General features: G+C 43.2%; 1 protein-coding gene across 1 annotated transcript; it reads right to left on the bottom strand.

The window, feature by feature from the left end:
• Positions 1-28,486: 28,486 nt before the first annotated feature.
• On the bottom strand, positions 28,487-47,669 carry POLR1D (RNA polymerase I and III subunit D). Its single transcript, XM_086481846.1, has 3 exons — positions 47,594-47,669; positions 37,783-37,857; positions 28,487-29,848 (listed from the first exon to the last, which is right to left on the bottom strand). Exons 1-3 carry the CDS (start codon positions 47,617-47,619, stop codon positions 29,563-29,565), a joined length of 387 nt encoding a protein of 128 aa, XP_086337972.1. The 5' UTR covers positions 47,620-47,669; the 3' UTR covers positions 28,487-29,562.
• Positions 47,670-72,089: the final 24,420 nt, after the last annotated feature.

Genomic DNA, 72,089 nt, shown 5'->3' with positions numbered 1-72,089 from the left:
ATAGTTATCGAACATGTGCAAACAAGTCTTCCCAGTGCAAGTCTTGGGGAATCAAACCCAGAAACTTCAATGGAATTGCTTCTGATTTCCACTTCTATAAAAATGCATGTAAATCTGGACTAACCCCCCTTGGATTACTGGTCTCACATAGGCTTTTGTTTTCATGACAGGAATTCTGTCTTTGGGGAAATGTGATTAAAAGAGCTTGAGGTAGCCACACAACCACACAACGGTGTGGGCACTCTGACAGCTCATGCAGGAACAGAAAGATCTGGGATTTTTCAGGTACTCTGAGGAGCTGCTGTTGGTTCAACTTGTGGCAGCCCAGCTGCTAAGCAGCTGTGTGAGTACACCACCAAGGTGACACAAACATACCACCTGGTCCCTGCTACAGGCCAGACAGAGACCTGGGCTTTGTCTTCCAAGGCACCAGTGACTCAGCCATGAGTTATGTCAAGGATTGTTCCTTCCAATGATTATGACAGTGAGACTTGAGCTTCAATTTTATAAAGCTTACATAAAGCACTTGTCCACATTCCTCTATGCAAAGCAGATTGGGATAATTTACGTTTCCAGCACAGTCAGATGTCCCTGTTAGTAGTTCAGTAGCTAAGAAAGAATGGAAGAAAGATAGGTCATTAACTTCATTTCTTGATCTAGCAGTGGCCTCTTTAGTAACCTAGGGCAATTTATAGGACAAATAATTATAAGGGAGCCAAGATTTATGTGGTTCTGAAGACTAAATACTCAAGATACAACACCTTAAAATCGTACCTGAGAACAATAAGGCAGCATGCATAGCCACTGTCCACACTGGAGGTGGCTGAAAGAGCTTCTGGTGCTGCAAGTCCTTGAATTACTGTCTCTGAAAGACAGGAGGATATCAGCACTTTCGATGTGGCTTCCAATACTGCTGCTTGCCCTCTGCTGCAGAAGGGAAGGATGCTGACTGCGAGCAATGTCTGTCTCTGGTTGAGCACACTGTGTAGGAATGGTCTTGACTTGCTTGAAGGACAAGCTGGTTAAGAAACAGTTTTATTTGCATGCATCCTCCTATCCACTTTGGATCCTGGAGGTGAGAGGACTTGATATAAAATATGGAGGGCTGAAGCATTCAGACAATGCACTAATTACATTAAACTCTAAAGCACACGAGAAGCCCTTGAGGAAGTTTAGAACAGCTCTTCCCCATGGGGGCATTAATGGCTTCACTGCAGAATGCTCCCCTGGAAATAGCAGTGGGCTCAGCAATGAAGCTGAGTGAAGGACTTAGAAAGATCTGGATGGACATTCAGCATTCCTTGGACAAGCTTACTCTGAGTGTTTCTGTCTCCTCTGGAGTCTTCTCAGTGCAGGTTCAACCCAGCTTTGCAACTGAATAGGGGCTCAGTGCTAGAATTGAAAGTGGCAGGCCCTGGTGCCAAGGCAGCATTTAAGCTACATTTTGACTGGTGCCTGCAATCCAGGTGTAAACCCAAAATTGCCTCCTCTTCACACTGACAAGGTAGAAGAAAAAAGTTCTATGTAAACTTGGAGCTTTTTAATTGTAGCTGTACCACTGCTGACCCAGTGCTGTCCCATCTGCAGTGTGGGTGAGACAATCACCACCAAGTTGCCCATTTCATGATTCAAAGTTGCATGATATCACCTTGTTGTCACTCTGTGTCTGGGGTAGCTGTGCGGTGTAGATGGACTGAATTCAACATACCATACACGAGGGCAGCAGCAGGTTGGGCCTCATGAGTCCCACTTGTAAGCCCTGCAGGATGCCCACAGCTACATCAGGTCAGATGACAGATAGAGCTTGTTCTCTGGCCCATCATACTCATGAAGCTCATGCTGGAGGAGTTTGGATGAGCAGAGCAGAAATGGCAATTAAAATCTGAAAAAAAAATGAAAATACCTGTGAAAACCAGCAATTTCTTTAGAAATCATTCAGTATTGTTAAAGAGGCTTGCTATCTTGGCATGCGTTCCAGCAGCAACACTTAACAACAGGCTGTGGATGCTGGAGAAAATGGAATGACTGAGTTCAAAGTACTAAGTGTATCCCTCAGAAGAACAGTTAGGAATAAAATTAAACGCTGTCAGATAGACTAAATGCAGTTCTGGGACTGGTAAGTCTAGTAGCTCTCACTGCAGGACCCTGAACACTGCTGGTTTCTCAGATAGTTTGTTTCAAAGCATTTTAGTGTCCTTACCACATTTTCCTTGAAGATGGCAAAAGCCAAAATTTGTTGTTTTTGCTGAAATCCCAAGAAGGTCTTGGGTGAAACAGGAAATGTTTATTCAAACATTTGGTAAGGAGAGCTACCAGCTGAACTGGACCCTGTCTAACTACCCCTCCCTGCTCAGTGCCGGTCCATGCTGTGCTGGGTCTCAGCCTGGGACCTGCACATCTACAAAGATGCAGGCAAAACAGAGAGCCCAGAGGAGGACAAGGAGAATGACAGTAAGTCCAGAAAGTGTGGTACAGAAAGTGTGATATGCAACGAAAGAATTGGGGTTGCTCTAGTGTATGCCAGGGATTTCTTGATAATATTTTTCAAATACATCAAGAGCTGCTCCAAAGAAGGAGCAAAATGCTGCTCATGCCTGTACAGGACAAGAACAGACATACTTAGATGCAGTGTGGAGGTTCCAGTAAGACACTAGTAACACTTACTAATGGTATGGACAGTGAGGGAGTGGAGCTGTGTTAGAAAGATGTGTGCTGTCCATCATGGGAAAACTTTAAGAAAAGCTTGGAGAAACCTCCGTCTGACAGGTAAGTGTGATCATGTCTTGTGGCAATGGTCTGGACTAAAAGATGGCTTGAAAACCTCTCCAGCCCTATTCTGAAACTTTGCTTTTTTGTAACTTTTCAGAGTGAATCTACTTTGACGACTTCAGTTCTGTGGATACATTTGGTTTGATTATGTAGAGTCACCTTACACCATGTGTAAGGATGTCTTCACTGGTTCATCGTTCTAAAAAAAAAAAAAAAAGTATCAAATTTAGGGCTACAGCATGTGGATAAAACTCAGCTAAATATAAGGTGTTCCCAAATTCTTGTCCCAAGTCTGAACCTGATAGAAAAAGTGTCATAGGGTCAGTAAATTAAAGGGAAATAATTCTGAAAAGTTAAATGATTTTAACAGAAGAAAATTAATGCTACAGAACTCTGTAGTTTAGCTTAAAATTCAACAGAAAGTTAATTCATTAGTAAAGTCACTCAAGCTTGACTAATAACAGCCTGAGCCAAAAAATCTGGCAATTTAAAGTTAACCCATAGTTGTGAGCATAACTTGATGCATATGATGCCAGCTGCAGAAGTTGCCATTTCAAACCTCACTCTAGTTGGCACAATGGGAACAAATAGCTCTCAGATGCAGGTGAAGCCTACCAGACCTTTCTCCTCAATCCCTGTATAGCGCCAGTTCTTCTTAAAAAACAGCCATTAAATTATCGCCATTGTCTTGGGGGAATGGTGATTGATGCCTCTTCTTTTATGCTAACTCAGCTTGTCTTTCTGCTCTAAATGGCCTTGTCTCTGGTGTGGATGTTGGTAGTACATCATTAGGTTTTGGTACGCTTCGTGCCGCTCGATCGCTTGCAGCTTGGCAAACAAGGCTGTCAGATGATGTGGCCATTTAGCAGATTAACGCAACTCTCCTGGACTCAATATGAAAAGCCATGGGCTCCCACCTGTTGGGGCTCGAGCAGGGCACTCTGCAGGGACTGCCTTCCCATTATGAATGCTAAGGTGACAAGGTGAAATAACGGCTTTGCGCTTGTGCAGTGTATGTCGGGCTTCATCCCAGCTGCCACAGGTGGCCTGGGAGGATGCGCAAGGGGGAGTAGGAGCTATAAGAACTCCTATAATGGCTGCAGAGCCCGAAACAACCATTTCAGGTGCTTATGCTGGGGTTCAAGCACTGCTGCTTTGCTGTTGCACTGAAAATGTGAGCTGCTCCCTCATGTGTCAGACTGCAGAGGATGGCCCTTTTTTGTACTCAGCTGATTGCTGTTTGTAAAAGTACAACCATATACCTTTGGAGAGGGACAAAACAGAGAAGTGAAACCAAGCAGAAAGAGAAAGCTCTAAGGGTCTGTAGAGAGCTAAAAGCCTGTTCTGCTAACAAGCTCACAGCAAACTCAGAGACACTGGTGCTGCAGTTACCCCTGTGACTGCAGCCACTATGGTCCCATGAGCTGTTTGCCATGCTGGGTCCCCTGGGAAACGCTGGGTGGTTTCAAAGGTGACTCGCCTTCACGCCAGCAGAGCAGAGGGGCAACTGCTGCAGCCAAGAGCCACTTCCCTGCTGCACCACCATGCTGGTCTGTGCTGGGACAGTGACAGAGCCCAGGGAGCTGGGAACTGGACCTGACAGTGCTGAGTTTTCGGATGAAGGCATTTAGCGGTTTGAGCTACTGTTCCACCTCAAGTGAGTCATTTCGCTGCATGTTTCTGCAGAGGAATAACTGTGGGATACTCACCAGGTGACTTCTAGGAGCAAAGGAGCATTTCTAAAGGGCTGTGAGGTGTTTTGACAAGGAGATTGGTGGGAAGGGAGGAAAAAGGTAGGAGTGTTTGAAGTTACATTTCTTGGATGAAAAATCTTTCTTCTCAAGTCTATAAACCTGGAAAGAAAGGTCTTTGACACTGTTTCCCACAACAAGCTTCTCTCTAAATTGGAGAAATACGGATTTGATGAGTGGACTGTTTGGTGGATGAGGAATTGGTTGGATGGTGGCATCCAGAGTGCAGTGGTCAACGGATAGAAGTCTGGGTGGAGATTGGTGATGAGTGGTGTCCCTTAGGTGTCCATACTGGGACAAGTGTTGTTTAATATCTTCGTCAATGACATAGACAGTGGGATCGAGTGCACCCTCATCAAGTTTGCAGATGACACCAAGCTGAGTGGTGCAGCTGATACTCCTGAGGGATGGGATAACATCAAGAGGGACATGAATAAGCTTGAGGAGTGGGCCCATGTGAACCTCTTGAGGTTCAACAAGACCAAGTGCAAGGTCCTGCACCTGAGTCGGGGCAACTTACAGTATCAGTACAGGCTGGGAGATGAAGGGATTGAGAGCAGCCCTGCCAAGAAGGACTTGGGGGTGTGGGTGGACGAAAAGCTGGACATGAGCTGGCAATGTGTGCTCATAGCCCAGAAAGCCAACCGTGTCCTGGGCTGCATCAAAAGCAGCGTGGCCAGTAGGTCAATGGAGGGGATTCTACCCCTCTACTCTGCTCTGGTGAGACCCCATCTGCAGCACCATGTCCACACCCGGGGTCCTCAACACAAGAAAGACATAGACCTGTTGGATTGAGTCCAGAGGAGGGCCACAAAAATGATCAGAGGCATGGAACACCTCTCCTGTGAGGAAAGACTGCAAGTATTGGGGTTGTTCATCCTGGAGAAGGGAAGGCTCTGGGGAGACCTTGTTGTGGTCTTTCAGTACTTAAAGTGGGCCTATAAGAAAGATGGGGGCAATCTTTTTAGCACGGCCTGCTGTGATAGGGCAAGGGGTCATGGTTTTAAACTAAAAAAGATCAGATTTATACTAGATATAAGGAAGAAATTTTTTACAATGAGGGTCGTGAGACAGTGGGATAGGTTGCCTAGAGAATTAGTGGATGTCCCATCCCTGGAAGTGTTCAAGGTCAGGTTGGATGGGGCTCTGAGCAACCTGATCTGGCTAGAGATGTCCTGCTCACTGCGTGGGGGATTTGGACTAGATGACCTTTAAAGGTCCCTTCCACCCAAGCTATTCTATGATTCTATGATTCGAATCTGTGGTCCCCCACGTAACATCACCCTTCACCTTTCTAGTCCTGTTCCCCCTCTTCCTCCCTTGCCCATTTTGGTTACAAGTTCTTTGAGAAAGGAAAGTTTCCTGCCACATGTTTGAATTGGCATATTCATGCCTCTAGTGCTGACAGTGGTTTGTGAGAGTAAAATGAGCCTTAAATGATTTTTTTTTCCTTTTTGCCCCTCAAACAGCCGTAGTTTGAATTAGCTGTAATCTTCACAGCTTGTAGTCTTCAAACTTCCAAGTAAAGACAGCAAGCACCAAAATAAATAGACACATCAAAATTGTTATCTTAAATGGATAAAAAAGCTTAGCCTATCAGCTATACATCCTGCCTGGGGAGTATGTGAGTCTTACCCATGCATCTGTCCTTTGGAGATGGGTGACCTGAGCTCAGGGGTTGTTAGTCAGGCCTATATTTTTGAGTAGGCTCTGCCTCAGGAGGCAGCCTATTTATGCTGCAGCCACCAGCGCAGATGGCAGACTTCACATGGACAAAATCTCTCCCACTGGGAGCCTTGCTTGAACCAAGACTACTCACAGGACACTACTAGTGAGATTAATGTGATGTTCATGGTATAACATAACCCTCTTTATTTAGTGCATAATGTGGTTTACATTTAACTCATTTTGTATTCTTTTTCGTATTCTTTTTAGAATGAAGAGAGGCTGAAAACCTTATTTCTCTGAGTACTCTCTGAGTACTTGGTGCATTTGAGGTCTCCGCATCTCAAGAAGGCGGCAGAGAAGTCAGAAGATATATGAAAAGACAACAGAGGTGACTGTGGGGTGAAGCGGACACCTTACTTGGAGAGACTAAAAAGACTTCTCAGTTTAGAGGAGAGAAGGCTGAGGGAATACGTACAAAGTTCACAAAACCATGAGGGTGATGGGTAAGGTGAACATGGAACTGCTGTTTAAATCCCTTAACATCAGCATCGGAGAGCGCTCAGGGAAGCTCAGGGAGATCAGTTTAAAACAGACATAGGCCAGTATGGTAGCAGACATCTGGAAATTATGTCCACTGGAGGCTGCAAAGGTGAATGGTATCAGCAGGTTCACAAGGGGATTAGACACAACTGTGGACAGCAGGCTCATGCGGTGGTACTCAGGAGCCTATGCAGGAACCTCCCACTAACTTTCCATCACCTCTGAGGCTGGGGGCTCCCAGCAGCGCGAATGGACCACAGCAAGTGGTACAACTCCTGTTCTCCCCCTCATAGCAGCTCCTACTGCCACTGATGGAGACAAAGTAGGGGGGTAGGGAACCACTGATGTGACCCAGCAGGGTATTTCTCAAGCTCACTTTCTGCAGTTTCTCCCCCAACAGCTTCTTGCTCTCCCCAGAGCCCAAAGAAAGCTCTCACTGCAAAGAGACCACCATGGGCTGGCAGGAAGGGGGAGCGCACCATGGGCTGGATGGTTCCCACATCTCTGAATGTGGTCCTGGAGTTACTTTTATTCTGCTTTGGTGGCCGGGAACAATACCCCTTTAATAGACACACTATTTTAGAGTGACTCTGTTTACAGCCGACTCCAAACAGATTTTTGCAAATGTTTTCCCAAATACAAAATAATCAGTCTGCCTTGGTGGCATTCAACTCCTTCTTCATCTCATTCCTTTCCAGAGATGTGAGTGGAATATGTTTTGCTAGGATGTTCATGGACATAGAGCCTCTGGCAAACATGCTCTTCCATGAAGAGTCACAGTAGGAAAGGATCATCTGGTAAATCTTCAAAGCTCCAGGAATTGCCCAATTAGACATCAGAAAAAAAGTGGCTCTAAATTGCCAATTATAACCGAGTCACAAAACATAAAAATCCCCCCCATCTTAGGAATGCACAAAGCAATACACAAGGAGTCTGCAGACAATCCAGAAACTGCCCAACTGCTGAGCAAATTACTACAGGTGAGTAATAAGACAAACAAAATCTTTTTACAGACGATTTTGCAAACTTAGTTAGGAGTTCTAACTTTCAGAATCTTGGTTTTGTACAAAATTGGAATCATAGAAAATAATGGCTTCAAAGGGCTGTTTTAGATCTGGGTTGGGTTTTTTCTTAAGTTTGCAGTTGATTCTTTTGCATGAACACTACACCCTTGGAACATGTCAGACTGACCTTTCTGGGAACTACAGAATTAATCCAAAAGCTGAAGAAACCTTTATTCCTCCATTTTCCCAGTCAGCTTTTCTGTAAGGTGACATCCTGCCACTACCAAACACCAAGGCTGTGTTGTTTCTGCTGCTTCCTTTCCTCTACATCTGTTAGGTGGTGAGATCTGTAAAGTCATAATTATGTGAACCTAGAAATAGCAGTAGAACCTACTCTTTTAGAGACCTACTTCTAGATGAAGAGGATTTTACCTGTTCCTGGACATTTCTTTTGAACAATTAAAATCATCAGTGGTCCTCATGTGAGCTTCTGTGTTTACTGAGTTCATTGGTTTTATGGATTAAAGCACTTGATTTGCCCTTGTTCTGCACCAGCTCAGAGTGGGATGCTGTCTGCTGGAAGCACCTGAGAAAGCATTTTAACTACTTCAAAGCTCCTGAGAGCATTGCTGCTCCAAGAGGACCAAGAGCATATGGCTGTGTTTTGGGAGGAAGAGGAGAAAGAGTGGGATGGCCAAGGGAGCAGGAATCCAAACACAGTACTGCCCCACAGCTCTCCCCTCTGCTCATTCCTTCTGCTGTCTTCCCACCACGTCTCAGGACTCCACATTGCCTTAACATCTCTTAACTTCGTAGTTGCTCACGCCTGTAAACAGCTCTCAAGATTCAAGTGGGTGAGATGTGAAAAATGAATGGCCAGGTCTCTGGAAAAGAAAATCAGATCCCATGGAGATGTACTCTGAGAGCCACCCTCTTCAGGCTCCAGCTGATTTCTTCAGCAGTAAGGATCACCCACATTTCTGAAATACATTCATCCCCTGCCCATCCTGCCTGTAAGTCAATCTGTGTGCAGGCTAATGGGCAAGCTGGATGTGTGAGCCACCTCAGCTCCTGGGAGTAGAAATGTCAGTGAGCTGCTCAACTGGCTGCAAGGAGGAGATTTACATCCAACATTCAGTACAACACTCGGGTAGCTAAAAGGCTTTATCCAGGTGCCTGACTCAGGTGTCTAGGGCTATCTGAGAGGCCACCACAGTTGCTAGCACATGGGCATGAGAGGCTCACAGCTCTGCTCCAGTTGCTGGTGCTCAGACCTTCATGCACATGCAGGCACACAGAGGCCTCATGCACAGGAAAGTAACTAGGAACCGATTTTAATGAGAAGATGGGACAGACTGCAGTGATCAGGCACATAGACAGATCAGTATTTTCATTACACATGACCAGCCCTTTTTAGTCTCTTCCCCTCTGTTTTCCCATACTTGTTTCCCCAAAGCACCTCCATCCCTCTCTGTCCCCATCTTTAGTCCTTCCCTTACAGGTCCTGCAGCAAGTTTTGTACAATACCAAAATGTTCTTCCCCCTCTTCCCATACTGAGTCCCATACCCTGTAGGCACTAACTGCCTTAGTCTGTAAGGTGAGCAGGGAACCTCTCGGCCAGGGGCTGTTATCCCCAGACCATGAGGGTGATCTCTTGTCTGTGACAGCCAAGGGCATGTTTTCTCAGGTTATCTTGTTTTCCTCCAATTAGGTTATGGGGGTTCCTGCCTGTCATCACTGTTCCTCTGTGCTTCTTTGTGTTTACAGAGATGAGCCTTTAGTCACATAACTTAATACCTCTAGGCAGCTGAATCCCACTCCTAATGCCAGTCATGAAAATAACAGTTTCTGGAAAGCTGTGCCAAATACTTGGATCATGCATGATCATTTTTATTGAAGTTATAAACTTGCAGATCTTCTCAAGGCAAATTGTTGTTTTTGAAGATCTGTGTGGCCTGACATTTGGCTGAAGTTTACTTTCGTATTTGTAATTTATTTTTCTTTCACTCCCCTCTTCCTGTTGTAAATAAGCTGTGAACCTCAGCCAGGCAAGACAAGGTGACCAGCCTGCTCCAGCCTTGCACAAAGACAACCCAGAGGCAAGCCAGGGCCCTTGGCGTCTGCTCTTGTCCACATCCCCGCAGGGCAGGACCTGCCTCCCTGGTCAACCTGGACTACTCTTGACAGTTTACAAGCAGTCTCATCCTTCTCAGACCCACAACATGAGCTGGGTCAGCCACATGAAGAAATATCTCCTGATCCAAGACTGTACTCTTTACTAGGGATGAATGAAACCCCCAGGTTTCAAGCTTTTTGATATCTGAGTCCTAGTTGAAAACTAAGTTAAGACTTAAACCTATGTTTTTTCTTTGAAGGCCTTGGGTTTTACGCCGTATTCTGAGGAAGAGAAAACTTTAGTCCTGAATTTTGGTCTCCAAATGCAGAAGAGGGTTTATTTCTTGACACTTAAAAGCTGATCACTTCTTTCTCCCCTATAGTGCAGCTGACTATGAGCACATCAAGAGTCTAATGTAAAGCAACAAGCCTCATCCCTGCCTGTGTGCTAAAGAGATTTAAATAATATTTATCTAGCCCTGAACTTTGCTATGCTCTGTTGAACAGATGACTTGGAGCAAGAAAAAACGGTCAGTGGGACTGTCTGCAAGCTTCAACTTTTTTGTCCTCATTTAAGAGAGGGAAAGCTCTGATGAATCCCTTCAATGCTCTTGAAAAACTGGACAAAACTGCCACTCCAGTTATAGCCCACACTTCAAATGGCCGTGAGATGGCCTTTTCTGAATGTTACATAGTTCAAGGAGGCAGTGAAGTGCTCGGTGGAAGATTTTGTATGGGAACTTTAACTTCCCATTCCATTTGACTTTTGGTCTTTAAAATACAGGTCAAATCAATGAATTTAATGAAGGCCGTGAAACACAAAGGCTTTGCCTTGCATTTTGACCTAGATAAAGGAGAGTCAGTCCAGGTCAAAAGGCTTTAGCAGCACTTTAAGTGGTTAGTACACAAATGTGACAGAGTGTTTAGAATCTCGGAGACTTGCAAGACCCAGTGACAAGCCGTTAAAAGTATTTGAAATAGCTGCTTGAATGCACTTTGATAAGGTACTGCTATTGTCTTCTATTGTCTCTTTCTTTTCATACCAAAACACCCCCAAAAGAACAAGAGTCAATGAATGTATAATGCAGTCCCACTTTTACTGGATTTGGGGCTTCTTTTGGCCCTTTGGACTTTTTTTTGTGAACTGTTTATGCCATTTTAATTCATTTCCCCGTATTAAGCCTTTCTCAGATGCTAGTGATTAATGTGACTTGTCAGTAAGAGCTTTTAAAGTGCAATGATACTTTCAGAAGCTACAATGTGACAATCGAACCTAATATTAAGAACAAATTAAGAGTAAATTTACTCTTACTGAACCTTCTTGCAAGATGGAGCTACCGTACATGGAAGTGGTGGTGGCACCTTCCAGCTCCCATACCACAGATCCAGATATTTGAGGCAAAACCAGCTCAGAGCAGCAGACATGTATATTAAGTTCTGGATCGATACTTCTCCTCTCACTGGGATTAAATAGCCTGGTGAGATCATCAGGCACTTAACACACATTCACATACTCTATGCAGGCATCTAAATTAGGTGGTCAAAATCAGCTTGTTGGTAAAGGTAAGTTTCTATTATCAACAACAAATATATTTTAATGGTGGAAAGCACACTGTCAGAAAGTGTGTGATCATAAGATCTGCCAGAAAGCATTTGTCCATTTAAATACATAATTATTCTCCATTACCAGAAAGCATTTGTCCAAGGAAAACTGGTAAAATGTGTAACAGTTCATTATGCAGGACCAAATTTGTCTAGAAAGACAAAATCCTAGTTAATTTGTGCAAGGCAGAAAGGTTCAGTTTTGTTTTGCTTTTCAATTTTGTTGTAAAAACTCTGCTTCTTGAAAGCTTTCCAGGCCAGAGATCAGGTTCCCCCTTTATAATGGGAGCTATTAATGCCTGAAATGGGCCGCTGTAAAGAACCACATGTCTGTTTCACATGGTTTGATAGCTCCAAGATTTTGCTCACTGTGCTTTTGGGACTTTTCTCAGTATTCTCTATAGTGAGATTTTTATTGTATTTTACTCTTTTGTCTGGTTTTTGTGTTCCAAATTTTTCCCTTATTCATTGACCAGCAACTTTCTGTCACCGATCTTTGACTTTGCTTCTTACATCTGCATTAAAGCTGTCATTTACTTCTGCTTTTTCCCCTCTCTCCATATTTGACAGCAAAAGCCTTCATCAGCTTTTATCCCTTTTTGTTCACATTATGACATAACCTGCGCAAAGTGGCACAGCTCCTCAATTCTTGTATATAAAATTTGCAGCATTTTTTGAGACGGGTCAATGCCCATTTTTGGGATCCTTTTCTTTATCTGAGTACCGTGTTAAAACTTTTTGCAGATGTGAGCTATTCAGGAGCAGCCTGCGGCTGCATGCAGAGATGGGGAAAAGAAGAAAAGGCCTTCCTATTTTGTGATTGCCATAGTAACTCAAACATTGCCAGGGTGTTTGTCGGTTTGGTAGGGCACAGCCAGGGAATTTTATTTCCTGTGCAATCAAGCCCTCTACTGGAGATCATGGCTTGTCTGACACAGGGTTACAGAGAGGACAGTGGGCTTGTTAGGCCTGGGATTAAGCATTTTGCTTTAAAATAATACCCATTTGTATCCATTTTATTCAACATAACAACAGCTGCTGGCCTTGGGATGACAGGCTTGCCTTTTTAACCAAAGTCTCATATGACATTTATGAATGAGGCAGACTCCATTCATTTTCGCTTTGAACTCACACTGGTTATTTTTGGTTGTTTGACTCTTTTTTTTTAAAGCGTGTGGTGATAGTCAACATTGTTCCTGCAATTATATTCATGGCTTATGACAGGGGAAAATCCAGCTTTATTTGTGGTGTCAAATTATCACTTTCATTTGGGGGCAAATCTGTTAAAAAAGAAAGGAAAAAGAAGTGAAGAAAGCATCTTACATCAGTACAGTGGAAGATTCTTATTAGACCAATAGATAGAGATGGAGAAAGAAACGTACAGACGTAGCAGATTTTCTTCAAACCTGAAACAGGAGGTGCAGACTAAAGGTTGAGAAGGTTTCTGTCTTCTTTCTGGGTCAGAAGAAGGACTTGCTTCTCCAAGAGCTTCCCATATTTCCAGGCTGTGGCAGACCCCACCACTCCTTGCAAACTGTGCTCTGCGTGCACCTGCCCCAGGCCTTCCTTTAGCCATGGCTGCTGCTACTCCAAAGCACCCCTGCTCTCACCTGACTGTGGCTTAGCTGAGTGTCAACAGCTCTGCCAACCTCAGCTCCCGGCCACCATCTGCCGTGGGTCCCAGCAGAGGACTGGAGACAGATGCACCAACACAGGAATGACAAGGAAAATAACAGCTTATGGGGAGGCTCCTTCAGTTTACTGATTTCAAAGGGAGTTCAATTTTCTGCTACTTCATGGTCATGTGTTCTGCTAACCTCAAGGCTGTAGTGAAAGGGCAGACTCACCCTGGCAATAGTGATGAGGCTGGGAGACACCCTTCAACCTGCATTCCTTTACCCCCCCAAAAGAGCTTGTTGTATTGGTTTGCATTTTTAACCTGGAGCAAGTGAAAAAATGAGGACCATGTTGACTCTGGCAGCAAGTTTTCCACATGGAGGATGCAGGGCAGCTCTGCAGCTACAAGTCTCATGGTCTTTGGCCCCGGTGAGCCTTCACGCTGGTGTCAGCTAAGCACAGGACATTCCCATTTCAGTCAGGCAGCAATTGCACTCCTGCCTGAGATAATGCTGAGAAGCAAGGCCAGTGTGATTCATGCTCTGAGCAGAGGAGAGTGTTAGCCCTCCTTCCCCATCCTCACCCTCACACAGCCAGTCCTGAGGCCAGGGCTGCCCTGAAGTCTCCGAGGAACTTGGGACATGGGCACCAGTCTCACATTCCCACCAACTCCTCTCCCAACTTTCCTGCTCCTGCAGCAGGGCTCTGAGAGACTCCCATACCTATCTTGATGCATCTCTCCAACCTAGGACTCCGCATTCACTGAAGACTTCCAGCTCCATTTAAATACCAGCCAAAGTACTTAAAATCTAGCACACTGGGAAGGCTGTAAGGGAATCCTCCCTTTCATAAAGCCAGATGTGAAATTTGGCTTTTCTTTCCCCCAAAATATTTCCTAGAGAAGTCAGTCACCCTGACCCTTCTCCTCCACTGAAGCTTATATTTATGAGCTTCCACGACCCAGGACAGCAGCATGAAGCAGTTTGGTGCAGGTGATCTTCTGTAGTGCCTCGCAGCTGCCTGGAGAAGCAGCAAGATGGGTGGGGAGGAAGGACAGTGCTCCTGGCAACACTGGCACAGCAAAGACCTGGAGCTGGGTACCAGATCCTCCCTGAAGGAGAGAAGCTGCCTCATGCAATATCAGATCATTAACAAAGCTCCCTCCCTGTGAGATCCAAACATTTCATTCCTAAATCATAAGAGAGGTTTCGAGTTAGATAGGAACTGAACGCTTTCTTCAGTGCTGGTGATGGAGTGAATAAAGAGAAGAACCACTTTGATGATACCAGAGCAACTACAGTCTGACTTAGATGCATGAACTACTGGGAAATTTTTAACTCATTTTGCACTCCAACTTGTAAACCTGCCATTTGTGTAAACCAGACCTTCCTCAACTCTGTGTCCTGATATCTTCAGGGGCCAGCTCCTGGCTTGCCAGTGAGATGTAGGAAAAGCTGATGAAGACTGCGGTTACCTTTCTACCAACTTTGGAAAGGAAGTAAAATTATTGCTTTCATGTAGAGACTGACGGATGATATAATACTCAAAACCATCATTAACCAAATCTGGTGATTCAAAGAGGGATTTTTCCTGCAAGTCTTATGTTGTTAATTGATTTGGAATCTGATTTGTTTTGCTTTTCCATTCCCTGGAGATGTGTGATTGGTGGACATGTCCTTTACTTCCACATGGATTCAGCCTTAACCAGGCTGGAGTGCAACCACAGCCATGACCCATATGAGCTGTTTGACCATTGAAATGCCTGAACTAAGCTGGTGCCCACCAGCTGACAGCCTCGGAGGTTACTTAGCCAGCCGAGCCCCAGGACAGGCAGCACCCTGTGCCAGGGGAGCTTGCCAGCTCACCCCATGGCCCTGTCCTTCTCCTTGCAGGCACTTACAAGTTGCACCACTAAGAATCAGAACAGGGATTAGGATCATTAGCCACATAGAGTTCATAGGTAAGACACTGGAAAAATCTCTTTGGTTGCATTTACTGCAGGATCAGCCTTTTTTCCCTCTCAGAAATAAATTAATTAAACTGCAACGAAGCTAGTGAAGGGTCTGGAGAACAAGTCATACGAGGACCGGCTGAGGGAACCGGGACTGTTTAGTCTGGAGAAGGAGAGTCTGAGAGGAGACCTTATAGCTCTCTACAACTACCTGAAAGGAGGTTGTAGCAAGGTGGGGATTGGTCTCTTCTCTCAAGTAACAAGTAATGGGACAAGAGGAAATGGCCTCAAGTTGTGCCAGGGGTGGTTTAGATTGGGTGTCAGGAAAAATTTCTTTACTGAAAGAGTGGTCAAGCATTGGAACAGGCTGTCCAGGGAAGTGGTGGAGTCACTGTCCCTGGAGGTGTTCAAAATACGTGTAGATGTGGCACTTCGGGACATGGTTTAGTGGGCATGGTGGTGTTAGTTCAACGGTTGGACTTAATGACCTCAGAAGTCTATTCCAACCTAATGATTCTATGACTATATGACATAGAATGAAGAGAAAAGAAAATCAAATACATGAGGATGATGGAGTGGTTGATCTTCCTAAGTACCTATTTTCCATGAAGCAGCTGCTTTCAGATTTAAAAGGTTAAGATTAATATTCAGCTATCTCCTGAAGCAAACAGGATTGTAGCCCATGACTACTTCTTTAATTATGCTTAAAGACTTGGATCCAGATAATTCAGGCCACAACATCTTATGAGAAGCCTGAACATGCTCATTAACCCATGGAAGATCTTCCTTAAGGCCAGCTCTCCTCTGTACTACCCCCTCACTTTGTGCACAGAGGTGGAAAAACTAATGTGGGGACTTCTGAACTGGTTGCCCAACATGTGCACCTCTTCTCATGTGCTACCCACCTGGTGGGTGGCCTTGCACAAAGCTATGTTTGGGCTGGATTGCAGCAGCCCTCTATCCCTTGCCCATTGCCTGGGCTTGCTTGCTTGAGACTCAAATCAGCAAATGAATGTAGGAAATAAATGCCACACAAAGTATGCTTCAGATATGAATCATGTCCTCCTGCTCCATGCAAGAGCATTTCTGTAATGCACAGGCAGCTGGCTTGAAGCAGGCATGGCTGGTCACTCTGCTCTGGGAGTGGATGGGGCTGCAGTCCATGACCTGCCTTCTTACTGCCCATGGCTGCACAAACCAATACTGTAACCGCTTGTACCTAAGAGCATCACACACAATAAGGCAGGAGCACCTGGAAATAGCACGAAGTTCACCACTCTGACTGAGAACAGGATTTACCTATCCTAAAATCCCAACTCTGCCCTGAGATAAATCCAGTGATCTCAAAAGTCTCATATGAAATCCTGAGGAAGACTTTCCTCACCAACGAAAAGCTGTCTACATCTGGCATTCTTGTGACCTCTCTACTTTGCAAGTAAATCCATTTTTCCTTTTCATCTCTCCCTTCCCTTGTCCCAAACATACAACTGCATTGGGAGAGCCACCATTTAGAAAATAAACTTCATTATGCTATCATAATTGACATTAATGTGTTCTTTAAATATCTCCCTGTTTCTACTACCAGGAATTCTTCTCCTCCCCTTACAGCAGGTAAAAAACTTAGGGGCATTGGCATGCTTTTGTGGCATCCATTGTCTACATACAGTGAAATCAGTGCTATTTTTATCAATAGAAGTTGCACCTATAATAAATCATCACAATACAACAATGCAATGCTAGGATGCTTGGAGATACTCTGGGATCTTTTAGGTAAACTAGACACCCACAAATCCACGGGCCCTGATGGGATGCATCCGTGAGTGCTGAGGGAGTTGGCAGATGCCATTGCAAAGCTGCTGTCCATCATCTTTGAAAGGTTGTGGAGTCCAGAAGAGGTGCCTGAGGACTGGAGAATAGCCAATGTAACTCCCATCCTCAAGAAGGGCAAGAAGGAGGACCCAGGAAACTACCAGCCAGTCAGCCTCAGCTCCATTCCTGGGAAGGTGATGGAACAGCTCATTCTGGCTGTTACCTCCAAGCATGTGAAGGAAAAGAAGATTATCAGGAGTAGTCAGCATGGACTCACTAAGGGGAAATCATGCTTGACCAATCTGATAGCCTTCTATGATAAAATGACTGTCTGGGTGGATGAGGGGAGGGCAGTGGATGTGGTCTACCTTGACCTTAGTAAGGCCTTTGACACTGTCTCCCATCACATCCTCATAGGTAAGCTTAGGAAGTGTGGGATAAATGAGTCGAAAGTGAGGTGAGTTGAGAACTGGCTGAACGGCAGAGATCAGATTGTTGTGATTAGAGGTGCTGAGTCCAGCTGGAGGCCTGTGACTAGCGGTGTTCCCCAGGGGTCAGTACTAGGGCCTGTTTCATTCAATACATTCATCAATGACCTAGATGAAGGCACAGAGTGTATCCTCAGCAAATTTGCTGATGATACGAAGCTGGGAGCAGTGGCAGATACAGCAGAAGGCTGTGTTGCCATTCAGCGAGATCTGGACAGGCTGGAGAGCTGGGCGAGAGGAACCAAACGAAGTTTAACAGAGGCGCGTGTAGAGTCCTGCACCTGGGGAGGAATAACCCCATGCACCAGTACAGGTTGGGGATTGACTTGCTTGAGAGCAGCTCTGCAGAGAAGGACCTGGGAGTTCTAGTGGATAACGGGATGACCATGAGCCACCATGGCCCTTATAGTCAAGAAGGCCAATGGCATCCTGGGGTGCATTAAGAAGAGTGTGGCCAGCAGGTCAAGGCAGGTTCTCCTCCCACTCTACTCTGCTCTGGTAAGGCCACACCTGGAGTGCTCTGTCCAGTTCTGGGCCCCTCAGTTCAAGAAGGACAGGGAACTACTAGAAAGAGTCCAGTGGAGGGCTACAAAGATGATTAGGGGGCTGGAGCATCTCTCCTGTGAGGAAAGCTGAGACACCTGGGGCTCTTTAGCCTGGAGAAGAGTGAGAAGACTGAGAGGGGACCTTATCAATGCTTATAAATATCTAAAGGGCGGGGTAAAGAGGTTCTTTTCAGTGGTGTCCAGCAACAGGACAAGGGTCAATGGGCACAAGCTGGAGCACAGGAAGTTCTGCTTGAACATGAGGAGGAACTTCTTTACTCTGAGGGTGGCAGAGCATTGGAACAGGCTGCCCAGGGAGGTTGTGGAGTCTTCTTCTCTGGAGATACTCAAAACCTGTCTGGATGCGTTCCTGTGTGACCTGCTCTAGGCTGATCTGCTTTGGCAGGGGAGTTGGACCAGATGATCTCCAGAGTTCCCTTCCAACCCCTATCGTTCTGTGATTCTGTGAGATAGTCAGAAGCCATCTGAACATAATCCTGGGTACCCAGCTCTAGGTGGCCTTACTTGAGCAGGAAGGTTGGACCAGGTGACCTCCAGAGTTGCCTTCCAACTTTAACCCCTCTGTGACATTAGGTTGAATTCTGGCAGTTATAATATTGCTCAAAACTCATTATGACATTGGTACTCTACTGTAAACAATCTTCAGAAAGTAAATATAGCAAGAATTGACAAAGGATGTTGAAGTTTAAGGATAAGAGAGACTATGAAACAGCTTCACTTCTAATTTTCACCAGCGTGAATCCACAGTAAGTCTTCTGTTGTCTACAGATTTGTACAGATGTAAGAAAGGAATCCTGCCCAAGTCCCGTAGTTCTGAAAAAAAGGTGTTTTAAAGGTCATAGAATCACAGAATCACAGGATGGTTTGGGTTGGAAGGGACATTTAAAGCCATCTAGTACAACCCCCCTGCAGTGAGCAGGGACACCTTTAGCTAGATCAGGTTGCTCAGAGCCCCGTCCAACCTGACCTTGAATGTTTCCAGGGATGGGAATCCATGGAATGTTTCCGGGTTAGTCAAATACAGAGATGCATGAAAACCTGTTGTTGTAGAAGACTTCACTTGCAAACCATATCACATCTTGCCTACTTAAATTATTTGCAGAAGAATTTAACTTTTTTTTTTTCCCCACATGGCACTTAGTTTATAAGTCTTTCAAATGCAAACAATTCAAAATGTTGTATCTGAATGCAGCTGTTTTCATCCTGGTCAGACCTATAAACACTCATCACCTTTTCTAAGAGTGAGTCATGATGCGCTGGGCAACAGTGGATGCTGGGCTCCAGCCTCGCCCTTCTTACAGCATAGGAATTAGGATGGTAGGGGTATATGTTTGCCTTTATGTTAGAAAGATCAAAATACAGAGTGGTGACCTATGAAATGGGGAGGTAACACACCTTCAATGTAAATTTCCAAATTTACTCTCCCAAGCAAACTCCCGAATTTACTTATACAAAATACCTACTAGTTCCCAGAACTAAACAATAGGAAAAACTTATTAAAATAGCACACCACATGCTGTAATCCACTTCTAGGGAGAGCACTGACGTGGCTCTGAGCTTTTCTTCAAGGTGTGAATGTCTAAAATGCCAGTGGAATCTCAGTCTTCCTCACTACAGTTGTCATGTGAAGGTTATCATGGGACACCAAAAATACACAGCTGTACAGGGAAAATCAGTAGACTGCTATTTTGTCTCACAAATTTTGATCTTAACAGGGATTAGAAGCTACTTCCATCATTTTATCCTTTGCAGAGAGAAGGCTGCACTGGGACTTACCTAACCTCAGTACAATTCTTCACTGTGTTATTGCCTCACCAAGTACTTCAACATGATACAAGCACAAGGAAAGCCAAATAAAACCTGAAGCCGACTCCTCCTCAGTAAGGTCCATAGTATACAGCTTTGTTGCTGCTGCCAACGAAGAAAGATGCTCAGAGCAGATGCCTAACAGCACAGGAGAAAGGAGAAAAGAGCCTGTGCTAGCCATGGCACGTCTGTAGCTGGCTTTGGCTCAGGAAGGGTTAAATGCTTTGTGGTGAGGTGGGACAAACTTCACTTAAACTCAATTCTGTGGCCAGCCTGATTGTTTTGACACCTGCACTATGTGAGGGATGGCATGGTCTCCTTTGTGGCGCATAATGGCACATCTTCATTATTGTTCTAATACGCTGCAAAAAAAAAAAAATCCCTAATCTTTCTGTGGTGCCAGTGACTGTGACAATGCCGGGACGTTTTATTTTCCTCCTTGCTCTCTCTTTCCCTTAACCCGCTATTGTTGCCATAGCCACGATGGTGCAGTACTGCTGGTTCAGGGAAGTTTCTGTACTGTACCGCCCTGAGCTTATTGTTTAAATCTTTATTATTCAACTGTTCTGAAGATTTACATTTTTAATGGCTCATTTATGTAATCCCATAAATAAAGTAGCAGAAAAGCATCCCACACAAATGAGTGAATTGGGGTTTGAAAAAAGCTGCTGAAGCAGGTCACTCAGGGTCTCAGCTGCGGGGCCTTGATTGGTATCAGCGATATAGCCACTGTGGCAATGGACTTAAGACCACCCAGTCAGCCCCAAAATGGTGCATTACCAGGGAATAGTGGAATGGTGCTATAGTTCAATCTCCCCTATTTAGCAGGGAGCAGAGTTCTGCTGCAAAAACCATTTCAGCCACAGACTCATTTACCTTATTGCTTTGACAGCTGCACCTCTCCCGCAGTAAAGTTTAGATGATTAGCTTTTCCCTCCTAGCAGCTGATGGCGATAGTTTTTTTTTCTTAACCAGTATATTCCTGGGGCTGATAAATTCCCTCTAAAGAGGCTGTGAATTCAAGCACCTGCCTGAAGAATTCGTTTTATAAACTGAGCGCAGAGATGGAGATATGTTCTAACAATTCACTTTTAAGCTTCTCCCCAGTGCTCCCCTCGCCGTCTCCCTCCTCACATACAAATCCTTCGTGAACTGTAAATCCTTTGAGCAGGGTGAGTGCATTCGTAGCTGCAGCCATGCTAATGAAAGACAGGGAAGATATTTTGTTTCCGGTCAGTTCTCACTCTTCAAATTTGATTTTTAGTTGCTATCTGAGAGAGCAGCCACGCAGCCACTGCGCATCCCAGGCACTTTGTCTTGGGGCATCCACTGCATCTCGCAAAGCAACCTGCTCCCAAGGACAGGTACCAGCGTCCAGCTGCGTGGCCCACACCTTGCACCCTTTTGCTGCTCTGCTGAGTCAGCAGGAGAAACCCAACCAACCCTAATCTTGTCTCTTTGGCACTGCCTCTGATCAGTGCCACCCTGGCACGGCTTTGGCCCCACCAGCTAGCATCACCCCAAAGGGTGCCCAGGCTCAGCGTGGGCAGCTTGCCTGGGGCTGACCTGCTTAAGGGACTGCAGCCAGCCAGAGGTGAGCCAGCAGTCCCGGCACTGGAGGACTGCACAGATGTAACTGCGGAGAGCTGGTCCTCAGCAGGAGCCCTCATCACCTGGAGAGCTTGGGGTTCCATAGGCGCTTAGGTCACAGCAAGACGGGGTAGCCAGGGCAGAGGGACAAGCTGGTGCTGCCTGAGAAAGGGACATAGGACTGGTCGTTTCTCTGCCTCACCCCCAGAAGCTCTTCTGAGGACTCCAGTTGGTGCAGCACATTTGGAGAACAGTTTGCCCTTTTACAAAATGGGAGGTGGACACCCCTGCAGCTGCAGAAGTGGAGCATGGCAGCAGCACAAGCCGAGACCCCACTGTGGTGAGCACCTACCCTGGGGTCTGGCAGCAGCACATCCCTGCCAGTTCCCACTCCCCACATTGTGCTGACAGGTAACAACGGGCACCAGCCTCTCCCCATCACAGGACAGGCCAGGTCCTCACAGCACTGCTGCCATGCACCTTCCCTTGTGCCGCAGGTCTGTGGGAGCGCACAGCCACAGAGGCAGCCCCATCCATCCTCCCTGGCTCTTCCCAAGGCTTCCAGGATGAGCATCAGCCAAGGCATCAGCTGCTGGACAGACAACCACCATGCAGTCAGAGCCAAAACAATGCCACCAGCACCCAGTACCCAAATTGTGACACATGGTCTGTTGTTACCAAAATACATCAATGACGCCTTCCCCGCGCACAAGTATTTTAAGTGCAAAGGAACAACAAGCTTCCCCCTAATTAAAAAAGAAAAAAACTCTTCACAGAGGTACGTCCATATGTAGCTCTGCTGGCAGATAAACCGCAGCAGTCCACAGGCGAGGGGTGGCTGGACAATAACCCTTCCTCAGTTTACCTGCTGGATCTCATTCTGCCCGGCTGCATGGAATGGAGTCAAAGGAAGCTGCTCGGAGGCAGGGAGCAGGCAACAAAACAAAGGCAGGGAGAATACCAGCCGGCCCAAAGGAACAGTGGGGAAGCTGGTAATTGGGCCGTGTGTGTTTGGCTTTCGCCAGGCTAGCAGGTTTGTTTTTCCCAGGCTGGAGCCTAGGCTGAAAGAGACACAAAAATTTTAAAGACCTCAACCTAGAAAGGAGAAAAAAGACAAAAAGTTGGCAGCAGTGGCTGGAGGTGAATCTTGAGTAATGAGAGTGTGGTGGGGGTTCTCTGCTCCCTCCTGAGGGCAGAGACGCCTGGGAAATTATTTTCAATGAGTAAAGAAAAATGAAGTTTAGGCAAAATTCATTCCTGTGGACTTTTATAGTTAGTTTAACCCATTTCTCAGACAGGAGGGAGCCTACTGAGCAGGATGCAATAGGTCCTGCTATGGAAAGGTAAGGCTGTGCCTTCCTGGTCCCTTCCTCGTTGCAAGAAGTTTCCCGCAGGGATCCGAGTTCAAATGGGATCTGTTGGTGAGGCAGCCCCAGAGCCACCCTCGGGAAGGGATTCCCCCATGGTGGGGCTGGTCTTTGGTCCTTTTGCCAGGCAGACGTTGCAAGGAGCTGTACGTCTATGTGCAAGTCTCTATTGCTTGCAGGCAGGATGTGTGCAGGAGCTCAGGACAGACTAAAAGCTGTGCTAGTGCAGCACTAAGCCTGAGCTTAGTGTTAATGCCAAGTGTTAGCACAGAGGACTGTAATTCCTTGTATGTTTTTGCAAAGCACAATATAGATATCTTTTCAATGAGATGATCAACCACCTTCAGTATAAGCCTGATGACAGGGAGTGAAAATACATTTGCAGCCCCTTTCCATTTTAGTTCAGGGAGAATCTGCCTTGAGGCTCATAGTCTTCGTCTGCAAGAAAAGTCTGTGTAAAATCCTGCTGCTGGACGGGCATTTGTGAGGGCTGGGGGAAGCAGTACCTGAATTGTGAGCCCCAGGGAAAAAATGGGATCAGTAGGAGCTGCTGGTGATCCCACACTTCTTTACTGGCTTCCTACAAGTCAGCGGTTTGATGGAGACAGAGGTGCTTAGGTGGTGCAAACCAGCTCAGCTGTGCTGATGGCAGCACAACTTCACTGACTGATGCCAGATGAGGATTCACGCATCAACATGGTACCATCCGCTTTCCTAGGAGCCTACGCTTTCTCCCAGGGATTCATTTAACCAGAATGGTCTCAGGTGTTTGACATGAAGGGGGTCTTTGCGGCAGCCATGCCCCACACAGCATCTTGCTAGGGTCCTCAATAAGGAAGGTAAAGGGCCATATCATGGAAAACTTCACATGCTTCTTCTTGAGGCATCCCCCAGCTTAGTCAATCGACACCAGGAGAGAAAGGAGGTAACACTTGGAGTCAAACTCTTGTCTAGACAAAACATATTCTGTCCTCCAAGGACTTTGCAAGTGCCTCCTCTGCATGGAGGGGTTGAGAGAGGCACTAACCACCCAGCACTGGCAGAAGGAGCATTAGAAACTGAATGAGCAATGCCATGAAATCCCAGCAACACTGCCTCTCTGCTGCTTTAGCAACACAGTGGATTATGCTAAAGAGTGATGTTTTAATTTAGAGGTCTGCTGTGGGCAGGGTATATTGAATACAATATACAGAATTAAGAGAAAGCAATAGCTCAGGTAGAGCCTTGGCTTCCTTCATGTCTTACACTCCTTTCTTAGTATTCTTATTACTGAACTCAAACAACAGCTCATTACCAGGAACTGTCTGTTGTTGCTGTTCCTCATGGATTAGCTGTTTGCTGGCATTTTTCTCTCCGAGACATTCTGAATGACTAGTGTTGGGCAAACTTTGATCCTTCATGGGATGTTTTAAAAGACACAGGCAGTTCTCCAGGAAAAGCTGGTGAATTCAGAAGACACAGAGTCTCAATCAGAATGCCCACCCATATTTCCCAAACCCAGACTTTGGTTGTATTTACGTAATTGATATTAAGCTGCATGGAATAGTGCTCCCATAGCACTTTCTGTAGTCCTTCCCCATCCTCATCCATGTGCCCCAGGAAAGCACAGATGGCCTGGCCAGGCTGTAGGTTTCATGGTGAGCAGAGGACCAAGGACACACCTGGCTGGAGGTGAATGCATCTGCTCCTGCTTGGCAGGAGGGAGAAATGAGACCACACTAAGACTACTCTGGCTGCTGACTGCCCAAGAAAACACCAGGCCACACCCCTGCATTCTCCCTTTCATACCATGGTCCTATGTTCATGGCCCTCTTTCAGAACCTCCACGACAAAACTCCCCCAAGCTGGAGCCCTGCAGTGGCCAATCCGCTGGAGCTGCAACCATACAGGCACAAACCAAGGAAGGATCTCCACAAGGTGAACTTTACTGAAACTGCTAAACATACAATTTAAAAGGATCAATGATTAAGTAGCTACAACATGTGTTAGGTTTTTTTTATTATTCTAATTACTGTACATTTGTGACAAGCATCAGAGTTGACTACCAAGTGCCAGGGCTTGTGCCTTCAGCCTCAAAGCTGACAAACGTTAAGGATCTTTGCCATCTCTGCACAGACCTGAGATGGGTCAGGACAGATGAGAGAGCAGGGAAGGCCCTCACTGTGCTGCGTCTGCCAGCCAAGGGAACATAAAATTGGTGCAATAGAGTCGCCACATGCAAAGCTGAACTGGTGTGGGTGGGAGGGTGGCACAGAGCAGCAGGATTTCTTTTCCTCGCTAGCAAGGGTCTCTGTTGGCTCTCTGGGGCTGTACTTTCACACTTTAATTAAATCCTCAGTTACACTGTTTTCTACTGTGGTCTCGACAGCCTTTTCTCATTCACACCACTAAAGACGCCATTGCCTTTGCTTTCTGACAAAGTTTTGATTTTTCCCCTTGTGACTGTAGTGTCATATCTTTGTAATGCTCTTTTTGTGGCCATGTCCCAGCCTGCAATGACACTGGGATGACAGAACACAAGTATGTTTGTCATGCCACACTCCAGACCATAATGGTGCTTCGTGGGTGACACAGAGTACCTGAGGTTATCCACATGAAGTTGCAATGCCATTTTCTCAAAGCATCCATGTATCTCTGCTACGTATTCCTTACATCTTAAATCCCCATTCAGAGAGAAGAAGCTAAGCCCAAATTCTGCCCTGCTCACTGCCAAAGCTGCGGTGGCCACAGCAAAACCTATTCTTTATGGTACAGACACATGCAAAGCAATGAGAAAACCTGCCTAAGATCCTAGAAGGAAGTTGTAGATGGGGACTGAACTCTTCTTGAGAGACCTACATCACCACTACAGGGGACTATATCCCCTCCCCAAGGCACCGTGCCACTTCCCACACCATGTTTGGCTAGCCCTATGCAACTGCAATATAAAAGACATGGGACGCTCTCGGGAGAGCTACGCAGAACTTGCACCATTCCTTAGCCTAAACGATTTGGCTCAACGTTTCAGTTGTAATGCAAGGGTCACCATTTTGGGTAGCAGTGAATATTGTATGAATATCAATTTTGTGTAAATATAGCATAGTCTTCTTGCTTTCCTTTACAAGTAAAAGTTCATTTTTGTTGCATACAGATGGAGATTTGATGTTTTCAGATTCAATATAGATGCAGCCTTCTAGAAGCATTTCATAAGGTGGAGGGTAACAGCCTGAGAGTTACTAAACCCCTATTTGGTAAATTTAGAGTCTAAGCAATATTAAACTGAAGTAAAATAAATAAATAAGGAATATACATCCAGAGTGTTCATTTGAGACTTTGAGAGGCTGCTAAATATTAGGCATAAAAGTTTTTTTTTCTGTCTTAAGACTATCATATCTGGAAATGAAGGTGTGAGCATATTTTGCAAAATTTTTAAGGCTTTTTTTTTTAATTGGAGCTATACCCTCTTTATCATTTAGATTATTTCCTATTGACAGTCACTAAAACAAAGAGTGTATATTAATTCAGACGAGAGTTTCATTCATAGATGGTGAGATACAACAAGCTTATTTGCCAGTGCAAAGATCACTCACATGAATAAAGATTTGGTGGATCAGCAACTCCACTGATAAAATGAACAAAATCCTTCTCCAAACACAATCCAAATATGTTTTCTTGCTACTTATCCAAGCAAGTCTACTTTTGTGTTGTTCCAGTTTAATTAACTGAAAACACATAATTATTAATGAGAGCTCTGATAGGGCAGGAGAGGAAATACGCTTCTTGGTGATCAACTTGCAGCCACAACACAAAACCAGTTCTGTTTGTGCAGGAAAAGCAACCCCCTCCTGCTACATTATTCCATTGATCTACAAACATTTACATCTCCTTTGTTAACTAGTTTTCTGTAGAAATTTCATAATCACTAAGGAAAGCTCTTACAACTGCACCTCAAGAAACTTGTTTTAGACTGGATCAGTCTAAAAACAGGGTCTATTTCTGCCTTTAAGTCTTGTTACACATGAAATCTGCTGGGCTTTTCTTGGATGTTCATGATTCATTGTAAATAATTCAAATTAGATTTACAAAAGAGAAGAGGCTGTACAATGAACGTGAGAACTGAATGTCACTATACCCCTGACAGTCAAAACTAATAAATACCGTTTATTTATAAATAAATAGTATTTCATAAAGCCCAATCATAAAGTGTTTTCTCCTCTTTCACATTGTTTTGTGATCTACATTCAGTATCAGGTTGATGAAAACGAACATATTGGAGGATTTCTGTCCACCATAATAGCAAAGTCTAATTAACAAGTTCTTGTGGCTATGGCAAGAGAATAGCCTCGCCTGAATTAACTTATCCTTACAATGTGCACTGAAACTAAACAAAGACAACATTAGCAGCTCACAGATAAACAAGAGACACCTTTGAAGTATCAGTGCAGCAACAGTAACGTACAGTGCATTCCCCTCCCATGTGAGTAACTAGGCTGCAATGCACTACTACGGGAAGTTGAGACCAAGAACGCACTATTTATTTATTTATTCATTTTAAGGACTAGGCACTCTTATAAGTAACAAGCATTCTGAGTCACAGCAGTTAATAACACATTTCGAAAAGTCATGTTAAAGCTTCAGGGTTTAAATCCTATCTTTAAGATACCTTATAAATGGGATGCTGGTGCTGCACAATATGAGCAACTGCAGACACAATATAAATCTGGCTTTATGCACCCAATTTTTTATTAAAGAAGTGATCAGCTGGTGAAGATTTGCCTTAAGAACAGTTAATGAGCAGCAGAGTGTTGTGGGTTTATTATGTAAACTTACGAGAGACAGCAATAAAATATGGAATCAACCAATGAAAGATTAGTAAATTCACCTAAGTTCTGTAAGTCAGAAAAAGGTGGAATTAGATCTGAACCACCACTGATGAAGACAGCCTTTCTCCAGCTATGTGGTTTAGGTCATGTCAGATTTTCCAGTTGATCATTTCTAGTACAGAAGTGCTCTCTATCAACAATCCAGACTAATTTTGAAAGCGTACTCACTTTCCCTACCTGAAAGCCTGGTTAAAATTACATAGACTCAACAACAGCACCTATCCCAAAGGGGTGTTTGAAGGCCTGAGCGTGGAAAGCTCTCAGGACACCATGTTCTCACGGAAAGCCAGACCACCAAGAATTCCTGCGGATCTGTTCTATGCAATAACTCCAGTCCCAATCCTGACCAACGATGAGGCGAATTCTCTGCTGCAAAGCCACCTCTGTCCAGCACTGACACTGCAGCAGAGCCTGGCCAGTATTACAGGTGCAAGCGTTATTAAGGAGAACACAACCAGTGTCCAGCAAAACAAGGACTGCCAACAGCATCTGCTTATTTAAACCAGATAGTCCTATATTCTCTACTAAAGATACTACTTTTTCATTGATCCCACTTAAATGGTCAGAAATTTTCTAGAAGGCTGGGGCTTCTATTCCAGTGCTATGGTTCCTGCAGAGAAACTATCCACAACTCCTCAGTGGAAACATAAAAGTATCCCACTTGGTTGGATACGCTGACCCTGGCAGCCACCGGTAAGCTCAATGTCTGCTTAACTACCCTCCCATTACTCAGAAGAGTAATTCCCAGCTCACACATCCGAATTCAGTCACCGCAGGTCTCCACTTTGGTCTCCCCACTCCTAGCTAACGTGACCTGTCCAACAGAGAGGCAAGTATAGCAAGAGGAGGTATAGATAAGCCTATAGGTGGCACTCTTGCCCTGACACAACTCTGAAGGACCAAAAAGCACGGGTCCTCCTTTCCCTTAGAGGCCCAGGTCAGTTAAGAAACCCATTAAAAGCATTAATTACACAAAGCACTTTTAATTAACATTTTCGATTTTATTGTCAACACACTTAAAAACGGAAACCTATGTTCAAAACAATTACTTTTGAGAATACCGAAATACAAAATATTTCACGCAGAAGTTTGTTATTGTAACACAAACAGAAGTGAGACGTAGAGTATGTTGATGTGTACTATATGTGCTCCAAGTCACAACTTTAGGAACTGTGCCACTACAGAATTGTCACACAGGCTTGGTAAGTAAGCATTTGACTCTCTTTAAGTACCACCTCTGCATTTCTAGTATTATACATTTACTTGGACAGAGAACATGATAATTTTGTCTTCAAGGTTTGTTTTGAAAGCACCATGACAACAAACTGTTCAAACTACTTCCTTACAGAGGGAAGTCTAAACAGAGACAATTATTGCAGTTATGGCTTTTTAGTGGTATGTTTATTATTATCTATGACAGGTTTGTGAATATACAATAACAAGCAAAATCCATATTTCCTGGTAGTTCCTCCTGGAAAGCAAAACCAGTGTCGCCCATTTTAAATTTGTTCTTTTTATACTAAAGAAAGTAAACTCTTATATTCTATACAAAACGCATGTGCTTGGCCAGGCACTGACCAGCTTTCCCTTATTCTAGGTTCTGTAAAACTAAACTAACCCAAACACACAAAACTTCTTCATTGCTTAGCAGCAAAGAAGTTCTGCCAACTTTACACAATAAATAGATTTCTGCTTAATTCAAATTTATCTCCAAAAGAGTGACATGACTAAACGAGTTGTATCGGACAGTGACACACGCATCACGCTCCATCACCAAGACCCTAAGCTTAGTCAGAAGGGGAGAGAGGAATGGAGCAAAGGGAAAGGAATGTCTTTTCTAAAACGACTCAAAGATTGATGCTGCACTTTGCTTTCTCTTAAAGGTCCCAAAGAAAAGTTTTCTAAAGCTACCTCAAGGTTACTTCTCACATAAGCAACTCGGTTCAAAATCCAATTTTGAACAGCATCCTTTCCTGAAAAACTGAGACATCCCTGCAGACCGACACTTCATGACATTCCTGGCTTGTAACAACACATACTCGTCACTCCCCTCTCCTCATCGTTTGCTTGATCGCTTTTCATGCTTATCCTTTGTGTGCTGGTTCCTGTTTCGGTGCCTTGGAGGAGAATAGCTGACTCTCCTTCTGGACTGAAAGCTGGGTGTATACGGGTGAATTCTGCGTTTCTTTGGTTTTTCTTCTTTCCTGCTTTTGTTTGGCTCTGGCTCCTTACTGCCTTCCTTTTGCTCACGTTCTTGGTCTTGTTCTTTTTGAGATGGTAATGTGTTTTTGATGGTATTAATAAGAAATCTTTTATTTGTACCAGCAAGAGGACATTTCAACCTGTAAAGACATTTAAAAGCAATCAAAAGACAAGATAAAAACATCCTGAAATAAGACTTAGATTTTAACTTCAACAATTTTAAGACAGGTTTGTGCTTTTGGCTTTCCTTGTATGCCACCTAGTGTAAACTCCCAGTACAGAAAGATATACTCAAGGTTGTCTCCATTCTCCTTTTACCTTACTCTTTATAATATGAAAATTATTCTTTAACACAGTGAAAATTCACATGATTTTCACAAGGTGTGCAGAGGGAAGCAGAGGATGACAATATATTTTAAGTTTGACAGTGTTTAACTTAGGTATTCAGGAATCAAACATTCAGTAACATCCCCTAAGTCAAACTGGAATGTTTTGTAAGATCATAATCTAGTAAAGGCAGCATTTCTAACAAATGAAGATATTCAGAAAGTAAAAGATACACTTGCATAAAGAACTCTAACAGCTGTAGTGATAAAACATATACACAAGGCATACCAATTCTACCTTCTGTTTGGCAACCACCAAACAAAATGTTTTATTTCTTTTTCTCTTTTCCAGTTTCTTTCTCCTCTCGCAACTTAACACTCTGGCACGTAATTTATCAGCAGTTTTAGTAAACAAGTACTGTACATTTCATTTATCTTGTTGGTATCAACTGTACTCATTCACAATTTATCATCTCCTAAAGAATGGAAAGTGAAAAAGCATGTTTGAATATATCCCTTCAGTAAGCAGAAATCACTCTTAAGACTTTGTTTATAGTGGGAGCCACTATGGTGTTGTCTTCACAACTTTTTTCAGTCTGCACGCTAATGGAGAAGTTACAGATTACTCTAAAAAAAGCAGAGCTGTTGGCGATCTCAGTACCACTGACTACATCAACTATGAAGTCAATGAATCCTAACACCACAATGTTAAGATCATCTATTCTACTTGAATATTTTGTTTAAGAGAAACTATACCCTGACTATTTAAAAGCCTTTGACACTTCTGAATAATCAGAGGTATAAGAACAAGAACAAAATTGTAACAAAGACCGTGTCTGACGATTTAGCATACTTCATGACTTTTAACTGGACACGGCATTTACCATGGTGTTTTGCTTCAGGTCTGCCTACTAAGCATTACTGATAATTGTTCTTCTCCTAAATCCTCAAAGAACTTAACAAAGAATATCTTTAAAGTATACATTAAACAGCCACACTGTTTTATTTCTGTTAGGTATTTCAGGACACATCTCCAGAGCATAGCTAGTTTTAGAGTTTTCTAAACTTTCTGCATAAAAATCTACACAGTTTTGCTCAAATCCTGGTTAAAAAAAAAAATCATAAAAAAGGTCTAGATTTGTATCAAGTATAGGTGTAATTTAGGAGACAGTATTTATTCATTTACTGTATTACTGAGTAAAAATACAAGGCTAACATACATCAGTAGAATAAAGTTTCTACTGCAAGCTACATCACCTATGAACACGGTGCTGACCATGCCATGGTACAGGTTACACTCAAGACATAACACAGAAAAGCCCACAATTAAGTCCTCTGTATGTTTTAAGCCGGCATCAAGCTGTTGTACCTCAACATTTCCTACCAAGGAGGGCAGCCTTCTCTTGGCTGCATCCAGGCAAAAACTATTTCACATTTGTCTCCTTCCTCTTGCTTCTTCTTAAGAGCCAATGCATTGATTAAGCACTAATATATATAGCACCAGAATGAGACGATCTGCCCTACATAAATTCACCTTGCTGAAGTATTTATTTCTTTTTGGCACTACGAGTGCTGCCTGAGCTACACTAAGAATGAGAACTGATGAGAAATGCAGGGCTTCAGTCAGCTAAGAGAAGCCGTTAGTTCACCATCTTACAGTGATAAAAGCGAGGCACTGGGCTTTCATGGAGCAGCAGTAAGTTATGGCATTGAAGAGAAACATTAGTCCTTAGTTTTACTGACCTCAGACTTCAACAAAGCAAATTCTGCCTTGCAGACTTAAAGGAAATGAGATGTAAGGCATGTGCTACATTATGCACGCACACACACAAGCCCATAGTGTTTACATATATTCATGGTATATATGGAACTGCGAAGATTAAAAGTGAAATGTATTAATCCACTGATATCTTTGAGATGATTTCTAGTGGTGAGGAAAGAGAATCTCCTGAAGACAAGCCTTTGGCTTGCTGTAGGTCTGATCCTGCAACGCTCAATTCAGTGACAGCTTTGCCCTCAATGTAAGTTGTAAAGGGCTGGGAGGCAAGCTCAGCCTATGCAAAGTGGAACACAATACTGCTCCTTAGTAAACAGTGCCACAGAATAGATTTAAAAAACTTTCATTAAAAAAAGAAATCACGTTAGACATTAAAGTCCTGAACTGAAGCGTGCCTGAAGCAGGGCTGCAGGCATGGCCAAAGCAAGCACACAACCTGCAATTCCAGAGCAGTCTTGCCTACAAAATACACTCCAGTTCTGTAGCAACTCATTGTAAGCGTTCACTTTTTGCTTTGCATTCTCCAATAAGCTAAACCAAGCTATTCTTACCCACAGAACCTTGTCCACAGAAAGCCCCCCACACCCCAAAATCTCTCCACTACGCAATGACGAAAAGCCAACAGAGCATTTTGAGCAAGGAAAAAAAAAAAAAAAAAGACTAAACCCATTATTGTGAACATAGGTCAAATCTTTGACATTTTAAGCCAGCTTCTGTGCAATAACATTGCATTTGCAGCAAATACCTGTCATCAAGTGTAGCAGTGCAGTTCACCACAGAAGTGTACCATACAACTTCTTACCAGTAAAATATGCTGACACCATTTAAGACACAGGAGTACAGTGTCATGTGCCACCGTCTTTTATCTGCCAAGTAACCGGACATATCAAACAGGCTTGGCACAGTCAGCCTCAGCACACAGACTAAATCATATCTTTCCAGGAAACAAAGTTCATTATGGCTGAACTTACAAGTACATTTCTACCACTTCCAAACTGCCATGGAAAATACAGTGCTTAACAGAAGAGTGATTGAAGACAAAAAAAAAAAAAAAAAAAAAAAGGCAGCTAGATGTTTTGCCAAACCAGCTAATATAGGCTGTTATCCTTTCACAGGGGATGTCACAAAAGAGGATGCCTGAAGGACACTGCAAACTTTTATGTATGGTCTTGGCAGCCAGATGCAGCCGGTTGGACTTTGGATGGGAATGTGTACCCTGATCACAAGATATTTAATTTGAAATCTCTGTCTGTACCCTGCTTCTCCTCCTCTTCACATTCAAATTAAAGAGATGTAAGGGAATCACGTTGCACTGCTTCTGCACAGTCATGCAGCACCTGTTCAAAGACAAGATGCATTTCACAGTTCCAGTGCCCTCAAACACTTCATTATTTTGTATTCTGCAGTACTTCTAACAGATTTGTTATTGAATAGAAAGCTATCTACAGGAATGAAAGCAATTTTAGGATTGCTTTACAAGAAATAGGGTTAAAAATAATTTCATGCTTCCAATATTTATAATCTTTTTGTGACTTCACCTGCTCTTACAATGCAGAGCTGAACAAACCATCCCGAAATACTGTTTTCCATATCTTATTTTAGGTAAGCTATTCAAGCAAGCCGAGGCGACTACATTCAGTTCAGCCTTAGCTCACTTGCTACCAGCATCGTTGAAGACCAGACCTATACATTGGAAGAAAAAAAATAAAAAAGCCTGTAGAACTTTTCCACACAGTAGCTTTTGTGGAATTTTAACTGTCTTTCTCAATTAAAGCAGAACAACCCCTTAAAACAGGGCCTAACTGCACTGCTATAAGGAAGCTTATGAATTATGTACGTAGGATCAACAAAAACACTTAAGAGAAGCTGAGCTTTTAGCTTGATTTTACCTAGACACACAATGGAAAACCCCAAATATCCTATAGCTTTATTCCATCTGTGCCCAATACTCTCTGATAAATCAAGGATAAATTTATCTAACCATTTCAAGTGTTCCTACATTATTTGTCCACAACTTCCAATCCTGGATCCAGCTGGCCCTTCCAATGCAAAATTCCAGACAGCTGCTCTGATGTCTTTTCTTACCTCTGAAGCTCCAGCATCACAGCAGCAGCCACAGATTCTGCTCTCTTTTGCTCAACATTTCTGGGATTACAACACATTCAGAAGATCCTCCCTTACTCTCCACTTACACATTTTCTTACTTGTGATAAGCTCTACTAACGCTTGAACAACATATATCAGCAACAGGATCTACATCATGTGGTTCCATAAGGACGTAGGAGACCCCCAACAAGAATCACTATGGCCACAGAATACCTACAAAAGGAGCACTGCAGGAAATGGAAATACTGCAGTGCTGAGAGCAAGGCAATACTCAAGAGGCAATACTCAAGAGCCAATAATGTGAGATCTATAAATACAAATATCCAGTATTTCTTGGATTAATTTGTCATGGACCTAGATACTGCCAGTCTAAGCAGTCCTGAGAGCACAGAGGCCAGTGACTTAAGATTCTTAACCAACTAAGAGCTCATGCAGCCCATTTGCAATACTGACAGTTGCTCCGTGTCCACAAAATCTCAGGTAATTTGCCTTCCTGCACAAGCTCTTGCCCAGTATCACTGCCAACCTCCCTATTTGGGACCAGCCTTTCTTCTACTAGCATCTAACCCCTACAGGTTGCAGCACCTACCCATGTCACTCACAGCAAACTTGTAAGACAGCGTAACTGGCAAACCATTCCCAAACCAGAAGAAATACTATCAACACTAGCAACTCAAGGCTGACTCTTTGTATTAGAGACTGTAGGCTAAAGGATGACTGCTTGGCACATTTTTTCTGTACCTGTCAGCTATGCTAGCTTGGATGCTTGCAATTTAGGCTCAAACAGTAGCTGACTATCCATCTCATATGAGGAGACAGCAAAAACTCAGGTAGGGGTGCTTGGGGAACTTCTTTGAACAGTGCACTTGAGCCATGGAGAACTAACCACTCTGAACAGTAACGAAGCAGTGGCTTGAACCTGAAAAGTAGTCCCAAAACAGTGTTGAGAGGCTTGCTGGCTAAGGTTTTGCTGCCATCAACACCCACCAGGAGACACTACTCCTTTGTAATGGCATGCACAATATAGTTCACCAGCAATGCCACCTCCCCACACACCTCCCTTTAACCAAGTCCTGTCAAATGCCACTGACTCCAGAAATGTATTTCCCAGTATTCACCAGATGCTGGACAGCAACATAAACTGGAATCAGCAAAGTATGAGCAGTAGCAGCCTCTGCTTCTCCTTACCCAAGGACAGATGGCAGAACAAATCTTTTCTTCATAGGCCGAGTTGCTTCAACTATCCAGTGCCAATGCAGGACTGACGGCCTTACACTAGATGTCTCCAGGGTTTGTGCATCTCTTCTCCAGGACTCCTCTGACAAAGGGCTGAGGAAATCCCAGAAGTCCTCATGAAACACACCTGTAAGCATTTTGAGTTTGGCAAGGAAGGAAGGTTTTGCGTTTTACCTGTTAAGACTGTGCTTTTAGACAAGTTGGTGATGATCTTGTCTCTTTGCTTCTACCAGCTATGCTTTCCTGGATTTGGGCTACTCATACACATTTTCAAGTACTAGCTTTTCTGCTCGTTCCATTTGCTATCCACAGAGCTCAGAGCAGCAGTTACCTCCCCCTCAGTATTTACAGTTGCAGGGTTACATGTCAGTCTTGGATCTAATCTCTGAAGCTCTTCAGGATTTACCATAACATCATTTACATCTGATGGCATTTTGCTGGAGTGTGACACTCAATGTAGCATAGTTAAGTTTCCTTCCAAATATCTTACTGCTTATCTCATCTCCCATGTATATATGCAATACATAGTTATCGGGCCAGTTCAGAAAGACCAGAACAGCGCAATGGGGCACTAAAAATGTTAAATGGAAGAGAGCAGTGGCAGCTTCCAGCTGCTGTTCTGTCTCTTGCGCTTGCAGAGCCAGACACCAAAGACCTATTGAGAGTCTGTCTATGGGGGGCTGTATACCTTCCACATATACCAGCCATACACTAGCCTATGCCGAACTCCATGGCAGCAGATTTGTGACATGTGGGATGGCTACCAGTCTCTCTAAGGATAAATTCAGAACGGGAAAAATCCCTGGAGAAGCATCATGTACAAAACAAATCATCTCTAAGTGCAGGATCTCCTGAGCTGCAGACTGCTCGAAGCTGGGATAGTACCTTGAGGAAGTACTCCTACTGCCTTGTACTTTTCTTCCTCCATTTCCTAGGCACAGGGTATCAGCCACTGATGGAGACAGGGCACTGCAGAGATGGATCCTTTGACCCAGTATAGCTATTCTCATGTTCCCCTGCAGTTGAAAGGATCCTTACTTCAACAGTCTCAGTTCAGGATATCACCACACCAATCCCTATTGTCGACAGTCTTTCTCTGCCTGGAGCCTTCTTGATAACCCTCTCCTCCTACACACTTAACACAACCCTGGCCTAGCCAGACACCACTTTACTCCAGTAGAATCCGCAGCTGTTCTGAAGAACAGGTCACCCTTAACTATCGCCTCCTCTGGCAGGTCTTGGGCACCAGGCTTTAGCAAACTGCATGTTACCCCCAGCTGACATCACAGCCAGCTGCACAGGATCACCACTCTTTTACAAACAAGAAGTAGCCAGAGCCAGGAGCAGAAGCCCATACACACTCCTGGCAGGTATTCCAGGCTGTACAACTGGCAGCCAAGTTGCATATGGACACTCGGTTATCTCTCGACACAAATCTTTAGTCTTCGTACCTGGAATTGACTTGCAAATTGACAGTAACCTGATGCACGCAACACTTCCCGGTGCTAGTTATCTGCACTGGTTTACCTGACCATTTGGTAAGGCTGACAGGGTAAAAGCATGCTCCATCAGTATAGCTATGGCCACTCTAGTGGACTAAACCAATTTAACTATTTTAACTTTAAAGGGTATAAACTGCATACCTAGCAGAAGTACTGAGTTAAATATTAAAAAAAACCAACAACCCTGTTTAGAAAACATAAAGGATTAACTTTTACTAGCAAGACACTATTTTTATCTCTTCAGAGCTACCAAAACAAACACAGCCAAGAAAGCAGCTGAGAACGTCATTAACAGCACAGGCTTATCTTTTACTACTGTTGGTGGAGGAAGCCAAACCTTATCTACAAATGAGTTTAATGCAGTCAACTGTTGCACTACTTGTATGAACATCCCTAGATCCAATAGCTTCTTATCAAAGTCATATATATTATTTTAAGATGAACAACTCTTGTCAGCATGTTATTACTTCCTTAATTACAATTAGATGCATTAAATTCCATGACAATCTAGCTGTAAAAACTGAAATACTATATTTCACTTAAGATTTAAATACTGTGATTCTTTTCCCACTTGCTATACAAATTAGCCCCTGGGTTTTAAGTTGGCTTTTTTTTTAGTATTAAAAAATACCTCCGTCCAAAATTGGATTATACTTTCAGTTCATTTTTGGCTGCAATTTACACATGGATTCTCTACTAGAGGATCATTTACTATTTTTAGTTTTAAAGATTTAAGTTTCTTTGTCAGGCTATGAATTCTTCTAACTTAAAACAGAATCTAACCCATGGCCAGTATGTAAGTACATGCATACCGAAGTGACCCAGTATTTTAAAGACTCACGAAGTTCCAATCCAAACCTTGCAATTCCATCTAGTATAAGGAAATACTATTACAGAAACTACTCCCAGTTTTCCAGTTGCTTTGACTTCAACACATTCAACCAAGCAATTTCATGCAAGCAGAATTTACTTGAACTTCATTCTTAGCTGGACTCAAATTTTTGCCCAGACAAATTAATACCTGGATGAAGACAAATTGTTTAAAGGTAGAGAGCTCTGTCACACATCAAATGTAAAATTTATTTTGGCATCGGTCATAGCATTCATTTCCTCTCGGCACAACTTACCAACCCATAGCTCCCATTGTTTCAGCTCTGGTTCTCCCACGTTTTGCCTCTTTAAGTAACTCTTCCACAGCCTTCCTAAATATAAGGAAAAGAAAAGAAGTTACCACTTGCGGAACACAAGACCATGCCACTTTATGCACTTATGTAAATAAAGTGGAGCGTTTCTTCACTGTAACGAATTAAGCAATAAAGTGGCTACCAAAAATCATCTTGCCTTTCTTATTAAGATAATTCAGATTACTACGCACCAAGATTAAAAGCAACATTTTGACATATTAAAAGCAATTAAAGATGTGGCAAATACAGTAACTGCAATACTAACTGAAGAGTAGAAATAAAGTGTGTAAAACTGGTGTACCACACTGAAAAGCACAGTCCCCATCGCTTCACCTTGGGAATGCTCTTCCCTGGTGTCACTTCACTTAGGTTCTTCCTAAAGTCTTTCAACCACATCAGACCTATTTTGAGCAGAGTTAAATAACACCAGTAACACAGCAAGCAGTCAGCTGACAGTAAAATCCCTACAACTACCAATTGTCAAACTGCACTGGCTTTGTGTAACAGTGGAAGAAAAGAGCTCGTCTTTGTGACTATGATCCACCACCACCCAAAACAACCAACTTTTACATTATCAGCATTTTCTAGAACAAACTGTCCAGACTAACACTAAAGCAATTAACTAACTATGCTCCCATAAAAAAAAAAATCATTGGAGAGTGTAAATTATGCAAATTATAGATAACTCCTGCTATGTCAGTCTTTCAGTTCTCTTTACAAATTAATTTCAATCTCAAATAAAATTTAAGTAACTGCTCTACAGTACATAGTTGAAGTTAATGGGAAACCAAATGAACAGATAATGTGAGCCATTTATTATATAAATTGAATGTGTAAACTAACAATTTGTCTAGTTAACTGTAAGCAACTACATATGTCAACCAAAAACAAGACAGAAAAGGAAGGCTATGCACCTGGCCACCATACCAAATATATGAAGCTAAGCACTAACAACACTGACATGGGTAAGAACTGAAGGCCTGAGGAACTGAAGGTAGGAGGTATTAAAGTATTTATTGTTTAGCTCTCCCAGGTATGATGTGCCAGAATGGCTGCTGGCATTTGGACTACATGAGCAACACAATCATCATCTTGATAGTACAAGTGTGTGTGTAGACTGTGCAAAACAGGTAACTGCCAACAGGCTTCAACTCAAACTTCAAGGAAGCCATGTCCCATCATGTTGTTACGGTATTATCAGCACAGCAGGATTTTGCTGCTTGCCACAGATCAAAAAAAAGCCTAAGTATCAATTTTGTTGTCAAGCCAAAATTGAGACCAAAGAAGCTAAGAGTCATCATCCAATAGCAGAAGCAGGTCTGAGAAGAAAAGCAAGCAATTTATATGGCAGGTCCGCGTGAAGATCTAACAAGTTATTGCTGGGCTCTAAACATTTAACACAGTGGTTTATTACCATTTAGGTTATTAAAGTCTACATAGAAAACACAAGAGGTCTTAGCTTTAAATGCATACACTGCATGTGGGTAACAGGGAATGAAAATAAGCAGTACAGAATTTCCTTCAGTAGCTAATGAGAAAACGTTATGCAGCTGTACAGGAGCCTACATCTGTCAGTCTAGATCTAACCTTCAGTTTGTTGTGGTTTAACATAAGCCTTTACCAGCTCTCTTCACATTTGTAATCATGGATTCGTTCATTTATTAGGATAGGCTAGTGACACTTTATCAACACTAACACTTCTTTCTTCTGTCTGTATTGCTTTTGGGCACCCTTTGGTTTTCCCTGGCAACAGAAAACAAACTGGTGCTAAATGAGCACAAGTGTGTTGTACACCAAGGTGCAGCTACTCTTCCTACAGTTATTCTGCAATTCTGCTTGAATATAGTTTTCATATTTTGTACTTAGAATCAGCTCTCATAGAACTACTTCCTCACTTTACAGTAATTTCCAACAAGCAATACTTTAGCTAAAGATGCCTAAACAAGCCTCTGGAATTGGTCACAAGTTCTCAAACAACATACAAATAATTCTTGATCAACATATATATATGTAAAAATACATATTCCTTTGTTCTAAGGGGAAACCATTCCATCCAGCAAAAGCGGAGATCTGTGCCAGACAGACATGTAAATACTCCCAGGTCATAGCTTTTTACTTTTGAGAATTTGCATGTCAGGGGCTTTGCAAAGGAAAGTGTCCAAGACTTCCACAGATATAATAGTAGATAAATGCACCAAAAGTTGTAGTACTGCTTCTCTGTGCACCAGTCTATTAAAGGCACATTGGTTTAAGGTTCCTTACAGAAGTCTCTTTCTCTCTCTCTCTGTCTTATGTAAGGTTATAAATATGATCTTAGTAGCAGCTGGGCTTGCGGTACTTCAAATCCTTTTTTAAGCATGCATGTAACTGCGAGGACATGTTGAATATCCAGTCACATCATAGGCATTCATGGAAACCGAGTATCTGCCCAGGTAAGCTGTCACCTGTTTGAGTTACCTGCACCTAGATTCTAAGTACAGCATCAGCAACCTCGCCACCTATGAGCAGTGGGGGGTGTGGGACGACTACTCTCCAAGAACAACAACAACAAAAGGCTAAGAACACAGGCTCTACCACTGGAACATAGGAGATGTTGCTTACACAGGTCTCCATGATATTATGGCAAAATTTATTTTTTCTCCAGGCCCAGAATTTGCTGCCTGAGCTAGTTTATAGTGGGGACAGCAGGAACACATGGCCTTTATAAAAGCTTGTCCTCAGCCTTCAAACAGCAAAGTCAGATGAAGGGGAGGAAAGAGGGGAACAAAAAAAAAAGTGTCTGACTTTTACTTATCACAGTTACTAAACTTAGCGATTCTGTTTTGAGAAACCTGACTAGGAGGCAGATTAAAAGTCTGTCACTACTATATTATAAAATCTGTCATTATTTTATAATTAAAATCATAAACCAAAGTATCTGAGCTACAAAGCACTAATAAAACACACACACATACATATTTTAAACAGCTAAGATTCAGTTTTAGGGGAAATATCACAATAAATTAATATGGTGACACCAATCCTATTAACTTAGGTAGGAATTATAAGCCATTAAGTATTTGAGCCTTTTTTTTTTTCCTCTGGTTGTATCAAAGAAGAGACTGACTTGACATCCATCTTAGCAGCTTTATAAGTCGACACCTTCCTTTCTTATCAGACATTGTTTCCTAATACTGGTTTTTCAACATCACTCTTATTCACTGCACCTTCACAAAGCCCTTTTGACTTGCACAAACAAATGAAAAAAATGCTCAGAACCTCTTTGAAATGATGCGTTTCCACTCACTGATCTTATATCCTCTACACAAGCAAGCCAAAAGCTTAAAAGCTATGCAAACAAGGTTTTTAGATTTGCTTTTAGAGGCCTCTTGGGACTCTGCATTCCTTGCTGTCTTCATTTTTACAGCTTGGTTACAATACAAACAGTCCTGTGGCTGCCAGCCTCAACTCCAAGAGCAGCAGCACAAGCAAAGGGGATGCAGCACAGAACTTTCACACGAGAACCACCCAAATACCAGGGGACTGATAGGAGGGAAAATCAGGGACAGGGGCACATTTAACAACACTGTCGTCGTTCTGGCATCTTTTATAGTAAACATCACTTAAAACTTTCTGTGGCAATCCTTATGGAGCAATCGAGCCTAGCTGCAGAATTACAGTAACCATGAAGGTATAAGCAGTGACATTTTTATCTTCAAGAGTATGGTCCAAGACCTATTTACATTTCTGAGGAATCAGCCTTTTTCCTCTATATTCCAAGGTTACAGGCAAAGCTCCCGGTGCATAAATCCTAACAACCTGCCTTACAAATGCATGTGCCCAAAGAATGGGAGATGTTAAAGGCTCCAAAGTCAGGCAAACCCAGAGACATTTTCTATTCCTCACTCAGGAAAACAGCTTAATCATTTTTTCTGAAAGATAAAACAGACAGATTGAAAAATGAATAACTGGTAATAAAGAGCTATGTTTGATAAAGCTACAGGCAATGGAAACACAATGTCACTACAGAGACCACTCAATGTTTGTAATTATAGACCATTCTGTTAGGAGAAGATTTATCATGCTGGATCTGACAGCGGAGAGTCTGGGCAGCCACAGCTCCATGCCCAGGTCCAACCAGTAGCAAGGCTGAAAACGTACTCCCAGCAGGCAGATGCACATACCACACGTATACACCACTGGCCACATCGATCGCAGACAGGCACAGCACTCACACCAACAGCTTCATCCTGCTCTTCTCTCTGGTCAGGCGCAGGAGTCCCCAAGGCTTCAGCCCAACTCCATTGCTGGTACAGATCGTCACACAGAGCTGGCTGGAACTCCCTTGTCCCCCAACACCCAACCCCACCGCAGTCTTGCCTGTAGGAACACACAGGCGTGCACACCCAGGTGTCTCACCCCTGGAGACGCCCTGACCCTACAGTCTCTCCAGCAGCTGGCCAGGACTCCCCAATGCCTCCAAAAGCTAGCTCCTCCTGTGGTCTTGCTCTTAGAGACACATGCTCACTTCCCAACTCCCACCTTATTCACCCACTCACCAGACGATCCAGCTCGATCTTCACCAGCAGCCAATACGCTCCCTCTCACACCCAACACTTGCTCCAGTACTGCAGCACAAATATGTCCAACACACAGTTTCACTCACTCCATGAAGTGTCTCTGGTTGCTGGCACCCAGCCCTCCAGCCCAGGGTCCCAGCCCAACTGCTGGCAACCAGACCTGCACTTGTTCCCATTGCCGGCACCATGGGCACACGGTCCCTCCGACCCATGGTTTGACCCTAGTTGCTAGCACTGAGATGTATGTACAGCTTCTCCTCTCAAATAGAGTCCCTCACCCAAGAAAGAGTTAGAAAGAAATTTAACAAGAATACAGGACAGACTGCGCTGATCAGCTGCAGGGCATGGCCAGACAAGTGTACCACCCACCAGCCTGTTCACACATGACCAGAACTTCTTCTCCCCTTACTTGTTTATTTTCCCCATGCCTGCTTCTCCCCAAATCACCTTTGGCTCCTCCCCTACACATCCCACAATAAGCCTTATGCAATCTCAAAACGCTCTTCTGCATCCCATAATGAGTCTCACACCCCCAGGCAGCAACACCCTTAAGTCCCAAAGGCGCTCCAGCATTGACTCATCTTGATGGCTGTCACAGAGGCCAAGGCTGTCTCCTGGGACCAGCCCTGGGAGCGGCCCAGGGAAGATGTTAATTCTTCTGAGTCCTTACTGTGAGTGCCCACCCGCCACTGTGCCCCCCTGCTCCTCTGCGCTTAATGGAGATGCACCTCTGATGGACTGGTGGCTCCTGGAACGGGCCTGGGAGAAGCCAGGGCTCGGCACTGTTTGGGCTCCCACATCCATCATGGTCTCTCTCTAGTCCTCTGTGTGCGCGCCTGGGAGCTTTTGGCACATAGCCCAACAAACTCTGCCATCTCCACCCACGCCATCACCTCATTAAAGATCCCAATGAGAACTCTAATGAAAATACATCTACTGGAATTGCTTCATAGCACGCAATCGGCTATGGAAGCACACAGACCTGGTGTAGGAAGGCAGCGTTCACATTCAGCATCTCCCAGAGTCAGGGAAGGGATATCTTTATCAAACACATCTTCATGAAAGACCTTCACAGCATTAATAACTGCTTGCAGTCTGTATCACTACTATTCAAGCTCAAAGGCCAGGCTGCTTATCCACCAAGGTCCCCAAAATCATGCTTAAGCCTACCTCTTGAGGCACTTTAGGTCCTGACAGCAAGCTGCAAGCCCAGGAAAAAAATTAGCAGGTTTCTTAATCGATTTTATCAGATTTATATTGACCATACAACTTATTTTTAACCATGATGATCTCAGAGGTCTATTCCAACCTAATGATTCTATGATTCTATAATGACTCTATGCACGTGACTGGAAACAGAAGTGGATGTTGGTATTCTGATTACCTCTGAATAATTAATACCCAGACCTTCAGTCAAGTAAAGGACTGAAGATACTGTCTTCTACAATAAAGGAAAAGTAATGAAGGCCAGTGTTATTTATAATTAACTCCTGTGAGCTGGTTTGTCCTATCTGCTCACACTTACTAAGAAAACAGATGAAAAGGAATGTCAAGAATAAAGCCTAAGCCATAACATTGAAGAAGAATGAATGAAAGGCACAAATATGTCACAAGCTTCCTAACGTTTGTTCAAAGGCAAAGACGCTCCACATAGGGTATGTGAATGCTCTCATTCTTTGTTGATCAGGTTTCATACTTATTTAAATATTCTATTTGTCAGTCCCTTGAGTGCTACTCGCAGCACATTTCTGTGCTGACAGTCACACCAGCCCCAATAGTGAACACACCACTCCGTTTCAAACATCAGTTTTAGCTTGCAGACCATTTTTTTTGCCATGAATATGGGAAAGAACGGCATACTGAATCCTGACGCTTCAATTTTAACTGGTAAAAACAACAGTAAGAACTATCAATTAATTTCTCCAAGGCACAAAGCTTGTTAAAAAGTGTAATTGGGATGCCTGTGCAGCAAAAATACTAGACTATTGATTCTCAGCTCAACTACAGGCCTCTTGTTACAGAATTATAGCATTCCTTGTGATTCGGACAATGCTCCCAACAAGCCTGGTAGGCACTTCTAATAACGTATGGAATCCAAGGTGGTGAAATATTTATAGCTGTTGAAAGACAGAACGGATTGTGGAAGGATTTGGACACACAGTATTACAAAGCCATTTCCTTTATATTTGCAGAGAAATGACATATTTTCTGTGCTTCAAACTCACAGAACAACCATGCTGACAATTTAGGAAGGACAGGGAGAAGAAAGACTTTTTTTTTTTTTTTTTAGATAGGGATGAAAATGGTGACCTCTGTAATATCCCAAAGGATATTTACTTGAAATAAACTAGGAAAAGCACACAGGCATGCTTGCAGGGGAAATAAACAAAACAGTTCCTAACAGCTGATTTTTAACTTTTTTTTTCTCCCTTACTCATTCTTGGATCATATCTTCACAATACCATTAATTATACATTAACAGAATTTAGCCTAGATTTTCTCAGAATCACACTGTATCTCAAGACTCTGGGTCTTCACTGACATGCCATCAAGTTCACAGGAAAAAACGTCAGTCCATGCTTCCAACAAAGGTTATTGGGTGAGATGGAGCAGAGGAAATAATTCAGTAGAATGTAGCAAAAATTTTACACACCTGTGGTATTTACAGCTTTTAGAGTTCTAGAACCAGAGTACACAAGAGTCACATGCCAACTTGTGAGTTAGTATTCAGCTTTGGTAGCTACTATCACTTCCTATTAAAGTGAGGAAAACATCAAACACAAGGTCAAGTGAGAGTCGGACACAGTAAAACTGAAAAATAGCAGCAGAAAAACGTGTCAGTAAGGACAAAATGGAACAAGCAAGATGAAGAGACCTCTCCTTAGATAATAACCCCAAAAAATAGGACAACAGATTTGTCTTAACAGATCACTGTTTGGAACACTGGGACACAAAATTAACTTCAGACCTGAAAAAACATGCACAAAAATAGTTACACTTCTTTTTTCCCCCGTGGTAAATTGAATAAAAACAACACATACAAAAACCTTAAACTGTTATTTAAGACTTGTGCATTGCAAGACAAGCCTGAATTCAGAGACGGACTACTGAAAATGTTACAAATAAACCCAATTTCAAACACAAAAAAATCTACCTAAAATAGTTAACACTGTGGGTACAGGACAGCAATGCCATTATTTGTATCTAAAGCCATACTATAAAAGAGTCTAAAAATTATAAACCTTAACTACCATCACTGCAGTGCTCAGAAGAGAGTGGGATGAACAGGTCATCGAATATGAAACTAAGGACTAATGTCTGTAAGCCAAAGGATAAAGAAAGGTCTGTATTAGACTCTTGAAGACCGTATGGGGAAGCATATTTAGAGTAAGAAATAGCCGAGTATGACATCTAAATGCAGACAGCATTAACTGAATTCAGGGCGCTACTAGCAAAGCCATCTGTTATGAAAGCTGAGGGTATGAAAAAGTAACTAATGCCAGGTGGATCCAGGACAAAGTGATCATCATCAAGTACGCTACATTGTACCTATAACGTGTTCAGAGATGATTAAACACACCCGGAGGTGAACGGTAGCATGGACTGAAGACACCGGACAGATAAACCTCTCCATGCACCGCGCAGTAAGTAACACTGAGCTTCATCCTCATTACCTACAAGGAACAGTAAAACTTTGAATCTGGTTCCAGGGAAGCAGAGCACCAGAATGAGACTGTGGAGCAGTCAGTCAGAGCCAGTGAGCGAGCGGCTATGCCCTGAACTGCCTGGAAGACCCCAAGTCCCCAGCACAGCAAGAGCAGCCAGAAGACAGACAGCACGGAAGAACAGCAACAGGGTTTCAACTTGCTATGAATGAAAAAGGTTTAAGTTTGGAATGGCACTAGCAAAAATAACGCTCATGCATATATAGAAAGAAGCTTTAATTATTAAACTGATGATCCAAGAGGAGAAGTAGCTTAGCAAGAATTAAAGGCCTCTTAGAAAGCATTATGCTCTCTAGTCCTTCCACCACCTCGGTGCTATTGCTTTTGTCCCATTTAAAAGACTTGCCAGATATAAGCAGAAAAAAGTTATTTTCTATAAAAACTCTCAGACACGGTTTCTTAAAAGTTAAGGGAGAGAACCACGAGGACAACAGTTCAGAAAGTTTCTGGTCATTATTTCACTGTTAATAAGGTTTTTTTTAAACGGCCATAAGAAAACTGCAGTTACTCAGAAACAAGCTTGCAAAAAAAATAAATTCCAGTAACTACAAATAGAACTATTATCCCCAAAATTTGTGATATAAACACCTAAAATCTATTCCTGAAGCAAAAGTAAGAGAGGCCTACTGCGACTGGGTATCCAAATATAGAAACCTGCATTTTAATCCTCAGTGTTTGCTCAGGAATACTGTAACTCAGTACACGCAGAGAAACGAATCCACTCATCCCAATGAAATGCAAAGTAGAAAGCAATTTTATTTTTTGACAAAACAACTGCCAAGCGTTCTGTATTATTCCACGCAAGAGGGCAATTTTAACAATTGGTCAACTGGCACACCTCCAACACTGAACACTCAAATTTGTAACAACAGAAGTTTAATTTTTTTAAAAATAATTTTACCAAGTACACCTCAACACCAAATTATAACTGATGAGAGACAAGCCACTTTCCAACCTTGCTTCTAACTGGTACCAGCACGCACTACGAGAATAGTTGACCCTTTTTAGAAAAAACAATAGATTTTCTCATTAAGAAGATTTGATTTATTTTCTATTACAACTCTCTCCACAAGGGCTCCAAAATTTTGTGCCGAGAACACGGCGCAAGCCCGCTCCCGGCCGCACACCCCTCGGGCCACCCACCCCCCGCAGCCGCCGGGGCTGCCGGGCAGAGCCCGGCCGGGCTCAGGGCCCTCCTCCCCGCCGCGGACCACCCGCCGTATCCCGCCCCGAGAGGCGAGGCCCCGCACCGGGAGGGCCCGTCCCCAGGCCGCAGCCAGCCCCGGAGCACCCCGACGTGCAGCGCTGGGCCCCGTCGCCCGCCCGCAGATCGCGGGGGCCCGTTCCGGGCGGCCCCGGACCAGCGCTGCCCGAGCCTTACGGGGCAGGAAGCGACGCCAGGCCCTCTTCGGCGGGGAGGCCCCACCGAGACCGTGGGCTCCCGAGGCCGCTCAGCCACCCGCCCCTCACCTCTCCAGCTCCGGGTCCTCCTCCATGGCAGCGCCCGCTCTCCCCCCCGCCCCTGCGGCCCGGCTCCTCAGGCGAAGGCCGGCGCCATACCTCGCTCGTAGCCCAGCCCGGCGCGGGGCGGGGCGGAGCGGCGGGGGCAGGCGCAAAGGACGGCGAGGACCCCACCGGGGAGGAGCCGGGGCGGTGCGAGCCGGGCAGTCGCCACACCCCGCCGGGCACCTGCGGCGGCTGGCGGCCGCGCCCAGTCCCCCACCCACCCCCGATAGAAGCGCGGGGGTGACAGCCGGCCCGGCGGGCTCCTGCCCACCCCGCTGCATGTCGGCGGGACCCGCCATAAACCTCCGCCCCGGTACCGGGCCCTATGCTGGGGGAAGGAGGCGTGGGGCGGTCACCGCTCGCTCGTCCGTGGCTGAGTGGCGGCAGGCGGGAGTGCACTCGGCGGCACCGACAGGGAGGGGAGAGTGGGGCTGCCGCCATGCGTCCGCGGCGGAACCCCCCGGGGTTTGTCCCTTAGGAAAGGTGCAGGGCTCGGGCGGGCGGGGCCAAGCCTCCAGGCAGGGCAGGGCCGGGCCGGGCGCCGCGCAGGGCAGCTCCCTGGCCGGCCCCTCCTCCGCCCCGGCCCCGCCCGCACCCCCGCCCTCCACCGCCACCGCCCCCGGCTCCGCGCGGCGCGTTGCGATCAGGCGAGTGGCGGGGACACCCCGGCCCGGGGCTCCGCCGCGGCCCGCCCCGGCTCCGCTCCCATAGGCTGCGGCGCGCCCCGCCGCCCTGCCCCACGCCCCGGGCTGCCGCCGGAGTGGCGGAGCGCGGCTGTCACTTTGGCCGCGCCGCTGCCCGGGGCGGGGGGCGGAGGTGGGAGCACCGGCCCGGCCCGGCGGAGACGCGCTCCGCCAAGTGCTGCCCGGAGTTTACCTCCCTCCAGGCGGAGCGGGCGGGCGAGCACAGCCGGCTCGGCTGAGGGGCGCGGCGGCGGCTGAGGAGAGCGCGGCGCGGAACCGGCGGCGGTGAGTAACTTCCCTGCCCCGCCGCGGCGCCGGGCGGCTCAGCGTCCCTCAGCCGGCGGTGGCGGGAGGGCCGCCGGGCAGGGCGGCGGCCGCACCCCCCCACCCTCTTCTCTTGGCAGCGGCACCGGGGCGCTCCCGGCGGGGGCGGTGGGGCCGGGCCTGCTACGGCCGCCGGTTTGGGCCGCCCCGCAGGGGCAACAAGTACGGGAGAGGGGTCCGGGGCCCGGGAGCCGACGTGTGCGCCTGTGAGCTGGGTCCCGAGCCCCGGTGGGAGCGGCGGGGCCCGGCCCGGCCCTGCGCTCGCTCGGGAGGAGCGGGGCTTCCTGGCGGCCTCCGCGGGTGCCGCCGCCAGCCGGGCGCCCCGCGGGGGGTCTCTGCCCGCCGGAGGGGAGTGGGGGCTGCGCCTGGGGCGACAGCGCAAGGCTGGGCTGGGGTGCTGGGGACCCGCTTCGAAGGCGGGGGTGTCCGGTGTCCCTAAATACACCTATGCCGCTCTGGTGTAGCGTTATTACAGAGGCTGCTGCCTGGGAAGGAGTCAGGTTACTGCGTGCGGGGGAGGCAGAAGAGCAGCTGCGAGCAAACCCCTGCTGCAGGAGCTGGTTTCGGGTTATGTGCTTTACAGCTGCGCCAGAGGAACTCGGAGCTGTATGTAAAATGTCTCTGAAGCCTGTGTAGTTGGCAGCTATTTCGAAATGTTAACTCTAGTCCTCGGTGCTCTGACCCAGGCTCTCCTGGTTTTGCCCCATTTGTTAGCTCTTATCACTGAAAATATGGTTTAAAAACTTAAAACGTCGTGTATTTCAAACTTCAACAAAGCATACTTTAAAGTTATCATTGCTTTTGACAAACTATTAGTACTCGGTCAGCTAACTGAGAAAACAACTGCTGGAGCTGTGGTAGTGACAAATCTGACAGTCCTTTGTGACTTTTCTTGCCGTGTTCCTAATGCGTAGCACTGATTGTTTACTTCTGTAGAAATACACTATTAAGTACTTCTGAGCTTCATTTAATTCCTTTTTTAATTACATGATATTGTGGGTGTTTTTTTGTCTCTTGTGTGCAAAGTAAAAAACGTCTGTTAGGGATTAGCTTTGGGGTACGTTTGATAGTCTCTGGAAATAAATTTTGAATCATAAATGCTTTTGAGCTTCTGTTCAAAAGAGAAATTGTTCTGAGCTAGGCTCTCATTAAATAAACACTTTGAATTACTGATTTTTTTTTAATTCCTCTACCCAATTTCTTTTGGCTTCGTAATGCTTTATTCTAAGCTGCAATCCAGCAGCAGATCAAGGAGGCTTAGGAAGAAACATCAGATGGTTTTGGTTAGTGTCCCTACCACTTGGAAAATAAACATGTTAGCACCATATGCTGCCCTGACTTTATTGAAACAAATTTCTTCTAAATGGAAACAAGGTATATCAGGTACTTGCTAGAACCATAAGACTTAATAGGGTCCTTTATCATTTACACTTTTTTTTTTTTTTAAATGATAAGCTCACTGAGGCAGGAGTCCTCTTTCCTGAACACAATGCAGTCTAAAATTAACAACTCCAAATTCAGGAGGCTGCGAGGCACACCATTGTGCCCAATTAGAGTTTTGGTTTTAATTAAAAAAAAAATATATATATACAATGTTACGTTTTAAAGTGCTGGTATTATTACAGTTCTAAAATCTCTGGATACTTGAAGAAAAAAAGCAGCATAATTTTACAATGAGAGTTTTCAGTACTGAATTTCAAACTGTACTGACCCTGCTGACCCTTAACTCTGCCTAGTGACTTCAGCAAGAGAGAGCCCAGGGCTTTGGACTCAGGTCTGAGATGTGCAAACATGGCATGATTTCCTAACGCAGGACTTGAATCTTCTATTAAAAAATTGAGCTACAGTTTAGAGACAAAACTTTGCAAGAGGAATGTAAGCTGGTGGTTGGGTGGAAAAGTACTGTTCTCTTGAGAGTTAGGTTAGGTTAAAAAGTAAGCTTACTGAAACCTGTCCTGCGTAATTACAAAAATGTTGGCTTTGACGTTGCAGGCTTTGGCGTTTGTTTGGAGTCTGCTCTTGTGGAAGTACTGATGACCTTGATGAAACTTTTTTTGTAAAGCTTTACCTGCACTGAACAGCCTGTCAGACTTGATGTTGGTATATATTTGTGGGCCTGTATCACTGAAAAAGAGCAGAAGTTTGTTAGCTACTAGTTAAAACTGTCTACTTGAAAATACTTCAAAATATCCCCCTCTTTTTTTTTTATCCTATTTTTCTGTACTCTTAAAAGATGTCTTAATATAGTTGAAAGCAACTGTGAAGAAGTGATACCAACAGATACGGTGTGTACTAGTCATTGGATTAATATAAATTATTGTCTTGGATCAGCAAGATGCTGCTTGTTTAAAGAGCTATTAGACATAAAGAGCTGTAACTAATAACTAATACAAAACCAGTGTTCAGTCAGTGTTAAAATGCTCCCTGATGTAAAAGGCACCAGAGGAAACTGGCTACCTGTTTGATACAGCAGCGACTTGTCTCTGATATTTGAAAATTCTTTGTTGATTTGGTTTGCTGAAGTAATTTTAATGTAACTCCATTGAACTGCATGCTGCTTAATTGCTTTATTAGGTCAGTGGAGTTTGTTGTTTAGAAATTGTAGTGCCTTTTGAAGATGAAAGTTCTTTCAGACATCAGTATTAAATTATGTAATTGTTGGATCATGATGTTTCTGGAGCAATAAAAAAATAATAAAATTGTTGTGTGTGCTTTTTGGGTTTTTTGACCTCAATTCTGTAGAAGTTTGCGCTTACATATGTTTAATTTTAAACACCCAAGTATTTCTTGTGGAATTAGTGGATCTGTTCTTAGGCTTAAAGTTAAGCCTGCATGTAAATGTTTTCAGGGTCAGGATTTATGTTTGCAAAGTTCATGGGATAAACCTGTCATGTGTTTTCATACTGAGTATTCCGTATTCTGCATGAGATAATGTAGGTAGCTGACTTCTGCTTTGGAACTGGGGGCTGGTTTATCTACTGACACATATGGGGGTGCTCCCAGGCCTGCTGCTGCGTTACAGGGGGTAGCAGTGCTGTACCTGAGTTGACTTTATCCTTGCAATGTGCTTTGTAATACTACAGGCATCTCTTTTACTTCTATTTTTGGTGCTATAAATTTGCATAGATGTCAATCCTGTACATTCTTGTAGGTCCTTATTTCAAATGATGTTAGTTTTACAAGTAATTTGGGGGCTGGAAGAAGAGAGGAGTCTCTCGCTAAGTCTCTCATACTGAGCTGTGCACTAGGTCATGGAAAGAAAAGCTTAAGTGTAGAGTTGTTTGATATAAAATCAGGTAAATTGTGAACATGCAAGATTTTAAATTGTTTTGCATTTCTGTGATTTTCCCACCCAAATAGTAAGAACGATTATTATTTTAAAAAATGGAACTTTTGGGGAATGACATAGCTCAATATTTGCAGCCTTGTTTTTGTTTGCAAGCAAGTTGTGATGTTGCTCTGGGTTTGTGGTATTTTGTTAAGAGTATCTAGAATTTTCTTGCTGTCATCACAGCAAAACAACAAATCGGGTAAGAAGGTAATTGTGAGGTTATAAATATGTCAGCTCAATATTCTGTAAAAGTTGATTTTTGCCCAGGCGGAGTTGGTTTGCTTTGGGAGGGAGTGGTAGGTGTTGCATTTTGCCTGTCTGTTTTTCCTTCATTCCACAAAATGTGTGTTTGTATTTCAGTGCAGAGATTTATCACACTTAACCACAGTGTCATTTTCACACTTAACCACGCTTAACCACGCAGTGTCATTTTCAAAATTTTGGCTCTGAAAGGCCAAAGAATACTAGTGATGGAGGATTTCAGGCTCTTGGGTTCCTGTGGCTTGCTTTGTTCTTCAGTTTGGTGCTAATCCTAGTTTCTGAGTTTATACATAGGAAAAAGAAAGCTGGTGCAGCAGAGGTTTTTGCCACAACAGAAGCAAACAGAAATTCAGACAAAGCTAATGGAGGTAAAACATTGCTGACTTGTGTGCTGAAACCAGTTCGTGGAAAGTGGTTTTCAGTGGTTACTGTATTATACTCAGATAAGCTGTCGTGTTCTGCCACGGGAATGTTGTGTTTGCTTTGAAAGCACCAACCCATCGGGTTTTTTTTCTGACAAAGCGACATTTCAGGACCTAGGCGTGTCGTGTTTTTTCTGGCTATCAAGTTTTGGTTGGCATTCCTGAACAAAGTCTTCATTTAAAAAAAAACCCCAAACCCCTGGCTGGTACCAGTGAGCCGCCTTTGTGGAGGCATTTTACTTTGTCATAACATGAATGTGCTTTTGTTTGCGTACCTGGTGTTAGTCCCCAGATAAAACGAGCTGTATCAGCAACGTACTCTTAGGGCAGCAGAATAGAGCCTGTACTGGGGTTTTCTGCCAGTGGTGTATGTATACACCACTGTGTAACTGTGTATATGCATAGTGGTGTCAGCCAAATCATTCCCCTAATTGACGTCGCTACCTGCTACACCAGCAAAAACAAAACAAGAAGAAAACCCACAACTCCCACAAGGCCCTTAAGCTAACCACGATTTGACTTGAACATGGTTGGCTCTTCCACTGCCTTCAGCAACAGTCTGTATGGAACAGTACATTCAAAGTCCGTCTTATGGCTGGGTAGCCTATATCTAGAGCAAGTTACACTTCAAAGAGGACACTAGAGACGTTAGTATCTGTAGTGCCTCATGGGTAGTGCACTGAATATCCGTAATAGGTTAAAAACATAAATATGGCCCATATGAAGTTCTTTCTACACATTTGGAGGTTAAGAGTTGTAGGAAAAAACCAAACAGTAACAGCTATTGCCACTTCATGCAGAGGATACCTTATTGTTACTTTCAAGTTCATGCATTTATTTACCAATAGCCCACCCTTCCTTGTCATCTTGCCTCTTTTTATTAGATCTGTTTCCTTGCCTCGTACCATCATTTTCTCTTTTTTTTTTTTTTTTTAATAAAATTGTTTAAGATTTATTTGTAACTAGACTGAAACAGCTCTAAATGAAAGTTGATCGGTAGATCGCAAAACCCCATAGATCCTAATGCGTCATGTAAACTTTCTGGTCATGTTCAAACAGTTTGCTATAAACCCCATTCTGATCACACAGCTCTGACTGTACCCGTGGTACAGCATGTATGCACCATAGCTGACATCCAAACCCCTGCTGCTCCCTGGGGCTGCCCCAACTGTTAGTTGAAGTAACTTGTTTTTAAACTTTTTAAAAAAACTTTTTCAGTCAAGCTTCTTCCGAAGCAGGTTGATGAGGTTTTCCTTCTGTCTGGCCTCTTTTTTTCCTGTCTTTGTGTTGTTTGCTCTAGAGGGGTTTTCTCAGCCTTCTCAGAAGCTGATGAAGGCTCACCCAGTGAATTAGTAAACTAGTTGCATGTCTGGCTAGATCTTACATTTAATTAAAAATTAGTACAAGTCAATTCCTGGACTGTTTTTACAAGTAGTCCAGTACTAAGATGTCATTTCTGCTTCTAATGAAGACTGAAGCTTTAAAAATCACCGGGTTTCCTGCCTTATACTAAACCAGTATAAAATGCTGTTTGTTCAGTATTGAATGCCTTCAGAATTTGGGTTTGCTTCAATTCCTTTTAAATGCTAAAGGTAAAGCTAATCTCAGCCAGGTTGTATTAGGCTAAAAATACAAATATGTTTGTGTACTTGTGGATCTGTCATGCATTTCATCCGAATATCTTAAAAGGGTATGTAAGCTAAATCTTAACATACACATTACAAAGCTTCACAAGAATTCAGTGGTAACCACCAAATGTGTTTGTTTTTTTTTTCAAATCACCAGTAGAAAAAGGTATCTTTCTACTTCATCTGGCAAAACAACTGCTCTTGATTCCTGTTATCTGAGGGATGGGTCAGTACATCTGTTCAGCGCTGGTACTTTTATATGCCATAGCTTCTGATACGTGTCTGTCTATAGCTTGAAGTGACACAAGCTGAATTAGGCTTCATCACATGTATAAACACACCACGACAGGTACTGCTGTGTACAGCATGGGCATGATCCTGCATAAATAATACTTGTGGTTTTAGTTGTTGGGGAGGTTTTTTCCCACTTTGAAGTCCATTTTGACTGATAGCTGCTGACTTAATCTATTGACTGTGGTTCTCCTGCTCTCTGCAGGGAAAATAACTTTCCCGTGAAGCAAAAGTGAAGGTGATTCAGTGGTGGTAAAAAGGAGAATCAGCAGCACAGCTTGTCTGTGCACTTGACCTGAGCTGTCTTGCCATGTAAGCAGAAAAAGAGAATCTATGGGAAAATTAACACTAAAGTGAGTGGTAATGCAGAATTTTGGGTTACTGAAGTGTGAAATGAAACTGTTACAGTTCTTTCTTCTGCAGTAAGGGATGTGTGCCATCAACAAGAGAAATGCTGTAGAAGTGTAATGCTTTCCTAAGTCGTATTTTGAAAAGTTTGAAAAGCTGTGAAGCCGGGAAATGTCCATAACTAAGTGTCGTGCCATTATGAAGCAGAAGATATTTGATGAAGAACTTTTTGGTACAGCTTGATATGTTACCTTCTACAAATGATCAGAACCATATGTATTTCACTACAGGTATCGTTTGTCTTTAAGTCTCAAGTTTAGTGAAGGCAATTTATTTCACACAGTAATGTCAACATTGTGCTGTGACTTTTTTTTTTTGCCTCAAAGGGGCAAAGAGGAAAGGCTTCTGTTTTAGCTGTGATACTGATTTTGAGGATAAGAATATGGTTTGTTCTGAAGCGTTGATGTAGGTGAGGCCGTGTATACCTGAAAACCTGCTAAGCAGGTTAAGTTGAAAGGCAGGAGAGAAGGGACTTCGCTACAGTGCGCCCACACGTCTTGGGAGCAGTTTCTAACCTGTATATGCTATTTTTCAGATGATGCATCACATGCCGAGTCCTACTTAGCCATCCCCACAGCTTGACTGTATGATTGAATCTGCAGTGGTGACTCCATGGGGTCCTTTGTGGGCATGAGAGTCCTTCTGCCTGCTTCTGCTCCTGAGGAAGTCACTGGATTCACCACAGCTATGATGGTGTGGTTATGGCAAAGCATCCCTTATGGGATTTCTTTGCTAGGGCTCAATTGCTGCTGGTACAAATCCGGTTAGCATTCTACTTGTCATTGAACTTACTTTACATATACAAAATCAATTTCTGTCTATAAATAAAGCAAAATATAAAAAGGAAAAAAAAAATCCTGTACTTACTCTTTTCTTTCAACATTTTTTTTTCTCTATTTTCTTTCTTTCTTTCTTTTCAGATCTTAACTTAGAATTCCTAATTTAGCTCTAAGATTAAGCATTTTTTATGGAAGAACGAAGTTGAAATACAGTAGGTAAAGACTTGTAGAAATCTGATCCAATATGTCTTTACCAACTTAGTTATAGTTCAATTCTGTAGTTTTTGCTTTTACTTCTTAGTTGTGGAGTAACTCTTTTCTTCTGGCACTGTCAGCAGTTATAGCAGTGAGGAGCTTCAATAATGTGTTCTTTAAATAGAAGATCTGTATAAGTATTATTGATTATCAACATTGATTATAGAAAATGTCATGAACAATTTATGGGTTTTATTGGGGGAATTTTTACATAAATCGCCACAACAAAAGCTTGGAAAACAGTAAATGAGTGACGGAAAAAAATAACATTTATAAGATAGGAGTTGTTTTCTTAATTTCACAGCTGATGAGTAGGTCCATATAAAAAGACAGACATCAGATTGCTTTTGCTATCATGATATGTTTCTCTGTAGTTAAGTTCTATCCTTATTTAATAACGAACGTATTCAGTTTTCTGACTTAAAATTAGCCTGCTTCTCAAATTTGAAATAGAATGGAAGCAATCAAAAAAAGGTGGAATACCCAATCATTTAATCAGATATTAAGACTGTATTTAAATATATTTAAATGTTATTTATTTATAAAATTGCATTTAAATAGATTGATAAAACTCTCTATTGAAAGAAATGCTCTGCCTTAAGGTGAATTGAAGAGGATTAGGATTTAATAAGGTGAATTACTGTTTTCTCTTTGAGGGGGAAAAATATTTCCCCCCAAGGTTTTGCTTTTAAAACTACCATCTTTCTTCCCAGATGTTCTCGAATACATTCTGCATTGTTTTATAACAACTCTAATCTTTAATACGATTATCTGTAAACTTCCGTTGTTTACTGAGGGATTTTTTCAGATTATCAAATCATTTTATATACAAATCCTCCTTTTCTTGGTGCATACTGTAAGTCTCCATTGCATGCCCAAGACAGTGCCCCAAATGAAGCAGACTGACATCAATTATTGATGATTATTCTCTGCACGCTGGGAAGCGAAATTGAGTCTCCGGTCTCAATTCATGGTTTGTTTCAAACGTAAGGTAATGAGAACAGGTTCAGAGAGACACTCCTGGAGCATGTGCAGTGATTTGCAGCATGAGCATAGACAAGTTACTTAAGAGTATATGGGATTGAGAAGAGAAAATGGTTGGAGCTGAAGTTATGTGCTTTTGAAGAACTCGGTCAATATGTTTTCGTGGTACCTGTACACCAAAATGAGAGGAGCTCTCGTCACTCATCGTGGTGGTGATACTGCCTTTTGCTGGGGCACAGAATAGCACTTAACAGGAGGGAAGAGCCCATCCAGCCCAGTTCTCCATCCCATCTAACTGTGGCCTGATGTGATTTGTTCTGACTCCATCAGACTTCACAAGCTAAAATTGTACTCTGTGTTTCTCATGCACCAATAACTTCTTTCAGTGGGGTTTTTTAAGTGTGAAATCAAACAACCTAACATTGGAAATACGCTTGTGCATCCCTCCTACTACTCCCTTTTGCGTCTGTCCTTTGCACGGGACTGGGCTGTGGGGGGGAAAAAAAGCTTCTGACTAGAAACCAGCAGCTGGGTTACAACACACAAGGATTTTTTGTGTTTGAAGTTGTCAGAATCTGTTGCAGGGAAGAAGGTCAGATGTGAATAGAGGAGCCTGGTGTTCCCTCCATCAGGACTGCCCCTCTGCCTGCTGGATGCAGGAGTTCAAACGCCAAATGTAGTAGGGGGAAGTAAGAAGTAAGCAAAAGAGGATGCATCTTCGAAGGACAAATCGGTGCAGTGAGAGCTTCCCTTGCTGGCAAAAGCCTGAGTAAGCAGGTGGGGCTGGCAGCATGCCCTGAAGGTTAATGCAGTCGGTCGCCAAGCCAGAGGGGGAGGCGAAGCCCTCCCTTCTGCCGGGGTTCTCAAGAAAGATGGTCTGAGAAGCCTTCTGGCTGCTGCCTCTCCTTTCACCTTAGGTGCTGGGGGAAAGAAATGGTAGCTAGGACCGAGGCAATGCAAGGCTAAAAAAAATAATCAATGTCTGTAGTGTTGGTGACATTTAGAACTGTGCTGGTTTCTTTGGTGGGCTCTGAGCGGCAGCAGGGCACATGTTTCATTTCTTGTGCAGTGTAGCTGCCCCAGCGGACTGAGGCTGCCATCCACCCTCCCAACTGCCCGAGCTGCCCGCCGCACTAGCTGAGGTTTTATGGTGCCTCTGAGGCTATTCCTGGATGTCAAGTCTATATTGGAGAAATACTGCCAATTTTTTTTTTTTAGCGCTAATGCAGAAGAGGTCTAGCTGAGCACAGAGACAGTGATATTGTTAATTTTCCAGGCTGTTGCTATCTTACTCTCAGCTGTCCCTAGACATACATCCTCACCATTTTATGTTTCCCCTCTAATGGCATGAGCCAGAATGTCATAATATCCAAAATCAAATGTACCAGAAAATATAATAAATTAGAGTAGGGCTAGCAGAGTAATTGAAGAATAAACTGAATTTTAAACAACACAAGATTGCATTATGAACTGATTGCTATGCACGAAATGCACCAGAGGAGTGCAACTTCATGTAGATTTACTATTGATGGTAGCATTTCCTGGATTGCTACTGGTAATAAAGAAATGAAAACGGTTTGAACTTTTGAGTTAGTACCACAACGTAATATTGCAGCGAAGAGAAGTACCATTCTAGTTACACTGCAAAGTAATTCTGGAAGAAAAATTTTCTCAGTGCTGTATTTATTTATTTATTTAAGAGGTTTACATGTATTTAGCAATTCTGGGTTTTATAAAGCCACAGAGCGAATGCAGGCTTTGGTGTGGAAAGAACTAAATTTGTCCTCAACTCCTAATGTCGTTCTTCTATAAGAAATTACATGGGAAATGTAACAGTAGAGTGGATTCCTCTCAATTCAGAAAATTGAGTTTAAGGACGTTTAGTGTCCTTAAGGAATTCTAAGGTTGTTTGCCAGGTCAGTTTTACAGCAGATAGTCTGCATATTTTGTTTGAATAATTTTCTTGTATTTTGTATTTCATTAAAAAAGATAACACCTACATAAGACGTTTCAAAAATAACCCTCTAGTTTTGATGCTAGGGAGATGACATAAGAAGTTCTTGTTTTGTGAGCTAGAAGTTACCTCGGCTGAGCCCTGGAAGCTGAGCATCTGTGTTCTTCTGGTCTGTTGAAATGTGAAATGAGATAGGGCTAGTGAAAGCCACCGTGAAAGTTGCTCTTAAAACCAGAAACTATGAGAAGGCCTATGAAATGCAAATAGTCAGTATCAGGTATTTGTTGATAGATAACAAATGATGTTTGAGCTGCTAGGTTGAAGAATCTGAGTGGCCTGTATGAAAGTGAGTCCTGTGCAGAGGCGTTGGTGTTGGGGTAGTCAAGCTGCTGATGTGCAGAAAAACCTGAAAAACACTTTTGACCGTACTTTATTTTCTATTCATCCTAATTTTGAGAATGCAAAGGAAATTTTGTAAGGATGAGTTTTTGGTGGCAATAATTCAAGCTCAAGGCAAGACGCTGCCACTTCCAAAATTACGTTCTGTGGTGAAATACCAACAAGTGGAAGGGCTGTTCGGTGGCAGAAATCAAACATAAGCCGTCTTTGCTGGCAGGGAGGGTGGGAAGGCAAAAAAGCAATATTAGTGCACTGAAAGAATCTAATTTTGTAGTGATAAGCAGTACAATTTCTTTAAGTGAATACTTTAAGTTTAAAGCTTTAAGTTGTATTTAAATACAAAATGGTATTGCTTATTTTCATTACTCTTGTGAAATTTAAATAAGGTTCTTTACCAGGAATGATTTTTAAACTAATTGTATAAAATAGTGAGAAAAGGTGGCTCTTGTGAGTATAATAATTGACCATATACAGTAAGCTTTAGCATTATTCAACTAATTCAAGTACTGTTAAATCCTTTGATTTACTTCACTGTGCCACAATCTAATGGAAGCAGAAGTTAATCTAGAAGATGCAATTAATAAACTACTTACATCCCTCGTGTAATATTGAAAATGAATTATTTTTCTCTATATATTTTGAACACTCGTCTCCACACATCCTCCACAACATCCTTCTCTCTAAATTGGAGAGACATGGATTTGATGGGTGCACTGTTTGGTGGATGAGGAATTGGTTGGATGGCCACATCCAGAGGATGGTGGTCAACAGCTTGAAGTCCAGATGGAGATTGGTGATGAGTGGTGTCCCTCAGGGGTCCATACTGGGACCAGTGTTATTTAATGTCTTCATCAATGATATAGACAGTGGGATCGAGTTCACCCTCAGCAAGTTAGCTGATGACACCAGGCTGAGTAGTGCAGCTGGCACGTTGGAGGGAAGGGAGGCCATCCAGAGGGACTGTGACAGGCGGGAGAGTTAGGCCTGTGTGAACCTCTTGAGGTTCAAAAAGGCCAAGTGCAAGGTCCTGCACCTGGGTTGGGGCAATCCCCAGTATCAATACAGGCTGGGGGATGAAGGGATTGAGAGCAGCCCTGTTGAGAAGGACTTGGGGGTACTGGTGGACGAAAAGCTGGACATGAGCTGGCAATGTGCACTTGCAGCCCAGAAAGCCAACCGTGTCCTGGGCTGCATCAAAAGCAGCGTGGCCAGGAGGTCAATGGAGGGGATTCTGCCCCTCTACTCTGCTCTGGTGAGACCCCACCTGCAGTGCTGCATCCAGCTCTGGGGCCCCCAGGACAGAAAGGACGTGGACCTGTTGGAGCAGGCCCAGAGGAGGGTCGTGGAAATGATCAGAGGACTTGAACACCTCATATCAGGACAGACTGAGAGAGACGGGATTGTTCAGCCTGGAGAAGAGAAGGCTCAGGGGGGACCTTATTGTGGCCTTTCAGTACTTAAAAGGGGCTTATAAAAAAGATGAGGACAATCTTTTGGGCCTGCTGTGACAGGACAAGGGTTAATGCTTTTAAACTAAAAGAGGGTAGGTTTAGGCTAGATACAAGGAAGAAATTTTTTACAATGAGGGTGGTTAAACACTGGAACAGGCTGCCCAGAGAGGTGGTAGAAGCTCCATCCCTGGAAACGTTCAAGGCCAGGCTGGACAGGGCCCTAAGCAACCTGATCTAGCTAAAAATGTCCCTGCTCACTGCAGGGGGGTTGGACTAGGTGGCCTTTAAAGGTCACTTCCAACCCAAACTGTTCTCTGATCCTGTGATTCCCTCCCATGTCTCCATGGAAGTGGGCTCAGGGATCACCGGGAGGCAGGAGGGAGGATGTCTGTCTGCTGCCTGCCCCTCCAGCCTGCCTGGGGACATAGTGACGGGCAGTTCCATAAACAAGCTGCAGATCACCAGGGCTCTGGCTCTTCAAACTTGGGAGAATGGTGTTATAAAGGAAGAAATAGTCTGCCTATCAGTATGGGAAAATAGGCAGCATTTAACCCATTCAAAAAGAAACAAACTTAAGCATTACAGAAATTCCTGCAGGTGGGTTTTGAGGAAGGTTGCCTTCCAAGATCTGATGTTTCTGCTCTCTTCAATGGCAAGCTCTGATATTTTGTGAAAAAATCAGAGCTGGATTTTCACTGAAGTGAAAAAGCCAGTGCTCTCCTGTGCTACTGAGGACTCCCTGTTCCTTTTCCCCTGTCCTGCATCCCAGGTGACTTTTGGTGAATTCCACAAACACCATTTATCTTTGAGAGCTTTCCCCAGGTGGACATGACACTTGTAACAAATATTTCATGATTAAGCCTTTGTCTAGCTGTGGTCAGCCTCATTTCTAATGCTTGTTACCTAGTTAACCTAGCACATGAAACCTGGGTACCGTGGACATGCTCTTACTGCAGGTAAGACCACTCGAGGGACCTCAAGTGCAGCTGTTAGGAGGGAATATGATGGGGAAATGGACTTGTTTCAAGAGTCATGGAGCATCGTTTTCTTTCAAAATATATTAGTGGCATGGAAGAAGGTGAGCATTTCTGATAAAGTTCATTGCAATAGTAAATGTTAGAAACAAGTCAGTAATATTGAGCAGTCCAGATTGTTTTGGAAGCTGCAGGCAGCTGAATGATACATGACAATTTAAGCAATATATTTTCTATAACATTTAGAAGCAGAAGATCTAAAACATTTTCACAGGGCAGATGCATGCTGGAAACATGCAGCCGTTGTCATGGTTAACCATTGGAAAACAGCTCTGTGCTCAATCCCACAACAAGATTCCTAAAAGTCCCTTGAGGAAGGATGTGTAAGGGAGTATTAAGGAAATCAAAGGTGCTGTTGCTGGGGTCTGAGGCATGGGCAGTACCTGGGACCTGCCGGTTTCTAATATGAATGCTCTTGTAGAGTTAACGCATGACAGCTGGAAAGACTTTAAAAAAAAAAAAAAAGAAAAAAGGAGTGACAAAAATTATGAGAGGCTGCTTTATGTTGTTTGTTCAAGAACCCTTCTTTCCTCATCTAATTGGTAAATAAACCATAATGCATAAAAGTAATTGGAGATTTCGTCATTTTAAAGAGGTGTTTACGTATCTGGTGACATCGCTGACAGGCAGCTAATGCAGCTAGGTAGGCCTGGTAATGGTTTGCTCCAGGCTGAGTAAATATCATAAACACTTAAGGGTGAGAAGCCCTCAGGAACAGTAAACATGACTAGCTCATACCAATAAGTAAAGATTTCACTGTTGGATGCAAAATTGCAGAAATGTGTATTTAATGTGTACAAGCAAACTAATGGCTTCAGCTAGATACATTGTACAGGGGTGCTGTTGGGATCAGCATTTGATGGTACAATTTCTCTTAAGGAATGTTTTTCCTGTAGTAGGTGGGCAGGGAGTCAATGCTACGTAAAGTCATTGATGTCATCCCAGGGCTGCTGACAGGAGGGACCAGAGATCCTGAGACCGATGTATGAGGCAGCCGCGTCCATCCTTACATGCCACGGCTGCTGCGGTGTCAGACCGCTGAGGTTCATTTTATGGTATGTCGCTGAGTCCTGTAAGGAAAGCCTTTTAGTCTGGCGATCAGCTTTCCAGTGGAGACTGCTATGCTTGAAGAATCTCTTCAGTCTGTTATTTTAAATTATGTATGCCCCAAAGCAGGTATAAATGAATGCTCCTACTGTGTCCATTAGATAGGCAAATGGACAGCTCATAAATTCAGACGTTGTTCTGTTTCATGTTCAGTCAAATAGACTTTGATGGTTGTAATGTAGCAGCACAAAGGCATTTTGAGTTTTGTGAATGCGAGAAGGAATATTAATTCAGTTCAGCTTTATTCCTGAGAAGTCCAATAAAAAAATTAAGGAAGAGCCTTTCACATATTTTGTTACATTGTTTTCATACCTTGGTGAAAGCTGCTTCTCTTCAGCTTTAACGAAGGGTGCAGTAGCTGAAAGGAAGCTTTTCCCACGTGAAGGAGGAGGGTGAGAAATTGCAAAATGAGTTTACAAGATCGCTGACAGAAATATTTCTTGGGGCTTACAGAGGATCCCTTTCTATGAAAGTGGGAGAACTACAGATAGAATGTAAGTCCCTACATGAGGCAATAGTTTGTTTGAAGTGGCATACCAGTAAAATTGGGGTTTTTTCTTCCCAGCTCTTCTGCGTTTTTGAAGAGGGCATGGAAAAGCCCATCAAAAGAGTTCATAAAGGTTAAGAACTTTATGGTTGTCAGTGATTTTGAGGTTCTTGGGTAAAGGTATTAAATAAGTGGACTATACAGTGACTATATTATGGGCAGTACATTGTTCTGTCACATCTTACAAAGTTAAAAATGTCATGATTTCAAAACATGTTTCCTCGTATTTATGCACAACATGGAACGGCACAATTGCTCAGCTAAATGAACAGGACATTTTCAATTATAAGGTGCCATTACCTTTGTGTTTTCTTGTCATTTATGAAATCAACGGGTGGTTAATTAAATTGCTCCTTTGGACTCTTCTGAAGACTGTGTATTAATTATATTTTAGTGGTGATGTGCACATTTCTCAACTTTTTAATGAGGGTAAAAGTTGTTTACCTCTTCCTTCAGGAATATGTTTTTTTTCCTTGAGGTTAGTATAATGCAGGGTTTTGTGGTGGTTTTTTCTTTCTTTCCAATAAAATCTCATTATTGAGCTGCTCATTGCAATCATGTGGCATGCTTAGTTGAAATCAAATCTTAAAATCTTAGTTTTCCTGCTGCAAAGCACTGCTAAAACTACAGAGTCTGTGTGTTAAACCCCGTGTTGATGGAGGAGAACATGCTTCCTCTCTCTCAGGAGGAGAACATGCTTCCTTTAGCCATTCAGCTCTTTTGCAGACATGTCTCCTGAAGGCAATTTTGGGGCTCAAACCCAGAATTTCAGTTCAGCCCATTGGCTGAGCAGGCAGATTCTGGCTGTCCTCCTCCACCTTCATTGTTAGTGAGAGGTGTGCTGGTGTTTGGGGGGAACTTTGCAGTGGCAGGGCTGGGCTAGGGAGCAACTTCCGTGCAGCAGGGTGAGGACTCTGCTTTTACCCCCTTCCTTTGCAGTGTGGCACTTCACCACACCATTTCACAGGACATCTAAGGTTGTGGTATCTTAGCCAATGCCATTTCCAGCCATGACTTTCTTTTTATTTTAATTAATGACACTTGTGTGCTAAAGGAGGCCCATGTAGGTGTAGTATTGGTGTGTTGACAGAGGAACACTGTAGCCAGGGTTAGTTTATGTTGGTTCTTCAGATGAAATGGTGTTTTACAGGCAAATGCTCAAACCCAGAGAAAGCACCCCTAGCCTAGCATAAATATCATTGACATCATCATTTTAATGCTGTTGGAAATGTCTCTAGCAGAGGTCAAAAGTTTTCGTAGCACTCTCTAGGTCTTTGAAATACCATTGCAGGTTTTATCTCATGGAAAGGAGCAGAATGCCCTCACTTCTGATCAGACAATTTATTTAACTGGTCTGGTGGCCTCACCAGGGGTGATGTCTCGTCTAGGCTATGCAGCTCTCCTGTGAACCAGAAGCATATCAGTCCTTTTCGTGACACTGTTTATTCAAGCTCATTTGTTTGAGGCCATGCCAAGCCAAGAGGAGTCAAGAAAAACAGTTTTGGTAATTTTTCAGGTGGGTAATTTACTTTGCAATTGTGTTTTTTCAAGTGGAGGGTGGTATAAAGACCACCCTGAAGTCTTCTGAAGCATCCACTGAGACCTCAAACTGAACCCTTCGCTGCTGGAGCATACTTGTCCACTGCTGATTTATAGTGGTGGGTGTAGGTTTAGGGGGTGTTTTTCATCCACTTCATGAGACTAAGTATGTGAAGGGAGAGGATGGTGTTTTGAGGGATATGGTGGGTTTTGCATTTAGCTGGCTGTAGACTCTCCTGCATGTTATTTGTATTATGTCCAGTATAAGGGAAAAATAATACTTAAGTATTCGGTTTGAAAGTGGAGTTGTTGAAGTCCAATATACTGGTCTTTATAAAAGCTGCCATGGAAAATAGCGTTTGTAGTTTGTGTCTGCAAATATGCAGTATACCTGTTGTTCAGAAAGCCAGGAAGTTAGTTAATTTGAAAGAAAACCAGAACACCCTGTTGTTTGGGGTTTTTTTACTTCTTTTTTTAATTAACAAAAGCAGAGTAATTTCAGGATGTAAAACTGACTTTCTGCACTGAATACCCCTCTAGTACTGATTATACAGAAATTGAGACTTTTTCCAGAAAGTATGTGCAGTTTTAAGAACACTTTTCAACATTTAATTTTATTTTCCTTTTTTAAAAAGCAGAATTTTCTTAAGTAGAGGAGGGGAGGAAAGAAAAATAACATTATATAATCCACTTTGTTGTTTTTCTTGCAAACACTGTGTTGCTTTACATGATGTTATTCATAGCACATGGAGAGCACGACAGAGACTTGAAATGTCCTGTATGTGTTGTAAAGCCACTGTATACATGGAGTTACTGTAAGTATTCCTCTGTGTGTGATACCTGCCCATGCTCGCCGGGTGTGCTTACAAAACTGTGATGTGCTAGATGTAGTAGCACCGTTTCATTATGCATTCATCAGAAATTGCTGGCGACATTTTAGCCTGCGGTTAATTTTAATGTTAGGTTTAGGATTTGAAAAGGGCACAGTGTAAGAGAGCGCCTGCAGATCTTTTACTCTGGCTTCTGCTCTGGTTGGTGTTTGCTAAGCCACAGCTATTAGGGCTTCACTGGTATTCGTGCGAGGTTAGATGATTAGATGAATTTACTGCTTTAAGTAAATCGAAGCCTGAGAGCTGCTTAGTGGTTATAGGAGGGGCTGGTCCTGTTTTAATTACCGACTGGTGAATTAATTTGTGTATACCGGCATGCCAACAACCTTTTTCCTTGAAGTTCCCTGTTGTCATGTGATATCCCCTCCTCCAGGAGAAAAACAGTATATTCTTCTTTATGTTGGGCAGGTATGCTGTGTTCCCTCCTCACCTCTGCTGGGATGGAAGGGTAAGAAAGGTAGACTAAAAAGGTGATGAAGGGAAGGGGCTTTCATGCTCTGTGTTGCAGGTTTTGTAACAGATCCTCAGTGCCAGCTGCCAAGGAATCGTACCTGGGTGTTTCCGGGGCTCTGCTCGGCATTTTAAAGATGCTTTTCTTCAGAGGCTGGGTGCCGAGTGCTTAATTGCAGGTTAGACCCTGTGACGAGAATTACAAACAAGAAATGAAGGGAATGTGTTAGATTCGGCTTGTTTCAAATGTGTAGGCTATTCTAACCCGAAGTGTAAAGTGAGTCTCTCTTTTGAATTAGCTTGTTTGTGCTTTTTGTCTATTTTTTTTTTTTTGGGGGGGGGGGGGGGGGGAGCATTTCTCCTTCTGAGGGTTTTTCCTCAATTATCTGATTGTCTGATATGTTGCATTTAACAGGTTGATGCTTTGCAGAATGTTGTGGTCAGGAATCTAAACTTCACTTGCATGAATACAAAGGCTCTTTCTGGTGATTTGCATATATCTATATGAATTTTTAAAGGTTAAAAAATCTTAGCTTTGCTCAGTTGTAAAATTGAAGTTTAAAAACACATTTCCTGAATTACATGAGATTTCTGACATCTTTGTAGTCAGGAGGTGAGAAGAAGTGAAATAAAAATGGAACATTTATGCTGATATAAGCAGAGGTCAGTGTACGTTCTGTCTGAAATCTAACCAACGTCCTTCTTTCTCGCAGCTATTTGTATTATTTATAAATGCATGAGATGTGTATCGAGAGGGAAGTAAGCTCTTAAATGTGAAAGCTCTTTGGTCTCCTAGGATACGTATGTAGTAATAGTTGTACAGTTATCCATAAGGTATTATTCCAGTAGGCATCCTAGAAACCCTGGTAGACTTGCAGATAGCCTTTATAACCACCTTGCAAAATAGGTTTCTCATTTCGTTGGGCATTGTGCGGTGCATGTGAACTTTAAGTAACATAAGTCCTCTGGTTAAGACTTTTTTAAAACCAAAAAGGAATGATATACTTCTGAAAAACAGAAGGAGAAACAGAAGATCATTCATGCACTTGTTCCTTCTTTTTACTAAATCTCTTTGCTTTCAGGACTTCTTGGTAGTAAACCAAAAGTTAAGAGCTCTAGTGTGTTGGTATTTTGAAATAGTTGCATTATTCAAAGTGGAGAAGTTTGTCCTAGAAGAATAATTCCTGTTTTGCTGTTTTCCAGGATTTGAGGAGGGGAAGGAGGGAGAGAGAAAAATGGGAGAGCAAGAGAGGCATCAGATCTGACTGTTAGGAGGTTTTATAATTGAGGATTTGAAATTTTTGGTGAAGTTCAGCGGTTTTGTTTGTGTATTTTCTTACCTTAAGCATGTACCGATGTTTATGATAATTATTTGGGACAAGGTTTTATAGCTAGTTCATCATATGCTTTGACCTCAAATTTGCAGCTAAATAGGAATCTCTGAGGCAAAGCGTCCCCTCAATTACATTCACAAGTCTGAAGGGAGTCAGGAGGGCAGTGGAGAACATGAGTCTTCAGCCAGCCAGAGCCCCAGCAAATGAGCTGTTCTCCAAATCCAGCATCCAAAAAAAAAATCCATCATTATTCCATATGGGAAAGGTGCAGTGCTTTACTTTCATTTACGTAGTGAAAAAAAAAAAACAAACCCAAGACTCTTTGTAAACCCTTTGAGCTTTATATTCACTTCCATTTAGTAATAGGGGTTGGCTGAAGCTAAAGCAACACAACATGCTTTAACAACAAAATAAGTATTAGTTCAGAATTTAACAGTATTGAAACTTCCTGTTCAGTTAAACTGGTCTGTATGGACAAACAGTAAATTTGAGTTCATATATTTCCAGTTCTGAAGTTTATAAAGGGAAATGTATGCAAATTACTCCTTTTAGCTAAGATATGCAATATTATTGCAGTAGCTTTCTAGTGTAACTTTTTGGTTCTGTGAAAGGTTTTACTTTTTCCATCTTAAAATTGTTCAGCTAGGATGGCCTTTTTCGGGACTCTTTCCTTTTCCCTATATGTTTTCTTTACATTTACTCAATATATGGAGGCAGACTAGTTGCCTGGGATTTTACTTACTGTTTCAGTATTCTCATCGCATATGACTCATAATTAAGAGACGATGTTGCTTGTAGTTGAATCTACTGCTTTTAAAGTAAGTTGTCTCCTTTGAATGAAAATCTCACCATGTTCTTGACTGCAATTCTGGTTTTCAGATTGCACACAGAAAGGACAGGATGAAGGCTTTTGATTACCTGATTTGCACACCTCTTTGTTCATTAAATTGGAATTACTGGCTTTTTAACTCTCAAGACCAGTGAAAATCAAGGCTGGTTTTTATTGCAGTATTAAACAGCTTTTTACAGAAATATGAAAAGTTGTTTTCCTGACCCAAATGTCTGTGTCTATCTGGAAACAAATAACTATAGAGTAGACTATATTTTGTGTGGGTTCCCTCATACTTCTCTATATTTCAAGCTTGATGCAGAAGAGACCCTTCTTGTGATAAAGTGTGCTCTCATTTTCTAGGTGTTCCTTAGCTTTTTAGCAACCCGGTCAGGTGAAGATGACTTGTGGTATAGTCTCTTTGACCCACTAGACCCTGTTCCTGTGAGCCACTGGACTGCTCTGAATTTGATAGTGAGTTTGAGTCTTTTACAAGTTTCTTGCAAGAGCTGGATTTTATGAACTCACAATTTGCAGGTCAACTTGTGGCTTGAATCCACATTTTTGCTGATAGGAGCAGAGAAGCTTGGAAGTACGTTATTTCCAAATACTCCTTCACATGCTAGTGCCATTGCATTAAGGTAGCCTGGCCTTCTCAACACAGCTGCTGGTGCTGCTGTTTCTGTATGAAGTATAGGCAGGTGTCTACAGCAGCTCTGGACCTTGTGTAGCATTTCTGGGCTCTCGTCGTCTTGGTGCACAGCCCTGCTCCCTTTTTATGAAAAAGAGATATGTCCCATGGGAACGTGAGTCTCTATCTCAGAGACAGCGTAATCTTTTGGGTTCATTTGCACAGCTTTCAGTGCAGTAGGAGCATAGTCTGTGATGATTTCTGGCTCTTGGACAATATAGCAATTAAAAAAAAGGTTTATAAAGTTTAAGAAATGTTTCATGTAAGTATCTGGCATCAAACGTGTGAAAGTGTTTGGCATGGGTTAGGAGTGAAAAAAAACCAAGTATGGCAATAAATGAGAGTTTGAGTTTTTTATGTCTGTGAACCTAACCTAACTTGTTGAGAAGTGCTTGGTTTGGGAAAATGAGCGCTGTGGTTAAGGAGTGCAAAGAGGATGGGTACTCTGGAGGCTGTACCGTCTGCCTCTTAAAGACCTTTTTCCAAAAGCAATGCTAATGAAGTAATATCCTTCAAAGCAAGACTGGTATTTTAAGAGCTAGCTCTTAAGGGTTGAATACATGGAATAAATGAGGAAGTGAAAATTGTATCATCCCCCACAGAATCTCAAATGCAAAATTTCAGCGTGCTGAGAAGAGATTGGGCAGGGAGGAGGAGGAGGAGGAGAAGGTTGGCTCCTTCCCAATGTAGCATGCTCCTGTCAGCCTCTGTTGCTGGAACCATTTTGACCACGGACACAGAAAAGTGGTGCCTGAAGTTAGGAATCTGAACGTCCTACCTGATGGGGCTCTTTAGTGCATCGCTCCTTTCCCACTCTTCCCAAAATGTGGTGAACCAGAATTCCCTACTGGTGTGAGTAAATGCCATCTTCTATATGTTTTGCAAATTCTTGATTACGTATCTGAGAACTAAAATGCGTTTTTCTTTCGTAATTCTAAGCTGTTGATTTTTTAACAGCTCAGCTTTTGTTCATTAGAGGAGCATAGCAGTTGGAGCCCTGATGCCTCCCCACCCCAGCAAACTTCTCCTGACCTTTCCCCCTGTTTGCTTGTAGGACAAGTAGTCTTCTCTGAGCACTTAACCCTCTTGTACTTTTATTCAACAATTTTATTCTAGGTTTTTTCATTGTTTATAGTTACAGTAATGTGTCTGTTTTATATAATTTCTGCATATGGCTACTAGCTTGGTGTCTTACACAGCTGCTACCACTTACGTGCCTTTAGTTTATTTTTTTTTCCTTGATTTTGTTTTAATTTGTACTACTCACTTAGAAGGTAATGATTTTCATTTGTCTGCCTTTGTTTAGGAATCTTGTGTTTTTCAAACAAAGAGAATGAGACTACCGAGGAAAGCTACCAGAAATGCTGTAACAGCAGTTCAGCACTCACTCCTCCCTATTATTCATTCTGCAAGGGGGAGGTGGAAGATTGCCGCTTAATATTTAGCCCGTGTCATTCATTTGAGAATACATGCCAGAACCTGTTGGCCTACTGTGTGTTAGTATGTATCTTTGCTAACATTTTCACTTGAATCTTAAAGGACTGTTTTTCAACAGCCTACTGAGGTAGTTTCTTTCTGAGAGCACTAGCAGGATTCAGGTGGCACACTGCAGCAGCGAAACTTTGCACCTCAGGCAGACAAATAACTGCACTGTAAAAGCCTCCTTATCTAATAGGTGCTGAAATTCTATTCTTTATATATATATATATATATATATATATATGTATGTATGTATGTATGTATGTATGTGCAGTCAGCCAAGCTAATAGGGAAAGTAATTGAAATAAACAGCTGGCAAACATAGTTTGGGGATAGAGAAATGCTCCAGGAAAAATGTTTGGGGGTTTTGTTGGTTTTTTTTTCATTCACAAATGTTGTCTCCACTCTTTCCTGGTGGCTGTGGAATTACAAGGGCTGAAGTGGAGAGTGTATGATTCCTACAGTTGGACTAAAACCAAATGCAACTCTGTCTTTGCCTCCTTATTCTTTGCTCTGTCAAATCTGTATAACCAGCCTTAACTTTACATAGTCAACTCAATGTCCATTTTCCTCTCTTGATTCTGTCTGGAGGATCAAGTACTAGTCTACTGTGTATGTAAAGACCTATTTACCTACAAAATATTTAAATGTTTTTTATTGAAGATAATATTTGTATATTTAAGACTACAGCTTCTAGATCTAACATGTTCTTGTATGTAAATTCTGATAATGCATGGAGCCATTTATTTTCAGTATCTGTGTAGAGAGTACATCTGTCTGAGGTACGGTACATGTACGTACAGATAGTGTAAGCAGAAGATCTCAATGTAAAGTTTTTATTTTCTGACAAGCGTCCTACAAAATAATATGGGGGTATTTTGTATAAGTATAAAAGAGCATGAGGACAGGTCGTACTCTGCCTTTCCTGTGTGCTCAAAGCTGGCTCTGAAAAATAACCTTTTTAGATGGATCAGAAGGAAATTTCTCCCTGGAAATTAGGTGGAAAATAAGTTATGTACAGCAGCAAAGTGAAATGTCTTCAACAGAGTTAATAGGGAGAGGCGCAGCTGTTACACTAAAGTGTTAAGAATCAAAGAATTTGCCTTTATTGTGGAGTTAATTCAAGTGACAGCTAGCGGATGGCATCGTATTGTCATTCCCAGGCACAGGTAGGGACTGCTTAGGCATGGCAGCACGTTCAGGACAAGTCATCTGCTTGCCTAGGGGTGGCTGGACCAGCACAGCTTTCCGTGCTCCCTAATCACACTGGGCTGCAGACCAAGTGGGGTGGTTTCACAGGTGAACCAGGCACTCTGTGTGCGGTACCCCAGCTCGTGAGCAAGTTGCATCTCCTGGCTAATTTGTCCCGTGTGTAGGGAGCCTGAATTAA

Source organism: Leptosomus discolor, chromosome 1, assembly GCF_034619465.1.
Source record: "Leptosomus discolor isolate bLepDis1 chromosome 1, bLepDis1.hap2, whole genome shotgun sequence".
In the NCBI taxonomy this organism is placed as follows: Eukaryota; Metazoa; Chordata; class Aves; order Leptosomiformes; family Leptosomidae; genus Leptosomus; species Leptosomus discolor.
The sequence above is the reverse complement of the archived record's forward strand: the minus strand, read 5'-3'. Positions and strand labels throughout refer to the sequence as shown.

Coding starts and splice junctions, on each gene's coding strand:
- POLR1D (XM_086481846.1), bottom strand. CDS start 47,619: ATGGAGGAGGACCCGGAGCTGGAGAG. Junction 37,858..47,593: donor GAGGACCCGGAGCTGGAGAG/GTGAGGGGCGGG, acceptor CCTTATATTTAG/GAAGGCTGTGGAAGAGTTAC. Junction 29,849..37,782: donor ACAATGGGAGCTATGGGTTG/GTAAGTTGTGCC, acceptor ATGTCTTTACAG/GTTGAAATGTCCTCTTGCTG.